The sequence below is a fragment of the Miscanthus floridulus genome, chromosome 12 (assembly GCF_019320115.1).
Source record: "Miscanthus floridulus cultivar M001 chromosome 12, ASM1932011v1, whole genome shotgun sequence".
Lineage (NCBI taxonomy): Eukaryota > Viridiplantae > Streptophyta > Magnoliopsida > Poales > Poaceae > Miscanthus > Miscanthus floridulus.
The window spans coordinates 59,856,221-59,928,052 of NC_089591.1; the positions used below are offsets into that span (position 1 = coordinate 59,856,221).

Sequence of the window (71,832 nt, forward strand, 5' to 3'; positions counted from 1 at the left end):
ACGAGGCAAAGGAGGAGACAAGAGTACAGATGCGGGTCTTGAATGAGCATGTTGTTTCATTATGTGCCAGTAAGTACTTCGACGCCTTTTTTTCGTTGCCTGATTTTAAATGTAATATAGTCGCGTTGCTAACGGATTGCATTTTATACATGAAGGGATTGGATGCAGCGAGGACCATGTTGTAGAGGTGGCTCGTGCAAGGTACGAGGAAAATAAGTTAGATGAGCACAGAAAACGAGCTGGTCGCACCATTGAATCACCGATTGTGTTGTCTAATAAGGGGGACGAGGATGAGGACGACACTACCAGACTCAGCGAGCTCATCGCTCTAGCAGAGGCGGGCTTGCAGGTGGATGAGGCTGAAGACGACACTGGTAGACTGAGCGAGCTCATCGCTCTAGCAGATGCGGACTTATAGGCGGAGGAGGCTGAAGACGACACTGACAAACTGAGTGAGCTCATCGCTCTAGCAGAGGCGGGCTTGCAGGTAGAGGAGGGTGACGGCGCGTTCTTCACTTAGGCCGCAGAGGCCGTAGATGAAGCAGAGGCCACTTACTACAGGCAAAAGGCAGATCAGGGCAATGCAGGTGAGCCTAGCCACAGCAACAGGGTTGTGGTTGAGGATTGGTACTCGGACGACGAGTTGCTTACACAATATGTTTCTAACTGAGGGTTTTTAATTGCGTCGACTGTTAGTTCCATGCTTTATTAATGATTAATGTAGCTATGTAGTAGAAATTCTATTGTGTTGTCTTATATTCCATTTGAACTACTGATGTATTATACCCATGTGTCATGTACTCGGATTACCCATGATCGATCTTAAGTGATCACATCTGTTTGTATCATGCGTTCAAAATTTCTAAAATGAACGTAATCTGGTGAAATTATCTCGAATACAGCGCCGTAGCCCACTGGTTCGGCCACGCCATAGCCTAGATTCGGCCATGCCAGAGTCCACGGTGCGTCAGTGCCGCACCATACTACACGGCGCATCAGTGTCGCACCATAGACGATGGTGCGGCAGTGACGCGGACAGACAACATCCAGTTTCAATTGAGTTGTTGTCGGTGCTGTACAAAACTACAAGTGGTGCCGCGATCATGCGCAAGTTAAAACGAACATGAAGCAAATAAATGGACGACAAGTTGCCACATAATATTTTCATTGGTTTATGAATTTGCCAGTTTTCGACGATAATATTCGTTCGACATAAGTTTGACGTAATGAACTAAGTCCTAGGAATGTAAGAATCCCTCGAACGCCTCTTGGAAACCTCATTGTCCGGTGGAAGAAGGGGGTCGTCGTACTCCACCTCAAGAAGGGGTACAACTGGTGCGGCGTGGGAGGGGCCATCCTGTTACAAATTGATAAAAAAGAGTTAGAGTATTCAAATTAACAATATTCAGATTAATATTATGTAGCATTGTAAAATTTGAACTACTTGTTATGCAGTACGAACACAATATGAAATCACCTGCTGCCCTCGTCTTCTATGCCGGCTAGCCTTGTGACCAGATTATTTACAAACGGAGCAAAGATTCCTACCACGGGTCTCGTTGAAGTCTTCTCCGCCATACATGTCTTCATCGTACCCTCTCATAGCGTCCATGTCCCCCTTGAGTCGTTTCTTCTTCCTCCTACCCTTCCCTACCTTCATTAGATCCGGATGCGGCATGTAGTCATAACCATTATAAGGTGACCACTGTGTCGGGTCAAGGTATGGCTCGAAGTTCATCTCCCAAATACTAACGGTGTTTGAACGGAGATACAAGGGTGACATATATGGTAGATCCTCATAGTTGTACCCGCGAACCCTGCAGGCCGTGATCATATGAGAGCAAGGGGCATGCATGATCTGAGGAACGTTGCAACTACACTCTACCTTTTCAAGATCAACTCGGTAGTTTCGTCCACCATAACGTTCGCCGTCCAAGCTTGTGCCACCTTTGTCTCGTACACTAAAGATATGGCGGCGGGGTCCATACGGCTCGGCGGTATGCTGCTTGATCAATTTCTCAGCCCCCTTTAAATGTTCAGCTCTAGCCTTTCCAAAATGTCCCTGCTCAGCTATATTTCTCTACGCAAGTTCCCACCTCTTCACAAAATATTCGTTGCACTTATGAAACAAGAACTCAACAATTCCAGACACAAGCAACGATCAAACTTTGGTGAATACACGGTTGAAGGACTCCGAGGAGTTAATGGTCATGATGCCATACCTAAAACCCCCCTCGTGATATGCTAACGTCCACTGAGCCTTCTATTCTATCTGCGCCTCTAACCAGGCCTTTTCCGCTTCATTTACCATCTTGTCTAGTTCTCTCTTTGTCTCCTTGAACTGGTGCTCTGTACGTACACAACATAGAGCCTTTACCTTGTCACATACCTCCTGCTTCCACTGACACCGCCAGAAATTAGCGGCAAAGTGTCTCATGCACCATCTATGTACTAGAGACGGGAACTCATATATATGCTCAGCTACAGCATTAAGAAGCCCTACGTGACGGTCCAAGATCAAACATATAGTGTGAGTTGGGCCAAGCACTTGCCCATGTAGAAGCCGCATGAATCATGACTACGATTCATTGTTCTCTCCCTCTGTCAAAGCAAAAGCCATGGGTACTGTTTGGTCCTTAGGATCAACAGCAGCAGCCATCATCAAGGTGCCCCTATACTTTTCTGTTAGGAAAGTGCCATCAATAAGTAAGGCTGACCGACAAAACTGGAATGCATGTTCCATTTGCACAAACGACCAGAACACATGATAGAGGACATGCCTCAATGGGTCCCAAAAAAATATCCCTCCGGTGTCCACAAACCAATTCAAACCAGGGTTGTAGTAATGCATTACACATAAGATGCAGGGCACCCTGTTGTACGCTTCCTCCCAAGTACCTCATCGAATCGCCAGAGCAATTTGCTTAGCACGCCAAGCCTTTTCGTACATCACATCGTACCTAACGAATCCAGATAGACTGTTATAAAGAAGACACTGAGATATCGTTATTATCATCAACGAGCCCCAATATATGACGGGCATGGTAATGTGCAGTGAGCTGCTGATGATTTTCCTTTTCCCTATTGTCTAGGTAAGTGTGGGGTTCGACAACTTTAGTTATCCTCCACTTGCCATCACTCTGTCTCTTTCGTGCATTTAACCTCCACATACAACCGTTTTTGCATATCACATAGTAGCTCAACTCCTGGTCCGAATGAGTGACGGTGTACGGCCTATGGTGGCACACAGCATAGTCCTAAAGGAAGAGTTTCATCTCTGATATTGTGTTGAATATCACCCCCTTCCTAAGGGTTTCTTTCTCATGGTTATACAATGAATTCCTACATATCTAGAGACCGGTGTCACAAACTGTCATATCTGTCATGCTGACATCCCTATAGTTCAGAACGCCCATGAAAGGTACGTTCTTGGACCTTAGTTGCTCAAGCTCAGTCGTTTTATAAGGTGATGGTGGAACATACTGCTGCGCTTCGCTAATTCTGGCCCATGAATCATAGGGGGTATCATCTGCAGCCAAATCTATGACTAGTCTACCCTGAGCTAGACACCATGCAAAACCTCAGTTGGTACTGGTACTGGCATAGTATGAACCGGTACTGACATGGCATCAGCCGGTGTTGGCATAGTATCTATAACTCCTTCGTCATTATCAGAATCATCTGAATCACTGTAACTATATCACCGATCGTGTCCTCCTCCTCCTGCTCCTCCTCTTCCCGTTCGAAATCATTCACATCGAAGTCATTGCTTATACAACCTACTGCAGTTGAATGAAACTGCTCCTGCATCAACTGACCATCCAAATCCATGTTACCCTGAGTTGCTTCCCCTTCGACCCCCAATTCTTGCTTATTGCCTCCAGCACCGTCAATGGATGGGCCGTCCTGAACACCCTACATCCTGTATCTATTCTCCACCACCATCTCAGTCATAGACACATTGGAACCTTAGAGAACCCTAGTGTAGCGGGACTAGTGAGCAGTATCGCGCAAGGACATGAGGACATAGCGTGCCCTAGTCTTCCCAGTATCAAACATCCCCTTTAGTGTGAAATCACCGTCAAACTTTGCATTCAAACGGACACAAAGGTCGTTGAAGCTAGGAGATTTATCAAACCATTCCAATTCTTCTTCCATATCCTCAAACATACCATTTTCTCTTCTAACACTTTCTACATACAAAACTCTAACACAACAATCCATCTGTAAAAGCATTTCAAAAAACTTCATTAAGTCGTCGAAATCGTCGTACGTAATGTCTATAGTAATATTAATACATATTTTAACTATAACTATACTAACTAATCTAATATTAACATATATACAAGGCTAAATACAACAACTAATTAGACTAAATCCAATATATAACTAGACTCAATAACTGTACTAACTAAACTACCTAACTTTACTATATATATTAACTTACTATATTACCTATACTAACTAAACTAACTAACTTTACTAACTATACTTTAATAATTTTATTAACTTTATTAGGGGAGTACCTCGCTGTAGCGCGCTAGACCAGGACGGAAGAAGCGGGCGCAGTCCTCGGCGGGCAGCCGCCGTACGTGGCCGGAGGGGGTGGCGCGCCGGCGTGCGGGCTCGGAGGCCGCACCGGGCGGCCGTGCTGTGCTCGGCGGCGGGCTGGCTGACGCGGGCGGACGCGGCCGCGGCGGCCGACGTGCTCGGCGGCGGGCTAGCGCGGGCGGACGCAGGCGCGGCGGCCAGGCGGCCTTGCTGCTCTGCTCGGGCAACGGCGGCTGCTCAGCCATTGGCGGACGCGGGCCGCGACGGGGGTTTTATTCGGCTCTGCCGTACCACAGATCAGGGCGTGGTAGTGCCGCGCCAAGATCGGTGGCATGGCAGGCCCTGCCCCTTCGGCAGTCATCGATTCCGGTCGCCGCCACGTCAGCCCTTTGCCGCGCCACCATGCATGACGCGGCATAGGCATTTGGCTGCGCCAGGGCAATAGGCGCGGCCAAAAGTGTTAGTTTTAAAAAAAATCTGACCATGTTAGATTTAAAATTAGTTTTCAAAAAGTGTTAAAATTAAAAAAAAAATCATTATGGACACGGATGCAGCAGGAACGGCTATCAGAGTATCCTTCGCGTGTAAGTCTCGAGCTCCAACTTGAGAGGCGAGCTGTTATTGGTAATGGCATAGGTATGGTTGGCACTCCAGAACCAGAAGCTGTGTTATTGTTGATTTGATCTCAAGGCACTGACGTGAACTCGAGTGATATATCAATGCAACCACTAACTACCTGGTGATGACTGGAACATATTTCCGCTAGACTTTTTATGCCTCTCATTGTTGCTGACTGGAACATATTTCCGCTAGAATTTTTTTATGCTTCTCACTGGAAAGGGATTGCCCTTTAATGCTGACGATGAAGAAATGGCATGAATTCATATTCAGACATTCCCAGAAATAAGGGAGTGTTTAGTTCGAGCTACTAAACTTTAGTAGCTACTAAAAGGTTTAGTCATTTTTAGTAACTTCAGAGTTACTAGAGAGGACTAAAGTCTTTTTTAGTAGCTTTTAGTCATAGCGTTTAGTTAAAAATTTACTAAAGTGATTAAAAACTACTAAATTCAGTAGCTACTAGACAAATCAAACAAGCCCTAACATGAGAAAAAAGTCACGTATGATTTACGTTTATCAATTAATAATTTGGAATATGATATAGCAGGTAGTTGGGTACTGAAGTGACGATAATAATAAGAATAAACCAACATTAGCATAGTGTACAGATTTTATTTGTTTCAAAATGAGGAGGAAAACATGGACAGGGGTCACAGGGCGTGGGCATCCTTGAAGCGAGGCAACTTAAATTTATTGCACGTCACATTATTTGAGAATACGAGTATCACCAGGAACATGTGTACCGGTAACAGTATTTCATCGTACTAGTATAATGAGATTTCAATTAGGCCTTATTTGAATACTTGGAATTGAATTTATTTTAATAATCATAATTTCGATATAGATTGATTAAGTTAATATGGTTGTATATGGAATATATTTATATATTATTGTAGGCCATACGAGAGAAATACTTATATATTGTATTTCTACTATAGAGGAGCGAGTTGAAGAACGTGTTATAAGTTGTCTATATAATCAATTTTTATTTCTCACCTATATGAATTGTGAACCTTGGAAGGTCGTGAAATGTCAAATTTTAAACCAAATAACCTAGTCTATTAGGTACATTTTAATTTCCCCAAAATGAAATGATCGAAATGGCCCCTTAATTTTTTTGTCATGTCGTCGTAAGCGTCGTACTAGTATAATGAGATTTCAGTTAGATTTGTTGTCGTCTCCTCGTAAGAATTGAGAGCCACGACACATGATACACATCACTGTTATGTGTTGATTTACTTTCGGTTGGTCCTGAAACTAAATAGCCAAATAGTCTAGTCTATTAAGTAGTAGATTTCAATTTCCCCAAAATAAAAGGATTGAAACGGCCCTTTAGAATTTTGTTGTCGTAGTCGTAAGCATCGTACTAGTATAATGAGATTTCAGTTAGATTTTTTTGTCGTGTCGTTGTAAGAATTGAGAGCCGCAATACATGATATACATCACTGTTATGTGTTGATTTACATTCAGTTGGTCCTAGAAGAGACACCTGGCTAATTAGCATGAACTAAATAGGTCGCTTCTTTTGCTAGTAAAATATGGTGACACGATTATAGGTGCCCGTCACCTGGCACGTCCCTTTCTCTTTCTTTGGAAGTTCATTTCGGTACACCTACGCTCCTGGCATGTGGGGAACAATTCTGCAAATCTTGCATGCCAGATAGTGACTTGACGAAGGGTGTACAGTCATCCCAAATGACCTCATCTACATCGCCAAGAATTTAATTTACAAGTGAAAAGCAGCAGGGTAGTCCACGGAGGCACGGTATGAGGCCATCTTGTGTGTTTTACCCCTCCAGTCACCGGCTTATCTACTTCGATCCAACCTAACGCTGAGACTTGGAAAGCGTGCTTTCCTCGCCGGGCGTTCCCTCCATGGCTACTCACGCTTTCAGGCACACCACCCGTTCGCCACCACGCATTGGACGTTCGCTGAAATTAGGTAGCTCATGCAGATGTTTCCATCCCATCCTGACGACTTTCTTCCTATATAAACAGAGATCAACACTGTTGGTTAACGTGATTCATCTGCAGTGCACTAACGATCCAGCAACATAAAGATCGAGGTGGTGGTGGCAGCAAGCAAGCATGAAGAGCTCGCGCGCCGTAGTGCTGGTGCTCCTACTGGCCATCGCCATGGCGAGCTGCAGGCTCTCGCTCGCCGCCCACGACCACGAGAGCAGCACCAGCATCGCAGCCATCCTCGGCCGCGATCTGCGGGGGTTCATCGCCAGGGCGGGCAACCTGTTCAGATCGGACGGCGGCGCCTGGCGCGCCGCGAACGTCACCGCCGCCGATGGCGCCGAGGCGAAGAACCTGAGGGCCGTGGCGGCGTCCAGGAGGCGGCGGCCCTCCGCCAGGAAGTCCGCCGGCTCCGGCGGCAGCGCCGCGGGCTGCGTCAGCGCCGCGGCGTGCCGGAAGAGGCGGGTGATCTGCGGCAAGAGGTGCTACGACGGCGCCTCGGCCTCGCGCGCCGCCAGCCTCAACCACGTCCCGTCACGGTGCGTCGTCAAGTGCAGGAAGTGCGTGCCCACCTGCTAGGTCCTCTCTTCGTTCTGCGATGGCAGATGGGTCTCCTCCTGCTAGCCTCAGCAGCACGCAGCTCCGATCCACATTTCTGTCGTAGGTTTCAGTGGAATAAATAAAAGATGCAAAACCTGTTCCATGCGGTAGTAGTAGGTGCAGGTATAGGGACTAGTGAACACTCTCCTACTAAGTAAATAGTGGCTTGGACACTGTACTCCGCCTGTGCGTTTTTTACTTTTTTTTTTCTTCTTCCATGAACGTTGCTAGGCTTGCTTAGGCCCTGTTTAGTTCCACTTCAAAATGATAAATTTTTCGAGATTTCTCGTCACATCGAATCTTTAGACCCATGCATGAAGCATTAAATATAAATAAAAAAATAAAATTAATTACACAGTTTAAACGAAATTCACGAGACGAATCTTTTAAGCCTAATTAGACTATGATCGGACACTAATTGTCAAATAACAACGAAAGTGCTACAGTGGCATTTCGTACCTTAGTGGGCTACTGTAGCACTTCCGTTTTTATTTGGCAATTAGTGTTCAAATATGGACTAATTAGGCTCAAAACGTTCGTCTCGTAATTTTCCACCAAACTGTGCAATTAGTTTTTTTCCGTTTATATTTAATGCTCCATGCACGGGCCGCAAACATTCGATGTGATGGCTACTATAACACTTTTTGGAATTTTAGGTTGGAAGTAAACATGGGCTTACTTCCAGGGTACGGTTACGCAGTCAGCAACTTTGTGCCCAATGTACAGTACTTCGTAGACACGTAGCCATGCTTGCATTGTAGGTAAGGCTATCTCTCGTGACAACATCTAAAATCTAAGACCCATTCGTTCTTTAAATAGTGCTATAGATAAAATATTCAATACCTATTTGGCATCTTTTCCAACAACCAGATCGAAAAGAGAATCATTTCTGTAAATGGGTTTCCAGGAGAGAGAATACTCATATTTGGGTTGTGTCTCTCAGGTAACCCAAAATAGGTCTTCTGTATAGATACTCTGTTGAAGATTGATTTTAGGTCTTTTGCTATCTATTTTGGGTCTCGGTCTTGTTATCGGAGACAGTCTTATGGGCACCGGGCTCGCGTGCATGGCTCCTTTCTTACGACTGACGGCCTGCCTGACAACGGGAGGGCTGAACGCTGAACGAACTGCTAACCGTCCCCACTTCGATTACTGATGGGCCCGATCATTACTGATGAGCAAGCAGATGCTACCTCCATCGTGCTCATTCGCTGGACCCCCATTCTCGATCTCTCACCTAACGCTTGACCTGCAATGGAAAGAGACCTCGCTATTACTGTGTGTGGTTTGCAGTTGAGAGTCCGGGGCTGTTGGCAGCAATCCCATAATAATTCTTTCATTCTTCTCTTCTCCCCGAGTGCTACGCGGATTTCAGACAGGCAAAACCTATGTGAGCCGTACATACAGATACAGGGGGACGGGGAAGAAAAAAAATATCTTGTCTGTTCATGACGGTGCTATGCTTGCCTAGCTCTGCCGTCATGAGTCATGCGTGACGGGCGAGCTGGCTGGCTGGCTGATCGCTGGCTGGCCAGCCAACTCACAAAATTACTATTTATGTCCTGTTAGAACAGTATTTTTTTTCACAACAATCAATCGAAATAGTATTTTTCAGTCCTGCCGATCAGGCCTAGCGTGCGCTGACACGCCGCTTTTGTGTACTCCTATTCTGATTTCTGAACGGGCCTGGAGAGAACTGAACTCTCAAGTTTATCTTGCCTCCACGCATTGATTCAGTGACCCATGCTGGCGCATTGACATTATTGTCACATCCATCGGTTAGCTCGTTCGATTGGCTGGTTCGTATCGTTACTGGTTAAAGAGAAGTATTGTTGGCTGGTTCATGTGAATAGTGTCTATGTGAGGGGCCTGGGTGGGCTGGTTCATGTGAATAGTGTCTATGTGAGGGGCCTGGCCAGCCAGCCCCAGCCAATCATGCCCGGTTACCGTAGGTTGTGCGAATTTATCGACGTTGTCCTGTTCGCTTCTCTTATAATCTGTCTTTTTGAGCTTATTTTTTAGTTAGAACAATGTTTTTTTTTCACAACAAATTAGTTGAAATAGTGTTTTAGTTTATTTTTTCAGCGAAAGCACGTCGGCGTGGGTAAACCAAAAAAAAGTGTGTTGCTTCATTAATGCGATTTTGTAGACAACATTGTAGATGGGACTCCCCAGTCCTATATCCTCCGCCGAACAATTCTGATTTTGTTTGCTCCGCCTCCGCGGAGTAGTGTTCTATGCACTGTACTAGTACTTAGCAGTAGAACGTACTATACGTCTAGTCTCAGAAGATCACGTGGCGCGAGCTAGCTGAGTACACGTACTAGGGTCCAGGCCTCCATCCAGGGATCCAAGCAGAGACTAGGTGCCGCGCGCAAGCCGGCAGGAAGAAAAATCCCCGTGCACGGGCGCCCTTGGGAACCGGATCCATGGCCACCGTACCGCGACGCATCGCGCCAATCGCCATCGCGCGGTTGCGCATCGCCATTCTGGCATTCTCCATCGAAAGCCCGGGGAAGGGGAAGGGTCGCAAGGGGATCTTCAAGGGATAGATAGATAGATAGATGCGCGCAGCCGATGCGGACCGATGGACGTAACGCCCGCGCGCGAGCGGTTGGAGAGCTAGCGAGAGGAGGCAGCAGGGCGGATTTTTTTTTTTTAATTTTAACATTTTTCGAAATTAATTTTAAATCTAATATGGTTGGGTTTTTTTTAAACTAACACTTTTTGCCGCGTCTATTACCCTGGCGCGGCCAAATGTCTGTGCCGTGCCATGCATGGTGGCGCGGCACAGGACTGACGTGGCGGTAACCGGGTCCGCTGACCGCTGACGGGGCAAGTCCTGCTGCGTCACCGATCTTGGCGCGGCAGTACCGCGCCACGGAGCATGGCGCGGCTGCGCCAAATAAAACCCCGCTGCCAGTCATGTCTGCCCGAGCAGCAAGCAAGCCTGGCCGCCGCGCCCGCCGCCATCCCGGAACACGTTGCGGAGTTATTATAAGTATTGTTTAACGTAAAGTCAATAATGAATTTATTTCTATATTTTGTTAAATTTTTTTCACGGTCGAATAGAAAATTTAATAAGCCAATGATATTTTTGGCTCCATATTGTAGGATCGGCGGTGACGCGACCATGGACCCTAGCTTTCTCGACCCCTCGCGCAAGACGCCGGCCACCGACGTCGAGATACCCCGGGACTGCCGGTTTTCAAACTAGTTGCTACTTAATCTCGCAAGCAGTGATGACACGACGCATTAAAACGAATATGAAGCAAATAACATAAGTTGACAAGCTGCCACATAACATTTTAATTGGTTTGACATAAGTTCGATATAACATAACCAACTAAGCCTTCAAGTTTCGGACACCAATAATAGTTCGATCTAACAAACTAAGACCCAGGAATGTAAAAATCCCTTGGACGTCTTTGTCTTTCGGATTTGTTGGCAACACATTAGGAGTGTAGCCAACGTCAGTGTGGTCGCGTTGCCGGTGCGTATGGCTCGTACCCTGCAAGTATGTGATATGCATGATTACTTAGAATTCTTTATGATCGTTAGTTATGTAGCCTACGTATTTAAAGAAACTACATTTGTTAGTACATGTGAGGCTTCTTGGGTACCAAGCGGGGCACCACCTAGCTGAGACATGCCGATCTCGTCCTGTGGCCAATCTTCTCACTGGTCGTCGTCGTCATCGTCGTCCTCCTCATCTTCGGTTGCAGGGTCCTTGCCAACACTATGATATGGTGGTGTACGCATCGTGAAAGTGGCACCTGTCATCTGCTGAGAAGAGCTGGCTAGTGTCCTCAAAGAGGCTAAAGACGTGGCACCCGACCGCACCGGGAGTGACAGTTCTTTATAAGAAGTGTCTATGCAGCTCAGCTTCTGAGCTAGCTTCCTATAGCTCTTCTTCACCTTCTGCATAAATAGACGTTAAAGTTAGTGTATTTTTCAAACGCATATACACTGAACAAACATTTCCGGAACGGACAAGTTTATGTTTACCTCTACAAAAGCCACGATAACGCCTGGCCCCAGCCCTCTAGACTCGTGAAGCCGGTACACTGCTTCATTGGACAACCTCGATAATTGTGTCGCCTGGGTACAGAAACGCGGTTGAACAGTTTTAGTATACATACTTAATACCAAATGGATAACAAATTGTACCATTCAAGTATCTTACCACGTATCTTTGTAGCGGGGCTCTCTGTAGCTATATGTTCTCTCTAGTGGCAACGGCGTACACATCTTCGATCATATCTTCCTCCGAGTCCTCATCAATCACTTCCTCAATGTACGGGGGCTTGATATGTGTCCTCGTAGACCAGCGAAGTCAGCGCAGGTACTCGTTGAAGGTGTGCTGGTCGTGTGGAGGACCTGCATGGACCGGCTGCCGTTCCCTGATCTCCCACAAGTGGATGTGTGCGTTGTGTGTCACGCGCCAATCCTTGGTCGATGTTAGTTGTACCACACACACCTCTGAATTATAGCTCTGTTATTAATCGATAACTCACTCATGCAATCCTTGATTGGTGAAGTAAAGCGGTGGTGGGCAGCCTATCATTCTTCCAAACTATCTGCAGACCCTGATAGGCAAGTGAATCTCGATCACGTGGAAGAAAATAAGAGGGACATTGCAGCGATACTCGTCTGACTCGTCCCTAGTGACATGACTGAGATAGTACTGGAGCTCCGGAGCATCCCAAGGACACCAATGCACCTAAAATTTCGTAATTAAGTTAGGTTGTGATATAGTATAGATCGAACAAGACACATATATGATAGTAAAGAAAGTGTAACCTGGTGCTGTGTCAGGACGTCGAGACCGTCCGTGTACTCACTGTACTTGCGTCTCGCATTCCCTCTAATTAACTCTGATTCCGTCTAGATAAACAGAGCTGTAGGGAGTGTATCCGGTACGTTCCATTGCTGTATTGAACACGATAATGAATTAGCCGTTAATAAACTCATTATATGTAACCATATCGAAGAATATAATGAACCGAAGTACTTATCGGTAAACCAGTACTAAGTGGCCTTCCAACGGGCCATCGTTCCCAACACCAAACCTGGAGTAGGTACGAGCAACCCCCAAGGTTTGCATACACTGAGGTGCGACGGCAGGCAACGCATAGCTGCCGATACGTCCATGCCAGGACTACGCTGCCCTAGTTGTATGCCGCTATATTCTCCCATAGCTAGCATAGTATGTCAAGGAAGATCCAGCTGATGGTGTTGCCCGAGGCGTTTGGGAAGAGAAAAGCACCAAAAAAGTGCTAGAGCCAAACTCGAGCGAACCTGTCGATCTGAGCCTCCTTAGTCTGTGGGTCTAAGTAATCAAAGCACTCCGTGATCTAGGACAACGAAACACCGGAAGTTTTTCTAAAATTTACCAAACAAAATGAGACCCGATGGCTGCAGAAAAACAAAACAAGTATTAAATAAGCTTCAATTTCTCACTTATTTTTCTTGGAAGCCTCGTCATCCGGTGGAAGAAAGCCAGTAAACTGAGCCACCAACTTCCTCCAGTGATCGTTGTCAACTATCCCTATCACTGGAAGTCCCCCCAACCGAAGGCTAAAAATAGCCTTCACGTCCTGCATGGTCAAGGTCATCTCGCCATAAGGTAGGTGGAACGTGTGGGTCTCAGGCCTTCACCTGATATAAGAATAGAACGACTATTACTTACCTCAAAATTGTTACAAGAAAATTTACGTACAAAGAATGCACTCGTACCTGTCTACAGGTGCAGTAAGTAGTGCTGGGTCAAAGGGCGGAAGATTGTGGTTGACAACACGGACAAGCTCGAGGAAGCCTGCACGCCGTATGTACGGCGCGTAACGCTCGTCCCACTGGTGCGCCCTGGTATACGTGCGGGACCTCAAAGGAGGCAAGACCACATCTGCGTCGTTGTCACTCAAGATACGTGCTCAGTGCTGGTCGTCGTACTCTACCTCAAGAATGGGGTACAACGGGTGCTGCGTGGGTGGGGCCATCCTGTTACAAATTGATAAAAAGCGTTAGAGTATTCAAATTAACAAAATTGAAATTAACATTATGTAGCATTGCAAAATTTGAACTACTTGTTATGCAATACGAACACAATATGAAAGCACATGTATATATTCAAAGTAACATTAACAGACATATCACGCACTTGTAACATAAGCAACTTCCCTAGAAATATAAGCATTTGACGAAAATCGACGTATCATGTACTAGTAAATACTGACGTTTGTAAACTAGTAGGTATACCCAAAATCCCTAACTAAATAACTAATTATAAATTAATTAATAAATACCTAATCAATCTCTAAATCCAAATTTCTAACTATACTAGAACGCACAACCTCGAACCTAAAAACTACCTACGTAAATCACAAACAAATTCACTAACCTAACTATCCTAAATCAGTAAGTATCCTAAATTTGACAAATTATCATAAATCAATAATAATCATAAAACACTAACTATCCTAAATTACTGACTATCATAAATCACTAATTATCCTCGATCACTAATTATCCTAAAATAATAATAATCAAAATAACATGAAATCGAGAGGAAGGTACCTTAGGAGCTGACGGCCTTGACGCGCCGGCGTTCGTGGCCCGGCCGGCGCGGGCATTGCGCAGCGGGACTGGCCGGGCGCAGCGTGGGCGGGCGGCGCGGGTGCTGCGCGACAGGAGTGGCCGGGCGCGGCGTAGGCGGCCGCGGGAGCTGCGCGGCGACGGGGCAGAGGCGGCTGGCGGCGGCGGGGCAGAGGCAGCGGCGGGCGGGCGGGCAGGGCAGCGGGCGGCCTCGCTGCGGGGTTTTATTTGACGCAGCGGCGCCAAGCTCCGTGACGTGGCATTGCCGCGTCAAGATCGGTGGCGCGGCAGGACCTGCCCCGTCAGCGGTCAGCAGACCCGGTTACCGCCACGTCAGCCCTATGCCGCGCCACTGTGTATGACGCGACACAGGCATTTGACCGCGCCAGGGCAACAGGCGCGGCCAAAAGTGTTAGTTTAAAAAAAAACTGGTCATATTAAATTTAAAATTAGTTTCAAAAAAATATTAAAATTAAAAAAAAATCTCAGGGCGCTCCCCGGAAGCCGGGGCCGGCGGGGCTCGTTACTTCCCCCGCGGCGCGAATTGACGCGCAACCACACGGCACGGCGCGCCTCTCTCTCGCTCTCAGCGAACAACAACGCCACCTGCGTGAGCGCGACCACCAGCATGCGGGTGCGGCGGTGTGGAGGCTCTGGTACGGTCTCCCATTGCCATCCGTCTTTTGCCCGCGCGGCACGGGGTTTTGGGTTTGGTTTTTTGGTTTTCTTTCGTTCTTCCGCACAGTCGCACGCACGCGCGCGCCTCGGGCTAACGACGTCGTCATTTTTTTTTCCCGCCGGGCGCCTGGTGCTCTGTATGTGCAGCTAGCAGGAGGACCGGGGCACCGGGCAGCGCGCGGGTCAAACCCTGGGTGTCTCGTCTCCTGTTGTTGGGAGGATGGCAGGTGCGGAGATCTCAGGTAGGAGTGGTGGGTTTCCCAAAAAAAAAAAGACAAAAGGTACATCTCGGTCTCCTCCGTTCCGTTGGTCTAATCTCATTCATAGGCCGGCGGCCACAGCAACGGTCAACCATGTCCGTCCGTGCGAGAGTTTGAAGCGAGTTTTGTTTCGGAGGTGGCACTGTGGCAGTGACCAATGAGTCGAGTAGCCAGCCAGCCAGTCAGCGGTCGTAGATCACACCTTCCTTGCCTGCGTCGCTGCGTGCCAAGACTGCCAGCCCGAATTTTTGGAAGCGGCTATAACTTGGCTAGAAGAGCTGCTACGAGGGGAAGAAATACAGGCCGACGATACGAAGAGGCCGCACACTACCTGGTGGGTGGACGCCATTTGCTCCATGTCAACTTTGTCACCAATGCGTGATAGTCAGTCAGATCACCGCTGCTGCTGGTGCCAGATATGCATGATTGCACGAGTGTCGATCGCTCCGAGTCTGAGCTTGATAATCGGCAGAATTTGGCACCGTTTTTCTTCCTTATTTCTTTGTGTCCTTTCGCCAATCATCAATTCCAAAGTCGAGTACCGGCACCAATGCGATGTATTACTCCATGTTAGTAGTACGAGACCTATGCATTAGCACCAATACTTCCATTCTTGATCAACGTCAAACGATAGTGCGTCCGTCCATCCGAACGGCTTTTCTATTTTAAAAAACAAACTGGACGTCCGTTCATCCGTCGTGCCCTTATCCACTGCGCTCGTCGTCCTCGCCTTCACCTGTGTTTAGTGGCCATCGTCCTCCATCCTCGACAGCTCCGGAGCCCGGTCCGCCGCCGGTCGGGCCGACACGACCACCCATCAGCCGGATCAGAAGGTCCACCACCGCCGCCGGCCCTCCTCTGTCCAGGCGGACGCGACCTCACATGTCCCCTATAGCCGTCGTCGTCCTCCTGCCCGCGCGCTCATCTTTCTTGCCTCCGCCCGCACTTCGTGGCTGTCGTCCTCCATCCTCTGCAGCTCCGGCGGCCGGTCCGCCGCTGGCTTGGCCGACATGACCTCCCATCGGCCGTCGTCCACCATCCTCGGTCGCCGGCTGGCCGTTCCCCTGCTCTGCGCTGTGTCGTTCGGAAGAAGGGTGAAAAACGCATGTTGCAAGTCTATGTTTTAAGTGTTTCAGATGTTTCATAGGTATGCTACATGTGTTTCATGTGGATGTTGTAAAAGTAGACCGGGATGTTGCATATGTTGTAATGATTGTACACGCATGTTGTAAGCTTATGTTCTCAATGTTCCATCTGTTTTCCAGACGTATGTTGAAAGTGTGTTTATTTGGATGTTGTATATGTTTCACACATATGTTGCGAGTGTTTTTATCTGGATGTTGCGTATGTTTTTGCATGGTTTTAAATGTTTTTGCAAGTGTTTCAGATTAATGTTTCAAGTATTTCATTTGCATTTATACATATGTTACAAGGGTTGTATCTTAATGTTTTAAAAGTAAATCGGGTGCTACATCTCCCTCCTCGCCTTCTGCTGCCTCGTCTTGGTGCCTCCTCCTTCTCCCGACGCCGGTTGGGTATCCGCCGCCGCCTCCTCCTCTTCTTGACGCTAGTGACGTTCGGAGCGGCACGGGCCTCGCATGGCCTCATGAAAACGGCACGAAAAAAGAACTACAAGCACGGGCGTCCGGACGCCCAAACATCGTCTTGGTTTGAAACGAAACATCACACAAACATAGTAGGAGTCTTAGGTTAAGTTAAATCCATACCCATATATGCGACCTTTCATGAGCTGCTCATGTCAGGTTTCTTTATACCATGATATGCTCAGGTGAAATATTCGCAGAAACGGAAACATATTTTTAAATTACTAGTCGCTCTCCATGTGCACTGTGCACGCCATCGCTGGCTGTCGTCGTCTGCACCATCCGTCCCGCCCAGTGAATGATCCGCTCCGCTGGAAACGAGCAGCCTGATCGGCTGGGCTTATATGATCGTATATAATTGTGAATTATAAGTTAAAATAATATTTTTTTCTTACATAAATAATTCTCGATCATTTACGATGAAACGAATACGCTGGAGAAATGAAGACGGGGCAGGCGGGGCGCGATTGAATGCCCGCACAAGAGCCGAGCCGAGATTTATGGGGATAAAAGGAGCGAGTCGGAAGGAGGTATGGCGATGAAAGTACAGTGCCAACGTCTACCAGTACCGCCATAAATGCACCTGCTGGCTGTGGACCTCTCATCCGTCTCCTCCTCTCCTCTCCCTCTCGCCTTCATCATGTGGCGTGCGCCCGTGCGTCTGGAGTCTGGACGGCGTCGCGCCCGTAACCGAAACGTGCTGCCGTCGCGCGGCCTGCTTGCCCCGGCCCGGCCGCTTGACTTCCCTCCCCTCGCCGGACGCCGCTCGCCTCGCTCCCTTCCCTCCGTCAACGTCGCTTTTAGGAGGAGTCGATTTTCGCGGTTACCATGCGCGCGGTGTGCTGCACCTGCACGGGTTTGTGCAATTGACCACGTACGTACATCCGAACACGACACGACTCGTGAACTGGCATCGCACGGTGCTGCTGCACGGCAGCATGGTTCCCGTATCCGATTGCTTACAGCATGTTTGGTTGGCTGGTTCGTATTGTTGCTGATTCATGAAGAAGTACTGCTGGTTGGTTTGCGTGAGAGAAAAATACTGTTCTGACTAAAAATTTACGATCGTTTACGACAAGCCACAGCCAAACGAACAGGCTGTTAATTGTTTTCATACTCACTCCTTTTCAAATTTAAGTCCACTTAAGTTTAGACCATCTCTAGTGATGGTCAAAAGTGAATATGGTCATATATATATATGACCCACGCGAATCAGTAGAGAAGGCAAACCATAGAAGAGGAAGAATAACCAAACCCCTGCGTTCAGAGTAAATGAACTCTTAGAATTATGCTATATCAAATTAGCTTGGGTTTAACCAACTTTATTGTAAAGAATAATGGCATTAATAACACTGAATGGATAGATTATAAAAATATATTAACATTTTTTTGAGAGGATAAAAATATATTAACTATGCACGGAGTAGGACTAGTATCTAATATTACTAATTTGATGTCATAAATATTAGTATTTTTCTATAAAATTGAGTTAAACTTAAAATAATTTGACTTATGACAGTTCTAGAAGTTGATTTATTTTTAAATGAAGAAAATATTGAAAAAGAATAAGCCCCACATGTCAGCTAGACCATGCCATTTGGTTTTCGCTCTCGCTCATCCAAACCCATCCTCCTCTGAGTTTTCTTATATTGGCCGATTCAAGCATGGACCTATGTGTTTGGGTAGGGTTGGTTCAAGCTGTTACATTATTGTTGTCTTTTTCTGATGATAGGTTGAGTCACCAGTAAGAAGGATATTTGATCAAGTTTAACATCTAAAAGTTTAAAAAGATACCTTGCTAGGACGTATTTGTTGTGAATTTAATGAAACTAGTTCGATATTATCGATGTTGATGCATTTTCTTTTATAAATTTGATCAATGTTTGAATGAAACTAAAAAATTTCACAGGAGATATACATAAATATCATAGGAAAAAAAAAACAGAAAACAACAGAATTCCCAACAACGCAAAAGGGCCCGTAAACTAAAATTTCAGTAGAGGGAGAGTCCACTGTACATATAATTGACGAATGTCTAGCACTTTTTTTAATGTATATATAACATGGTTCACGTTGGAGTAATATGTTGTAACTACTATTTTCTTCGCAATTACTATTTTCTTCGCAATATAAATGTACATGGTTCTTCTATGTATTTGACAAAAAAAATGTGGGTAATGCCTCCAGCGTATTCAATGACTTGAAAATCCCTCTATTTTTCTATAAAACATATATTTTTCCGTGACATGCTATTTGATGTGATAACCATTACTATGTTTGATATATTATTATACTGATATATAGTACTACTCGAAAAATACGAAATGCAACATTCATGAAAATGAGAAATCAATAATTAGGCTGTGTTTAGTTAGGTGAAATTTAAGAATTTGGCTACTGTAGTACTTTCGTTTTTATTTGACAATTAATATTCAATCATGGACTAATTAGGCTCAAAACGTTCGTCTCGCGATTTCCAATCAAACTGTACAATTAATTTTTTTTCGTCTATATTTAATGCTCCATACACATATCGCAAGATTCTATGTGATGGCTACTGTAGCACTTTTTAGGAAAACTTTTCAAAACTAAACAAGGCTGATAGGAGAACTGTAGAGGCTGAGGAAGCGCAGATCATGGGATGGGATGGGTCATGGGAGCCCAATGCGAGGACATGCAATTTGGTTGGCAGTTTGTTACCGAGGGCTGGGCTGCTCACCTCACCTCCATCGCTCGCTGCTCTCTGATTGCTCCATCCATCCATTAACTCCCCCTCTTTATTGTGCATGCATGCTTTTCTCCTTTATAACTCCTGCCGCGCTAGCTGCCTCTCCACCGCATCGACCGGCCGGACTCTCCCGACGCGCCCCCAGTGCACGGCCCCGCCACGCTAGCCTTCAGCTCCCAGCAAGCCCCAGCTCCGCTGCGCGCCTGCAGTTCCGGCCATGAGACGGGCCGGAGGAGACCAGCAGGGCGACGGCACGACGCCTCGGTCCGCGGCGGCCGGGCAGGCCATGGTGGAGCTGCAGGCCAACGGGTCGGCGGCTGCCGCGGGGGGCGCCATGGTGGTGGGGCTCAGCCCGCTGAGCGAGACCCTGTGGCGGGACAGCAAGGCGCTCCCGCCGGGGGCCGGCCCCGCCGCGCTCATCGGCGACGTGTCCGCCAGGCTCACGTGGAAGGACCTCTGCGTCACCGTGGCGCTCGGCCCCGGCAAGACGCAGACCGTGCTGGACGAGCTCACCGGGTACGCGGAGCCCGGCTCGTTCACCGCGCTCATGGGCCCCTCCGGGTCCGGCAAGTCCACCCTGCTCGACGCCCTCGCCGGCCGCCTCGCCGCCAACGCCTTCCTCTCCGGCGATGTGCTCCTCAACGGCCGCAAGGCCAAGCTCTCCTTCGGCGCCGCGGTACGTGACCTTGCTGCTTCCCCAGTCCTCACTTAAGGTCCTAGCTAGATCATGCAGCACTCTCAACTGGGAAAAATAGAATCACTGTTCTATTTTTTAGCACCAAACACTCCGGGCTACTACTTCAGCCAGATCATCCATATATAGGAGTAGGAGCTAGCAGTTCCGTTAAGGGTTTCTTAGGTAGGATCTGTTCAAGTTCGAAAATATCATCCATATATAAATCATATTTGAAGGTATATATCCGGATCTGGTAATCTACTTGGTGTCAGTAAAAAAATCGTTGCTAATTAAAGTGTGGTGTGTGTATATATATATATATATATATATATATATATATATATATATATCATTCTGGTTTTTTAAGACCTACCACTACGCAGCTACACTTAAGCTAAAATATTGTTTCGGCTAATTGGTGTGAGTAAAAAATACCATTCTATTTGAAAATACTGTTTTACGTAAACAGTGTTTCTGTGAATGGGCTGGCCAGCCACCCGCCAGCCGAACATTTGGTAGGGCGGCAAGGTGTTATTAGCGACAGATCACAGATACACGTCCGATCCAATCGATTCGGGTCTTTTTTTCGCATCCGGCCAAGATGTTGAAAGCACGTACGGCTACGCTATGCATACTAGAGCTCCGGCGTGTAATGCAGAGTTTGGTGCGCGGATTTAATTCGCCCTCGATCGGTTGGTCGATGGCGCTGGCGTCTCCCCTTCCAATTCATTCGAACATACGGAGTAGGTCGTACTACGTACTGCTAGTACGATAGTATCGTATTTTTGATCTCATCAATAGGGCCTTGGACGAATTTTTTTTTTGAAAATGGTACTGTAGCACTTTCGTTATTATTTGGTAATTAGTGTCCAATCATAATTTAATTAGGCTTAAAAGATTCGTCTTGTAAATTTCGTCTAAATTGTGTAATTAGTTTTATTTTTTATTTATATTTAATGCTTCAGGTATGCGTCCAAAGATTCGATGTGATGAAAAATCTTAAAAAATTTTGCAAAATTTTGGGAACTAAACAACACTCGATCCAGAGGCGAAAAAAATGGCGATCGATATCGTCCTGTGCTCTGCTGTCAATACATATGTCTGAAGCCACCTACACAGCATAAATACTGACAGCTGGGTTTTCTCTCTGATCCTGCTGCGAATTTATGGTGATACGAACCGTCCGGCTGTGGCGTTTGGGCCTGTCTCACCAGCAGTTACACGCAACGCGATCCTGCACAGGCCCAAACGCATCGGTTTTCTGGCTAATTTAGCTCTGATTTCTAGTTAGATTAGAAAGTGGACGGACCCTTTTTTATGGGAGAGTTTGTACTAGTAGTAGTGTAGAGCCGCTGGAGGCCGGAGACTGATCCAGAGGCGTTGGTACCGTGTGCTTCTGCTTGCAGGCGTACGTGACGCAGGACGACAACCTGATCGGGACGCTGACGGTGCGCGAGACGATCGGCTACTCGGCGCTGCTGCGGCTGCCGGACAAGATGCCGCGGGAGGACAAGCGCGCGCTGGTGGAGGGCACCATCGTCGAGATGGGGCTCCAGGACTGCGCCGACACCGTCATCGGAAACTGGCACCTCCGCGGGGTCAGCGGCGGCGAGAAGCGCCGCGTCAGCATCGCGCTCGAGCTCCTCATGCGCCCGCGCCTCCTCTTCCTCGACGAGCCAACCAGCGGCCTCGACAGGTGAGCAGCACGTGGTGCACGGCGGCAAAGTGCGTGTGAGCCTTCAGTGTCTGTTGGTGGTGATTACCGCGGAGGCTAATTAACTTAGCTCCTGCGTGGCTGTATGTGTGCAGCTCCTCGGCGTTCTTCGTGACGCAGACGCTGCGGGGCCTGGCCAGGGACGGCAGGACAGTGATTGCTTCCATCCACCAGCCCAGCAGTGAGGTGTTCGAGCTCTTCGACATGCTTTTCCTGCTATCCGGGGGCAAAACCGTCTACTTCGGCCAAGCATCGCAAGCATGTGAGGTAGTAATTCTGGATTCTTGCCGGTATTACCGCGAGATGCTGAATGCATGCTTCGGCAACACTGTGACTGTTTTTTTTTAAGGAACACATCGCTGGAATTACACGGTAGATCGTGCGACTGACTCCTTGCGTTGCTCGGTTGCAGTTCTTTGCTCAAGGCGGTTTCCCTTGTCCGCCTCTGCGGAATCCATCGGACCATTTCCTGAGGTGCGTCAACTCGGACTTCGACAAGGTGAAGGCCACCCTGAAAGGATCAATGAAAACAAGGGTAAGAAGAAGCAGGTCCATGGGCAAATCAGAGACAACAAAACTTGTTCTCTGCGGTAAATAAATACTAATGACCTTTGATGTTCATGAAAAGGCTGAGAGGTCTGACGATCCACTCGATAGGATGACAACATCAGAAGCCATCAGGAAATTGGTTGCATCCTACAGCAGGTCCCAATACTACTACACTGCAAGGGAGAAAGTTAATGATATCTCGCGAATGGTACGTTTTCTGAGTCAGCAAACACAACATTATGCATTGATATGTTGTATCTGTTTACTGTGTCCACATAATAAATACTGCATCTGGGGCTAGGAAATAACCATAACCATAACCATCTTCTTCCTTACAGAAAGGAACTGTGCTGGATTCAGGTGGCAGCCAGGCCAGCTTCCTGATGCAGGCTTGCACCCTGACCAAGCGCTCGTTCATCAACATGTCACGGGACTTTGGGTATTACTGGCTCAGGCTCCTGATCTATCTCCTCGTGACGGTTTGCATCGGCACAATCTACCTGGATGTTGGCACTAAATACACATCCATCCTGGTAAGTAGGAAGAAAAGAAATTGGTCAGGAAGTTCTGGGCTGGACTGATATGAATGCACAATAATGTAGTCACATGACCAATGTCATGAAGCATATGGTTGATTTTAATGCATTGACTCTACCTTGCCTCTGCAGGCCAGAGCTTCCTGTTCTGCATTCGTCTTTGGGTTCGTTACATTCATGTCCATTGGAGGATTCCCTTCGTTTGTTGAAGAAATGAAGGTGAAATTAAGATGGTGTTATTTCATCTGCAAATTAGAAACGCTATGAAATTTTGCTCACCTTTCCTTCGCTTCATTTATACAGGTCTTCCAACGGGAACGGCTGAATGGGCACTATGGTGTCGCGGCATTTGTCATTAGTAACACCATCTCAGCAACGCCATTCCTGATTCTAATATGCTTCTTGTCGGGAACTATATGCTACTTTATGGTGCGCCTGCATCCTGGTTTTGAACACTATATCTTCTTCGTCTTGAACCTGTACGCCAGCGTTACAGTGGTTGAAAGCTTAATGATGGCGATTGCCAGTGTCATTCCCAATTTTCTCATGGGTATCATCATAGGGGCAGGAATTCAGGTATGACATTTTCACCCATCTCCCATGTCAGTTTATCTGCCCTTATAACCTATTATTGCTTGGGGATATGTGTTCAAAATATGTGGTTAAGTACGGGATTATGAATCAACTTGTAAAATATCTTTTGAGCTCAGATGTTAAGACTGTGATATTTAAGTTGAATTCATGAACTAAAGAACCCCCATACTTGATACGGTTTCTGGGACCAGAATACATCAAAGGACTTCAACGGTTATTGATCGAATAAGGCATCCAGCTTGTCCTGACCAGTACTATCTGGAGCTTTACTACACATTGGCCAACATTCTAGTACAAGCTTAGCAATTTTAGCACAGCATGAGGCATTGGTGAACTTGTAGCTATCACTCGGAATTTTTTTTTTGATTTGCTTAGCTATTGGTGCAGAATATACATTATTGGTGATTCAGTGTTTTAGTTATGTTGAGTAGTTTCATGCCACCGTAAATAGACATCATTATACTCCCCTTGAAAAGATTATGAGTTTGGAATTTATCATGATGAAATCTTGTCAACAATTTTACTGGACAGGGAATATTTATGCTGGTCTCTGGCTACTTCAGACTTCCATACGACATCCCAAAACCTTTTTGGAGATACCCCATGCAGTACATCAGCTTCCATTACTGGGCACTGCAGGTAAATTCGCTTCCACACAGTGGAGCAACCCACATACACTAGACTCCAACCTCAACTTTTGACACCAAAGTCCATACATCTGACAGGGCCAGTGCCAGAACGACATGAAAGGCCTCGTATTCGACAACCAGTACCCGGATCAACCCAAGATCCCCGGGGACTTCATCCTGAAGTACATCTTCCAGATCAACGTGGACCGGAACAAGTGGATCGACTTGTCAGTCATTTTCAGCATGATCTTCATCTACCGCATCCTCTTCTTCCTCATGATCAAGATCAACGAGGATGCGCTGCCATGGATCCGCGGCCACATCGCAAGGAAGAGAATGCAGAAGAAAGGGCCTAGCCCCACTTTCGGCAAGACGCCTTCGCTGAGAGGCTACGTTGTCGATCCAGAGCTCGGTTCCAACGAGGGCTAGAGGACGATGATCTGGTTCTTTTGGGTAGCAGAAATAGGGTGTTTCTCCCCCACGGCTCTTGGTGTTATATTGTATATTTAAGATCAGGGAAAATTAAACTGGTATCATACGTTTTGGAACTGAAGCTAATTTGAGTACAGGTATACATACAGCATGTAATGTGACTGAGCAAAGTGGCATCGGAGAGATGCCGAGTGACACATGACTGATTGTTCAGAATTTATTGCCTTCGAGTCTTCGACAGACGAAGAAATGGTTGGAGCACTAAAGCTGGTACGCCTCACATGATCGCATATTATTATCAGATTGATTTTGATTGCTTGTTACATAAATTAGTACTACATATTGACAGAATTGTAAATGCTTCATATATAAATATAAACTAACAATAAATCAACATAAGCAGCAGCAGCAGCTAAATTTCAACGAAACGAACAGGGCCAAGATCCATGCTGTACTGCTTGTGATTACTTCAGCGGTACTTTTCAGCGAAAGAACAGTATTTTCTTCTTACAACGGCTCCATTCGCTGGTCTGAATCTTAGCTGAAACTGGCTGAAAACACTGTTCTGACTGAATTGTTGGGAGAGAAAAACACTGTTCCGGCCGAAAAAACAAGCCGAATATGGGGTAAACCGAACGAGGCCAACAAATCAGTATAAATAGCAGCATCAGAACAGTGTTTTCAGCGAAACGAGCAGTTCTTCAGCGGTATTTTTCAGCGAAAGAACAATGTTTTTCTCTTACAACAAATCAACATAACCAGTAGCATTAGCCAAATTTCAGCGAAACGATCCATGCCGTACTGCTTGTCACTAGGTAGATTGCCAAGTATCAAACATTTCACATGGATTCATTCAGGTCGTGTCTGTAATGATCAACCAGTATAATCGGTGCAACGAGCAGCAGCACGAGCTAGTCTACGTTTCCAAGCCAGATCAAGAACGCCAGTAACAGTAAAGGTTGTACGAAAAAAGGGCGTAGTAAAGTTGTATAGGAAGGCTGGTGATGGTCCCCCCTTATGCCAGGCCAAGGACATGGATTTGAAGCCTATACCACTTCTCCCTATTTTTCTTGTCTTTGTGTCCACCATGCAAAATTTGTCGTTACGCCTTTGAAAATGATGAGTACTCCCCCGTCACAAATGAACCATTGTTTTGGGTTTCCATGGTATAAGTTTAACTAAATTTATTATAAAAATAGATTCAACAAAAAAAAAAGATATTAATTATATATTATAAATATTAATTTTTTATATAAAATTATTTAAAGTTATTTCTCGGTAAGCGAGAACCCCAATTATTTTGGGAGCGAGTGAGCAGAGAAGAACATAAGGGTATGGTGTGGAAATAGAGGCGTCGGTCAGATAGTCTTTGTTTGGGCCCTGAATGCCATGGCCGTAGATGCAGAAGGGGACTGTAGATAGCATCAGATTCAGATGAGAGGCACAGTACGGATATGGGATACCATGTGGTATGTGGGCAGAGGACACAGTCGAGCGCATGGGCTCTACAGTCTACAGAGATCTTCCAAGAAAGATTCCGAGCATCAACGTTGGATCCATTTTTTGGGAACCTGTTTTCTGTTTTAGATTTTCTGCTTTTTTTTAAAAAAAAAAAAGGATCACACTGTTGTCAGCTCAAAACTAAATTGAGCATCAGAATGATCGTAAATTTCACCTAAATTGTAAATTAATCTCACCTCCCTGAAGGAACCATTCAGTGTGTCAGTATGTTGATAGCAGATCCTAAACAATAATTAAAGTAATTTTCAGGGGAGAGACTAATTTTGATATCCTCCCATAACCTTGTTTTAAACATTACCAATCACAAAAGGAAATACTGGCTACATTAATATTTTACAGCATGCAAATGTTTTCAGATTTTGGAGCCAGTTACATATATAGTGCTACCCAGGAAAAAACCATCTATCAAGTTTGGACATCCAATTGTCCAAATCTATTTTGTAAACAGACAAACATTCATCTATTGTTAGTATTCTGGCAGGCTCAAGCTAAACAGGCATATTATACTCTAGTGCTTCCTTATGCTTATAGTACTCTTCAGAATGCTGGAGGATAGCACAAGGAGTTGAAGCCAACAGCAGCAAACAAAGGGGGCTTTGAACAGGAAGAACTCACAAGACATAATCCCATATATAGCATAAAACGATTCAAACTTGTATGCCTTACATATAAGCTGTCCTGATAGTAATGGCAGTCACAATTCTAATATGCTTCTGTAGCGCCGTTGTGGCCCTGTTCGCTTGTCTTATAATCCGTATTTTCAGCTTGTTTTTTCAGCTGGAACAGTGTTTTTCTCTCACAACAAATCAGCTGGAACAATGTTTCGGCTTGGTTTTTCAGCGAAGCGAACATGTCATATCAGCATTTCACATAAAGCAGCATATCACACTAACTGTGAAGCCAATATATTGTAGCCCAAGTCCCTAAGGTAGACAATAGACAAGAAGGAAAATATGCAGCAGCTAAGCTAATAGTCTTGCTACTCTTACCTAATATTCTTTGTTGATACATAAATCTAGTTATGCCTGGTAAATTATTTAACTGGATCCAGGGTCGAGGACTGGAAGCCTGCAGTAGAAGCTAATGGACTTGTCTGCCAATCTAGTTCCTGGGATGAAATACTGGAATACGACTGTTAAACAAGCACCACCAGGAGCAATACCTATACAGACAGTAAGAACAATGTTAAGTCAAAAAGTCTGTTGATCAAAAAATATCTTTGAGACTATAGCTGTAAACAAACCATAGAAGGTACAGTCTGGCTTGGCCAAATGACAGTGTAGACTCTTAACAAGGTGCTTCATATTCACTTGCTGTGAGAAGAAAGAAAGAAAAAGAAATCAGTGAACTAAATGGCACCGAAAGAGGAGTGGAAGAGTAAAATAAGTGGCGCTTGGGAACAATACCACTGAAAGTGCTTCCCCTCTCTCAACCGCCATATCCATACGAGTCAAAGAAGTCAGATTTTGGTCGCCAACAGGTGCATTTGCTGAATATAGAGCAATATGTAGTCAGCTGAATTAAACAAGAGGCCAGGATAGGAAATTAATGCTGATTTAAACTACCTAGTGCCATATCTTACCACGATCACCAATAACCCGGAGCTTCCGAAATTCAGAGCCAACGGTAACAAGAGAAGTAGAAACTTGTAGATGGAGATCACTATATTGGGTGACAGCCACTGTTAGCAGATCACCAACATTTTTCAAACGATCCACTAAGCTTTGCAGTTGTGGCAGATCAGGAACCTGGACCAGAGTCTGCACAAAGGATGCCAGCCATGTGTCAGCAGTTCCCCACTCATTAGTGCTACTGTCAACTAAGCAAAAAGGTCACTCTAAGTGATAATGCAGCGCTATGGGCCTTTGGCTAAATAACATTAAAAAGATACAGACCCCTTAAGATTGCAAGCACATTTCCCAAAGGTATAGTTTGATAGTTTAAACTAATTTATCAACCATGTACTACTATTAGTGTAACACCCTAGGTATTTGGCTCCCACAAAATTTGCATGTCATTTCATAAACATGTGCATCATCTATCTCATCATGCCATTGTCACTGAAACATGCATATGCAACATTCGCAATTATGTTTGTTTCATACTTGATTGCTTGTGAATAGGTAGTAGTGAAACATGTGAATGCAACATGAGTTTCTCATACCTTGAAACATGGCAACATGGTAGGAATGTGGCAAGTTAAAATTGCAACAAAGGCATGAAACATGTGAAACATGGAATTGCAACATTAGAGTGAAATTGATTGTTTTGTTGCTTCATCACATGTGATCATTAGAAGTTGGTATAGCACTTGTGTAAAGTGGTTGATTATGGTCTAATACACCTTAACTACACTTAGGGTAATTGATGGGACATTGTTCATGTGGAACAAAATGACTAAAATGCCCTCTAGTGGAGGTTTGACTTAGAATGACCTATAAAGTGCTACTGTTTGACTGATTCAAAAGACCAACCTAGAGACCTTGCATGGTTGTGCACCCTTTACCAAAGTTGTAGCCAATTTATCAAGGAACAAAAGTTGTTTTATGATCAACTTATTAAAAATGGCTAGAACATGTTCAAACATGGTCCACAAGTCAGATTTTGGGCTGAATTCTACACTTAGAAATTTTCTAAGTCCCTAAGACGATTTTCAGTTTCGTGGATCATTGTTTGGAGCCTTGTATCTCCCTAACCAGGCCGAACCAACTCGAGCTCCAATTGACAAAGTTGTTGTACTCACTTAGATCTTCAATTTTGTTAACTATACCATGAACCAGATCGTCACCGTTTGGGAGTTATAGATCATCAAAATCACGCTGTCAGTCGTGTCATCGGGCGTCGTTTCGGCCGTTTCAAAAAACGTCAGAAGGACGCCGTGGCCGACCGGTGCAGGGGCTGATCACCGCGTGGCGTACATGCTCTACCAGCGTCTCCACGTCGTGCATCCGTGCTCCAGATGAAAGCCAGCACCTCGCCACTCGCTCTTCATCTCGCTAGTTCACTCTCTGCCCTCTCCTTCCTCCGCGAGCGCGGCGACCGGGAAGCAGTGGCCGTCGCCAAGCCAAATCCACCAAAACCGAGCGCCATTGATCGATTCCTCTGAACCACAGCACCACCGTGAGCTCCTCCACGTCCTCGACCCCACCGTCATCTCGTTTTCGCCTCAGGTAGAGCTCGCCGTGAGCGCGGCTCCATCGGGTCGCCATGACCGCCGCCGGCCGAGCTCGCACGGGGCTGTGCCGCTCGCGCCTCTTACCGTCCCCTCTCTCCCTTGCGCTAGGTCCTGTGAGTGATACTGATGCTCGTAGAGTAGGCTACCAAGACCGTGACGCCGTCGCCTCGCCAGAGCCGGCCAACCCATGGCCGTGCGCCACGGTGACCGTCGCCACTCCCTCTAGCCGCTGGAATCGCTTCAATAGATGGTGTTCCTAGGTGCGCATGGGTGAGGCAAATACGTTGGCACCAATGGCCTCGCCGGAGCTGCCACCGGCGACGAGTTACGCCGTCGTCCCTTCTTCCTCCCCTGTCTGTCTCGCTGACTCACGGGACCCTGCTCGTCAGTCGCTGAGCTGAGGCGGGAGCCTGACCTAGGCCACGCCGTGTCTGGGCTACTGCTAGCGCGTGCTTCGCGGGCCGCCGTATTCCTCCGAGCCGGCCCAGCTGTAGTGATTAGGTTTTCCATTTTTGTTTTGTTTATTCTTTTTCACAGATTTGTGTACATTTTCAAAAATGTGTATCTCCTAGTTGGTAGATCCAAATGATGTGGTTCTAATTTTGTTGAGTTCATGATAATGTATAGTTTATATTAAAAATATAATTTATGCCATGTTCTATTATGAAAAATGGAGTTGCTAATTATCTCTTTTAATCATGTGGGAAATAGGGGTAATTATATCTTTTTCTTTGTAGCTCCAAATGGCATGAAATTTTTATGGTGTACTTCTCATATCATGAATAGCTTGTATTTAAATTTTCATATATTTTGGACACTATATGTAGGAGTTAGGAGATTCTCTTGTTTGCATGGATGGATTTTGTGTGAATTTTCATAATTTTTCTATAGATCCAGTAAAGGTAAAATTTGGTCGGTGCTATTCTTATGATAGAATGATGCTAGGAAAATGTGAAATCTGTTGCTTGACACTTTTCATTAGGGTTTCCTAATTATGCTAGAAATAGCCCTGCCATCTGTTATTTTTTATACAGCAAGTTCTGCTTAACCAATTGCTTTGAAATTTTTATGGTAGTCTATGTGAAGCATGAGATAGCTACTGTAATTTTTATAGTTTTTTCTGAATAGTTTTACTATATATTGCTTTAATTACCTAATTAACTAAATAAATTAGAAAAGGACATTAAATAATTTATTTAGAGGTTGACACTATACTTTCTGATGTCGCTCTGGTATGTGCAACAAGTTGGTAAACTTGGTTTGGTCCAATTATGCTTTTGCATCATCACTAAATAATTAATTTAGTAAACCTGTCATTTCTGGACAGATTCCATGTTTACCTTAATTCGATTTGGGTAACGTAAGAATCATGCTTTGATGTTTATAAATGAATTGTAGAGAATTTCATAAGCTTTCCAGAATGTCCTCTTGCAAGTCATTTGAATTTATAGAACTCTTGTTGTGATCGAATTAAAGGACTGCTCGTTTGCATATGAAACTTTAACTGTTGATTTAAGTATGCCTTTACTATTTCCTAAACTTGTGGTAATGTTCCTAGGTATTAGGCCTTTAACTGAAGATGAGCATCTTTATCTTAGGTTATGCAAGTTAGGTAAGTAGATCTCGTTCTTCAAGTTAAGTTAGATACATGTTTTAAAGTGATTTGAATAGAGCTATTCTTAATCGGTAAACGAGTGTCCAGTGATGTTTCATTAAACACTTACTGTGATCCATTCATCATGAGCATCATGTTATTCCTTATGCATCCATGATATTTATCTTGTGCATCTACATGCAATAGGTGTACCGGAAGGTGTGACACTGCTGGAATTCGAAGGAACCGAGCGAGCAGCAGCAGTCAACACCAGAGGTTCAGGAGGTGCAGCCCTCGGGAGAAGTGCCTGACGAGGTCGCCGTTGAGTGCCCGGATCACCGTCCGTGCAACTTTGTGAAAGGCAAGCCCTGAAGCATATTACACCTCCTAATTTACGAAATGCAGTTAAAGTATTATTGTTACATATATATATATTGTTGCATTAAGTTTAGGTGTTGGATGCAAACACTTGCTGCATTGGTTATCCAATCCTTGTCCAGATATTGATACCCTAAATCCTATGTAGCTCAGGTTCGTGTAGTGTTTAGCCCTGCTTAAACGTGGTAGAAGTCAGGTGATTTCCTGTCACCTATGAGATATAGGAATATACATATGGCACGGTTGGCTATATTTGCTATCGTGGAAAAGAACCTGTCTTAATTTGAAATGAAGACCGGGCGGAGGCTTGTCGGTTTGTAGTGACTCTATCTGTGTCGCTTAAGGACTGAATCTTGGAGCCTTTCCTGTTCATGTTGAACGCATGCCTCTCTCTTAGTTGGCCGTGTCCGAAGACCGACCGTGAAGCCGAGTAGCTCAACTCAGGCCGGGAGTCGATAAGTATAAAGTATGCCTCGGAAGGGAGCCGTAGGCGTGAGTCCAAGGGTAGGTGATTTAAAAGTCCTGATCGTCCGGCAGAAGGGTAATCCCTGAGAGCGCTGGCGCTGATCGAACCCGCGAATTTGGTTCCTGAGTTGTCCCAAAGGTGACCCACGGCTACCCTTATAAAGTATGCCAGGGTGAGAGTTAGGAATACCCCCTTAGCTGAGTTGTAATTCGATTCGAGTCACTATCTCTCCTGGTTAGTGAGAACTTGATGGGCTTATCTCCAAAGTAGATACACTAAATAACATAATGGTTTAAAAATGGTGATATGATGATGACAGCCTTATTATACCTGCTATAGTTAATATTGTTTGCTCCTAATAAGTGAGTGCTCTAGTACAGGTGCAAATCTAGTGGACAGGTAAATGATGATAAACTTGATGCGAAGTTTAAATTGGTTACTATATTCATAAGCTCTTTTATACAACTGTGTCCAGCTAGCCCACCTCATAAGCCTTGCATGACCCTTGATGTCTTTTATTTCTGGTTTGACGGGTAAGTCTAGCTGAGTATCTTCTCGTACTCAGGGTTTATCTCCCACCTGTTGCAGATGACCAGTTCTACTTTGGTTGCTGCAAGTATTGCCTTCTCCTAGCTGGGGATGAAGACTAGACCGTTGGGCGTGGTCTCTCCTAGTTCTCATACCTGAAGATGCTTTTGTGGGACATGACTAAGATCTGGCAATGTATTTGAAACTATGAAGTTATGTACTAAACTATGTTGCTTCCGCAAATTTGAACTTGGTTTGTAATATTTTATTTGCACTCTGATGGATGTAATCCGGATGCCACTTGTGAATGTTGTAATAAATGGTGTGTTGTGTTGAATCACTACGGTCTTGGTTTGTATGTCGAGAGTTGGTTGAAATCCTTCGTGATTTCCGAACTACCGGGATTATGGGAGCTTAAGTACAGGAATTTGATCACTTCAGTAATTGTTTTTGTACTTACGTTCTTATGATTTGATCAGTTCTGTTACAGCTGGCATCAGAGCAAGATTCGACACTAAACATGTCATTTGTGTATTTAAAACAAAAGTATTTATGAAAATTCTAAGTTAAATACTAAGGGTTGCCAGTGGTCATATCCCTTATGTCCAAATAAGGACTCTTAGGTGGCTTATTAAAGTACTAACTTGGAGGTTCCTACTTATTTCTGTTTCGTTATCCATACGGTGTGCTATTGTATGGATGCCATCCGCTTGGGTGGTAATGTATGGATCAAAATACCTCTACGCTCTGGTAAGTGGGAGTTGTGAGAGCATGACCGTCCAACCGTCGGTCTAGGGGAGAGTAGTTGTGGTTGCTCGCATACTTACATGTTCGATCATGTATCTATGAGAGTACTTAAGTGTGGGTATCTCGGTCGGGTAGCTATGATACTAGAGTATATACATCAGGGGATGTATGTATGAAAGTATTTAGTTTACTGCTTACTTTACATGCCTTTTTGGAAAATTATTAGGCTGAAATGAAATTTTCTGTAGGTACACTAACAACGTATCGTTGTAGATCGACTAGCTACCGTATACGAGAGAACGTATGTATGCCACCGTATATTTCTCTAGCCTTTAAATTTTTCTAGGTTTGTGAGGACGTACGGATCGTGCATGCATCATGTTCAAGCATACATAGCATTCTTGCATTACTCCCTCCTTTAAAATTGATGGTCTCGACTAATTAAATTTCGTATCCCTTAAATGTTTCTCCCCTTACGTTGCAACTTTTTGCTACAGATGGCGCGCACGAAACGCACTGCTCGCAAGTCCACTGGAGGCAGGGCGCCTCATCACCGGTTAGCTCCTCGTGAGCCCTGTTCGGAGCCTTCTGAGGCAGAAAGGCTGACGACAGAGCTAGCCCGGGTGACTGCTGAGAGGAGTGCAGCTTAGCACTGTTTGGAGCAAGTAACACAGGAATGGGATCAAGAAACCCTGGAGGTTCAGAGGTTGACAGTTGCTCATCGCAACTGTGAGCGCATGTTGATTCATGTGCTGAACCAATGGAATGAAGCCTGAAACGAAGAGAATGCGTTGAGAGCACGACAGGTTGAGCTAGAGCAGCAGTTGGCAGCTGCTGAAGAGTACAATGACCATCTCTATGAGGAGGTTCACCTGTTACACAATCAGCTTCACCCTCTCCTACCCCCTGATGATGAGAATGACAATGAGGATGAGATGGGCTCTGGTGTCATCATGGCTGAGGATGATGATGACATTGAGATTAATGGACCTGAGGACGTTCCACCTGATGAGGAGGAAGATGAGTTAGAACCTGCTAGTGATGAAGATGGAGGAGAGATCTTCGACACTGACTCCAAGGACAATGCGTAGTTTAGCTTACTACTTAGCTAATGCGCTAGAGCTAGTCTTTTGTTGATCCTCATGCATGAACGAGTAGCTTGAAATAAGTTAATCGTTGGGATGTAATATCGAACCTTAAGTTATCTTTGATGTCAGTTTGGAACCTCTATGGCTTGGATGTAACCTATCAAACGTGTTATGCTCCACGTATGTGAGCCTTTGATAATTTCCGTCTGTGCAGTCTATCGATCTCATTGTTGGTTAAGTTCATCGCATTAATGTGTCAATCGATGCGCTTGATGAGTTGTGTGATTATGATGGATGATTGTGCCTCTGTTGATAGTATAAATTCATTCTCTCCAATGGAGTTAGTTTGGCATAATTATACAATTCATCTACAAAATTTCCACATCGTCAGTGCTCATTGGCTATACATTTTGCAGATGGCTTATAATCTTCATTGCGATCGTAGCCTTAGAGATGAGGAACAACCACCTCCTCCACCACCCACACCAGCTGAGCTAATGCAGACAGTCGTCGAAAGTCAGCGCATGCTAGCTGAGGCTATGCGCCAACTGGCTAACCGTGATGATCGACATGTCCGCCAGGGACCCGAGCCGAACCAGTATAGCAGCTTTAAGGACTTCATGGACACAAAGCCTCCTATCTTTAGAGAGGCAGAAGAACCATTACAAGCTGATGAATGATTGAGTACAATAGAGCAAAGGTTTGGATTGCTCCGCTTGACAGAAGGTATGAAGGCCTCGTATGCAGGACACCAGCTCCAAGGCCCTGCAGGCATCTGGTGGACCCATCACAGGACCACCTTCCCTGCAAACATCGAGGTAGTTTGGGACTAGTTCCAGGAAGCTTTCAGGGGACATTTTATCCCTCCTAGTCTCATGGCCATTAAGCATACCAAGTTTATGAAGCTAACTCAAGGCAACAAGAGTCTTACTGAATACCTCCAGGCATTTAACAACCTGGCGAGGTATGCTCTGGAGTTTGTTGATACTAACGCCAAAAAGATAGCTAGTTTTAAGAGGGGACTTTTCCCTAAACTGATGAAGTCTATGGGCAACTGCAAGTGTGTCACCTTCAATGAGTTTATCAGTAACACCCTGACTCAAGAGAATAATGATAAGATATATGCTGCTTCTAAGACCCGTAAAAGAAACTTTGAGGTAGGTGCTTCTCAGTCTAAAGCACCAGTGGTATCCAAAACCCAATATTGTCCATCCAATGCTAATGTGTGGTACCACCCACCTCAGAAGAAGAATCAAGCTAAAACTAGTTTACGCAAGGGGTACACAGTTTCCTTGCCAAAGAATACCTCTGGGCAGAGTAGCTCCAATGTGCCACCAGCTAATAGGCCATGCTAGAACTATAACAAGCTTGGTCACTAGGCTAGTACTTGTCCCTATCCTCCCAAGTAGAATGCTCAGGGAAATGTCCGTCAGGGGCGTGTTCACTACACTACTGTGGAGGAAATTCCTGCCGGTGAAGTGGTCACCACTGGTAAGTTCCTTATTAATGATCACCCTGCAGTTGTGCTCTTTGATTCGGGTGCTTCACATTCCTTTGTGAGTTCTACTTTTGCATCTAAGCATAAGATGAATGTGATTACAATTGTCAAGGGTGGTTATTGTATTAGTGCTGCTGGAAATAATATCATGACTAACCAAGTAGTTAAAGATGTAAAGATTGAGATTGGGAATCGAGAGTTCCTTATGGATCTTGTAGTTCTGCTAGGGGTAGGAATCGATGTAATCCTAGGGATGAAGTGGATGAGCGGGAATAGAGTGTTGATCGATACATCAACCCGTGTGGTAATGTTGAGGGATCCTGTGGATAAGAAGGGTTTTCTAGTATAGTTACCTTGTGATATCGCTATCCACAATACAGCCAATGCTACCCTAGCCAAAGCCATTGAGGATATATCAGTTGTCTGTGAGTTTCCATATGTCTTCCCTGATGACTTGCCTAGATTACCTCCGACCGTGAAGTAGAATTCAAGATAGAACTCATTCCGGGCATGGCTCCTATTTCTCGAAGGCCCTATAGAATGCCGCCCAATGAGTTGGCTGAGCTGAAGATTCAGTTAAATGAGCTATTAAAGAAAGGTTTGATTTGGCCTAGTTCTTCTCCTTGGGGTTGTCCGGCCATCTTTGTGAAGAAGAAGGATGAGTCTCTGCGCATGTGCGTGGATTATCGCCCCCCTTAATGCTGTTACCATCAAGAACAAATACCCTCTTCCTCGCATCGATATTCTGTTTGATCAACTCTCCAAAGCTAAGGTATTCTCCAAGATCGATTTGAGGTCTAGCTACCATCAGATCAAAATTCGTCCTGAAGATATACCTAAGATAGCTTTCTCTACTCGTTATGGCTTGTTCGAATATCTTATCATGTCCTTTGGGTTGACAAATGCTCCGGCACACTTTATGTACCTAATGAATTCGGTATTCATGCCAGAATTGGACAAGTTCGTCGTCGTGTTCATTGATGATATCCTTGTATATTCTCAGAATGTAGAAGAGCATGCTGAACATCTGAGAATTGTTTTAACTCGATTACATGACAACCAGCTTTATGCTAAGTTCAGCAAGTGCGAATTTTAGTTGAACAAGATACCTTTTCTAGGTCATGTGTTATCTGGAGAGGGAATTTCGGTTGACCCTACCAAGGTGCAAGAAGTCCTAGAGTGGAAGGCACCTACTACAGTCATAGAAGTCTGAAGTTTCCTAGGTTTGGCTAGCTATTATTATCGTTTTATCCTGAATTTCTCAAAAATCGCTAAGCCCATGACTCGACTACTTCAAAAGGATGAGAAGTTTGTGTGGACTCCAAAGTGTGAAGAGGCTTTCCACACTTTGCGGACCTTACTAACTTCTGCTCCTGTATTGGCACAACCTGACATTGAGAAGCCTTTTGATGTCTACTGTGATGCATGTGGCACCAGTTTGGGGTGTGTTCTTATGCAGGAGGGCCGAGTCATTACTTATGCTTCGTGCCAGCTTCGAAAGCATGAAATCAATTATCCTACCCATGACTTAGAGCTAGCCATGGTTGTTCATGCCCTAAAGATTTGGAGACATTACTTGCTAGGTAATGTGTGCAACATCTATACTGACTATAAAAGTCTCAAGTACATCTTTACTCAACCCGAGTTGAACATGCATCAACGACGATGGTTAGAATTGATCAAAGACTACAACCTTCAAGTGCACTACCATCCTGGCAAGGCAAATGTGGTTGCTGATGCCTTAAGCAGAAAGGCCCATTGTAATTCCTTAGTTAGTGAAGACTTTCATCTGGCACACCTCCTTCATCCTGTAGTACTCCACTAATATCACTAGTGGATTGCTCTCTTAGAAGTCGAATTATCGAACTCCTAGAAGACTAATGTGGGTGTGTTTCATATCAAGCAGAAGATGAAAGAGCAGGAGACCAAGCACTTTAGGGTCGATGACAAAGGAATTCTCTGGTTTAATGATAGGCTTGTAGTACCCAAAGATAAAGAACTTAGAAATCAAATTATGGCTGAAGCTCATTCTTCTAGATTGTCCATCCATCCTGGTAGCAGTAAAATGTATCAAGATCTCAAGCTGTATTATTGGTAGACCAAGATGAAGAAAGAAATCATAGCCTACATGGCAAGATGCGATAACTGTTGCAGAGTCAAGGCTATTCACATGAGGCCCAGATTATTACAGCCACTCTCTATTCCTGGCTAGAAGTGGGAAGAAATTGTCATGGATTTCATTGTTGGGTTACCCACTACTAAAAAGGGTTGTGATTCTATCAGGGTTATCGTAGATCGTCTAACTAAATCCGCTCACTTTATTCCGGTCAAGTCTACCTATCACCCTCACAATTATGCTGATATTTATTTTCAACAAGTGGTATGTCTCCATGGTGTACCCAAATCCATTGTTTCGGATAGAGGACCGCAATTCACGGCTCGCTTTTGGGAGTGCTTACATCAGAATCTTGGCACTCATCTAATCTGTAGTTCTACCTATCATCCGCAAACATCAGGACAGACTGAGCGTGTTAATCAAATTCTTGAAGACATGCTTAGAGCTTGTCTTATCTCTTGCAAAGGCTCTTGGGAGGAATGGTTGCCCCTCGTTGAATTCTCTTATAACAACAGTTATCAAGAGAGTATCAAAATGGCTCCTTTTGAAGCTCTTTATGGCCGCAAGTGTAGGACTCCTTTGAACTGGGTGAAACCCAGAGAAAGAAGATTCTATAGTATTGATTTTGTAAAAGAAGCCGAAGAGCAAGTCCGAACTATACAGAAGAATATGACTGCCGCTCAGGCTAGACAAAAGAAGCTATGCTGACAAGAGAAAAAACCTATTGAGTTTGAAGTAGGTGACCATGTTTATCTGAAGGTATCCCCTATGAAAGGAGTAAAACGTTTTGGAATCAAAAGGAAACTTGAGCCTCGATATGTTCGACCTTACCACATTATCGAGAAAAGTGGAAGAGTAGCCTATAAACTTGATCTACCACATGAAATGGGAGCTATATTCTCGGTATTCCATGTGTCTCAGCTGAAGAAGTGTCTTCGTATTCCCGAGGAAAGAGTAGCTACGAGGAGAATCAACTTGAAATCTGATCTTTCTTATGAGGAGAAGCCCGTGCGAGTTCTGGATACTTAAGAAAGAGTGACTCGTAGGCGAGTAGTTAAGTTATACAAGGTAGTTTGGAGTAATCATAGTGATCGGGATGCAACATGGGAGCGGGAAGATTATTTAAAGGAAAATTATCCTAGCTTTCTATACTGATTGGTACGCTTTCCAAATCTCAGGACAAGATTTTTCTAAGGGGAAGGGCTGTAACACCCTAGGTGTTTGGTTCCCACAAAATTTGCATATCATTTCATAAACATGTGCATCATCTATCTCATCATGCCATTATCACTGAAACATGCATATGCAACATTCGCAATTATGTTTGTTTCATACATGATTGCTTGTGAATGGTAGTAGTGAAACATGTGAATGCAACATGAGTTTCTCATACCTTGAAACATGGCAACATGGTAGGAATGTGGCAAGTTAAAATTGCAACAAAGGCATAAAACATGTGAAACATGGAATTGCAACATTAGAGTGAAATTGATTATTTTGTTGCTTCATCACATGTGATCATTAGAAGTTGGTATAGCACTTGTGTAAAGTGGTTGATTATGGTCTAATACACCTTAACTACACTTAGGGTAATTGATGGGACATTGTTCATGTGGAACAAAATGACTAAAATGCCCTCTAGTGGAGGTTTGACTTAGAATGACCTATAAAGTGCCACTGTTTGACTGATTCAAAAGACCAACCTAGAGACCTTGCATGGCTGTGCACCCTTTACCAAAGTTGTAGCCAATTTATCAAGGAACAAAAGTTGTTTTATGATCAACTCATGAAAATGGCTAGAACATGTTCAAACATGGTCCACAAGTCAGATTTGGGGCTGAATTCTACACTTAGAAATTTTCTAAGTCCCTGAGACGATTTTCAGTTTCGTGGATCATTGTTTGGAGCCTTGTATCTCCCTAACCAGGCCGAACCAACTCGAGCTCCAATTGACAAAGTTGTTGTACTCACTTAGATCTTCAATTTTGTTAACTATACCATGAACCAGATCGTCACTGTTTGGGAGTTATAGATCATCAAAATCACGCTGTCAGTCGTGTCATCGGGCGTCGTTTCGGCCGTTTCAGAAAAACGTCAGAAGGACGCCATGGCCGACCGGTGTAGGGGCTGATCACCGTGTGGTGTACATGCTCTGCCAGCGTCTCCACGTCGCGCGTCTATGCTCCAGATGAAAGCCAGCGCCTCGCCACTCGCTCTTCATCTCGCCAATTCACTCTCTGCCCTCTCCTTCCTCTACGAGCGCGGCAACTGGGAAGCAGTGGCCGCTGCCGAGCCAAATCCACCAAAACCGAGTGCCATTGACCGATTCCTCTGAACCACAGCACCACTGTGAGCTCCTCCACGTCCTCGACCCCACTGTCATCTCATTTTCGCCTCAGGTAGAGCTCGCCGTGAGCGCGGCTCCACCGGGTCGCCATGACCGCCGCCGGTCGAGCTCGCACGGGGCTATGCCGCTCGCGCCTCTTACCGTCCCATCTCTCCCTTGCACTAGGTCCTATGAGTGATACTGATGCTCGTAGAGTAGGCCACCAGGACCGTGACACCGTCGCCTCGCCGGAGTCGGCCAACCCGTGGCCGTGCGCCGCCGTGACCATCGCCACTCCCTCTAGCCACTGGAATCGCTTCAATAGATGGTGTCCCTAGGTGCACATGGGTGAGGTGAACACGTTGGCACTGATGGCCTTGCTGGAGCTGCCACCGGCGACGAGTTACGCCGTCGTCCCTTCTTCCTCCCCTGTCTGTCTCGCTGACTCATGGGACCCGCTCGTCAGTCACTGAGCTAAGGCGGGAGCCTAACCTAGGCCGTGCCATGTCTGGGCTGCGCTAGCGCGTGCTTCGCGGGCCGCCGTATTCCTCCGGGCCGGCCCAGCTGTAGTGATTAGGTTTTCCATTTTTGTTTTGTTTATTCTTTTTCACAGATTTGTGTACTATTTTCAAAAATGTGTATCTCCTAGTTGGTAGATCCAAATGATGTGGTTCTAATTTTGTTGAGTTCATGATAATGTCTAGTTTATATTAAAAATATAATTTATGCCATGTTCTGTTATGAAAAATGGAGTTGCTAATTATCTCTTTTAATCATGTGGGAAATAGGGGTAATTATATCTTTTTCTTTGTAGCTCCAAATGGCATGAAATTTTTATGGTGTACTGCTCATATCATGAATAGCTTGTAGTTAAATTTTCATATATTTTGGACACTGTATGTAGGAGTTAGGAAATTCTCTTATTTGCATGGATGGATTTTGTGTGAATTTTCATAATTTTTCTATAGATCCAGTATAGGTAAAATTTGGTGGGTGCTATTCTTATGCTAGAATGATGCTAGGAAAAATGTGAAATCTGTTGCTTGACACTTTTCAATAGGGTTTCCTAATTATGCTAGAAATAGCCCTGCCATCTGTTATTTTTGATACAACAAGTTCTGCTTAACCAATTGCTTTGAAATTTTTATGGTAGTCTATGTGAAGCATGAGATAGCTACTGTAATTTTTATAGATTTTTCTGAATAGTTTTACTATATATTGCTTTAATCACCTAATTAACTAAATAAATTAGAAAAGGACATTAAATAATTTATTTAGAGGTTGGCACTATACTTTCTGATGTCCCTCTGGTATGTGCAACAAGTTGGTAAACTTGGTTTGGTCCAATTATGCTTTTGCATCATCACTAAATAATTAATTTAGTAAACCTGTCATTTCTGGACAGATTCCATGTTTACCTTAATTCAATTTGGGTAACGTAAGAATCATGCTTTGATGTTTATAAATTAATTGTAGAGAATTTCATAAGCTTTACAGAACGTCCTCTTGCAAGTCATTTGAATTTATAGAACTCTTGTTGTGATCGAATTAAAAGACTGCTCGTTTGCATATGAAACTTTAACTGTTGATTTAAGTATGCCTTTACTATTTCCTAAGCTTGTGGTAATGTTCCTAGGTGTTAGGCCTTTAACTGAAGATGAGCATCTTTATCTTAGGTTATGCAAGTTAGGTAAGTAGATCTCGTTCTTGAAGTTAAGTTAGATACATGTTTTAAAGTGATTTGAATAGAGCTATTCTTAATCGGTAAACGAGTGTCCAGTGATGTTTCGTTAAACACTTACTGTGATCCATTCATCATGAGCATCATGTCATTCCTTATGCATCCATGATATTTATCTTGTGCATCAGCATGCAATAGGTGTACCGGAAGGTGTGACACTGTTGGAATTCGAGGAACCGAGCGAGCAGCAGCAGCCAACACCGGAGGTTTAGGAGGTGCAGCCCTCGGGAGAAGTGCCTGACGAGGTCGCCGTTGAGTGCCCGGATCACCGTCCTTCCAACTTTGTGAAAGGCAAGCCCCGGAGCATATTAAGCCACCTAATTTTCGAAATGCAGTTAAAGTATTATTGTTACATATATATATTGTTGCATTAAGTTTAGGTGTTGGATGCAAACACTTGCTGCATTGGTTATCCAATCCTTGTCCAGATATTGATACCCTGAATCCTATGTAGCTCAGGTTCGTGTAGTGCTTAGCCCTGCTTAAACACGGTAGAAATCAGGTGATTTCCTGTCACCTGCGAGATATAGGAATATACATATGGCACGGTTGGCTATATTTGCTATCGTGGAAAAGAACCTGTCTTAATTTGAAATGAAGACCAGGCGGAGGCTTGCCGGTTTGTAGTGACTCCGTCTGTGTCGCTTAAGGACTGAATCTTGGAGCCTTTCCTGTTCATGTTGAACGCATGCCTCTCTCTTAGTTGGCCGTGTCCGAAGACCGACCGCGAAGCTGAGTAGCTCAACTCAGGCCGGGAGTCGATAAGTATAAAGTAAGCTTCGGAAGGGAGCCGTAGGCGTGAGTCCAAGGGCAGGTGATTTAAAAGTCCTGATCGTCCTGGCAGAAGGGTAATCCCTGAGAGCGCTGGCGCTGATCGAACCCGCGAATTTGGTTCCTGAGTTGTCCCAAAGGTGACCCACGGCTACCCTTGCAAAGTATGCTAGGGTGAGAGTTAGGAATACCCTCTCAGCTGAGTTGTAATTCGATTCGAGTCACCGTCTCTCCCGGTTAGTGAGAACTTGACGGGCTTATCTCCAAAGTAGATACACTAAATAACATAATGGTTCGGAAATGGTGATATGATGATGACAGCCTTATTATACCTGCTATAGTTAATATTGTTTGCTCCTAATAAGTGAGTGCTTTAGTACAGGTGCAAATCTAGTGGACAGGTAAATGATGATAAACTTGATGCGAAGTTTAAATTGGTTACTATATTCATAAGCTCTTTTATGCAACTGTGTCCAGCTAGCCCACCTCATAAGCCTTACATGACCCTTGGTGTCTTTTATTTCTAGGTTTGACGGATAAGTCTAGCTAAGTACCTTTTCGTACTCAGGGTTTATCTCCCACCTGTTGCAGATGACCAGTTCTAGTTTGGTTGCTGCAAGTATTGCCTTCTCCCAGCTAGGGATGAAGACTAGACCATTGGGCGCGGTCTCTCCTAGTTCTCGTACCTGAAAATGCTTTTGTGGGACATGACTAAGATCTGACAATGTATTTGAAACTACGAAGTTATGTACTAAACTATGTTGCTTCCGCAAATTTGAACTTGGTTTGTAATATTTTATTTGCACTCTGATGGATGTAATCCGGATGCCACTTGCGAATGTTGTAACGAATGGTGTGTTGTGTTGAATCACTACGGTCTTGGTTTGTATGTCGAGAGTTGGTTGAAATCCTTCGTGATTTCCGGACTACTGGGATTATGGGAGCTTAAGTATAGGAATTTTATCACTTCGGTGATTGTTTTTGTACTTACGTTCTTATGATTTGGTCGGTTCTGTTACAATTAGAGAGTGCAAGTCAATTTCAGCAGAAAAAAAAACATTTAAACTACAGCTGTAGTTTATAAAGTATTCAAAATACGCATTTGGTATTTCAATATTGGTAATTCTGTTACAATTTTTTTTTTAATGTTACTATGGCTATGGATTGCTCTTGTCCAGTATTGCAGCCAAGGGCATTTTTACAATTTTCTTAACATAAATGTCTGGATCAAACACCATTCTATAAGAATTAAAATATCTTTACTAGTAACAAATATGCAGTTCACCATTTCACCAGGACAAATGTGTTCAGAGTTGAATCCAAAATATCATTCACTTCATGAACCAGCCTTTCAACTAGAATGTGAATACGAACAGAATCATAGTATTAGTTTACCCATCCAACAACAAATAATCCAAAAACACTTCCATTAGGTTCAACCGCTGTAAATTTGAATCCGAATTGATCTGGTGAACCTGAACCACAGGACCATTTTTTTTTGTGCGACAAATGATTAGGAACCATAAGATGATACATGAAGGCTACAAACCTGAGGGAGATCCTTGGCAGCGTCAAGGGCGGCCTGCAACCGCTCGATGTCGGAGCGTGAGAGAGGGCGCGAGATGGGCACATCCTGCACGACGGCCGCGCGGGCGCCCTTGGTTTCGAAAGTGAGGAATGGCGTGGCGGTTCGTGACCCTGCGGGCGGCTTGTTGACGAGCTTCACCTGTATAGCGGGGGCACCGGGGGCGTCCCCGGCGGCCGGCGGCTGCGCGTGGACGGCGAGCACGCTGCGGAGCGCGCGGTGAAGCAGCGCGACTTCGACGGAGAAGGCGATTTGGTTCCCGTTTCGCGAGGACACGTTGTACTCACGGAAGAGGAGGTCCTTGGCGAACTGCGCGACGCACTGCGGGCCGCCGCCGTCGGGCCCGGCGGCCGTGGCGCCGAGCAGGTTGTGGAGGAGCATGGCGTGCGTGGGCGTGAAGAAAAAGTGGCAGACGCGCCCCACCTTGTCCATGGCCGGTAGGAATCCTGCACGGCAAAATCGTGGGGACGAATGAGGCGTGCTCGATGAATTGCGGGAGAGAAAAGGAGGGGAAGAGCGAGAGGGGAGCAGTGATTGTGCGATATCACGCTTACGCTTGTCCAGGAGGTAGATGCCATTGTCGGTGAAGAAAGCCTTGAACTTCATGGCTTGCGCTCCGCGACGGCGGCGGCTTCTGCGGTTCTGCCTTTGCCTTCGCCTTCCAGTTGCGCGCCGCGGGTTTAGAAGGCTTGGCGCCCGAAGAGGCGAAGAGGCATAGGGGTTGTTTCTCAGTCAGGAGCTCCTAAATCTAGTTTTATTTAATCATTTTTATCAAAATACTATAACTAAATAGAATTAAAATAATTTTAGTCATCTCTAGCAACTCTAGAGTGACTAAGGGAGTGTTTGGTTCAACTAGCACCTTCCTAAATTTAGTAACTTTTAATTCTTTTTAATAATTTTTTTGTCAAACACTTTTACTAAAAGAGACTAAACAACCTTTAGTTAGCTAGTCACCCAAACCTAACAGCTCCTAAAACATATCTAGACAGGGCTTCTCCTTTATCAATGCGCTCTGTCCGAGCGCATCGGTACCCCCTCACTCGCAGCTCACTCTCTCCCTCTCGCGCTCGCTCTCCTTTGCTTTTCCCGCTGCCGCCACCATTTCGCTCCACGCCGCTGTCGCTCCTCCCAACCCCTCTGCCGGCGTAGCAGCTCTTCCGCTCACCGCTTCCGCCATGGACGGACACGGGTCCGAGTATCCGGACCATTACTCACAGTCCTCTTCTCCGGTAAATCTAAATGGCTCAGGTCCGTCGTCCCCCCCATCGCTGGCGACTTCGGCGTCTTCTCCCAAACGCCATCGTATGGTGCGGGCTACTCTACTTGACGCTGCATGGAGGGGCTGGATCTGAACACCGACGTCGTCGACTTCCCCTACATGGGCTCTTACCAGGGTCTCCTCCAAGGTGACTTCGCTTCCGGCGGTAGAGGGCTTCTTCCTCTTCGCATTGGCGCCAAATCCGGTGTTGGAGGGTTCGTTCCTCCTCGGTCGACCATAGGAGCGACCAGATCTGGGAAACGCCCGGCTTCTCACGCTGCTGTGCGCCGCTCCAGGGTGGGAACCGGCGGTGGCCGTGCCCGCACACCGGCTTCTAGGATGCATGGAACAGTTGCTTCAGGCAGCTTGTATCCTCCAACTGAAGGAATGGAGCTAGAAGATGACGACGACATCCCGCCCGAGGTGAGCTTGTTCTCTGATCTGATTCGTACTTTGCTCTGTTTATTATTTATGTTATACATGTCTTATTTATGGTTTTACATGTCTGTTTTTTGGCTAGATTCTCATACTTTTCATTGATATGATGTGTTAGATTTTATTTGTTCGATGTACAAGTGTTTATTTGTCTAATCTGTTTGATCTACAGGTGTGTGTTATGTTGGATTTTTTTGATCTACAAGTTTGTATGAACTACTACTGTTTAGTTGTTTGTTATTGAAGTGTGTACATGTTTCATGTAGTATTGTGTATTTGTTTGATCTATATCTGTCTATTTCAAATTTTGTCTCTTGTTCTCTGATATGCTTCTCTACTAGTTTGACAAGACAAATTGGTCGGATGCAAATACATTTGTGTTCTCTTGTCTTGTTGTTGATGAAATGAGAAAGGGCAATACAAGTAAGGGGACAATGATAAGGAGAGGTTATGATAATTTGAGAGAGTTCTATGAGCAACAGACTAGCCTAAAGCATGATCTTAGATGTATGAAGAATAGATTCAGCCAGCTCAAGACAATGTACAGTTCTACAAGTCGACACAACTACAAACAGGTGTTGGCCGCCAAGAAAATGGAGGGATAGATGCACCTCTATCTTGGTGGGATAGGCATACCAGGGTAATCTTTGTGCCTAATAATTTGTTTGCTTGTTCTACTTTCATGTTGGTTTGTGCTAACAGTGGATTCTTGTGATTTTTAGAAGAAGCCAGAGTGTAGGAAATTCATGTATGGGTTACCTAGATTCTTTCCTTAGATGGTTGAGCTCTTCTAGAACACTGCTGTTGATGGCTCAACTGCCACCATCCCTGGGCTGTCATGCCATGACCAAGACACAGGGATAGATGAGGATGATGAAGATGGCGTTGCTACTCTAGACGACTGTGGCTTACAGACCAGTTCACCAAGTATCATAAACAACCACAAGAGGGCAAGCAGCACAACTGACATAGCCTCAAGTCTTAGCAAGAACAAAAAAGTTCCAGTGAATGTTATCATGCAGGGGCTGGTCACTCAATTGGAGATGCTGCTGAGAAAGAAGTCAATGCATTAGAGCGAATAGAACAGAGCAAGAGAGGGGAAGTTGCAAAAGCAAAGCAAGCCAGAGTTGATGATGTTGCTAGGTGCCTCAATTTGGCTATGGAAGCTAGGGCAGACAAAGCTTCAAATAAGTACTATGTGGCTACCATGGTATTTAGAAGTAGCTACAATAGGTTGGTCTTTAGTGTCCTTGATACAAATAAACAAAGGATGGCATGGCTGAGGAGGGCTACCCACAATGCTTGAGGAGGATAGGATAGAATGGTAGAAGACTTGATAGTTGGAGTCTCTAGTTTGACAGCCTAAATTTTATTTTGCTTAGGACCTTAAATTTATGATAAACTATGTAATCGTAATGAACCATGGTTTATGTTTGGACCTTGTAATGCTTGTTGAATAATATAATGGGTGTTGCTGCCATTGTTGTTGATGTTGTTGTGATGCTGCCCAAGCATTTTTATTCATGTCAACATTCAATGCTCTTTTTACATCTATTTCTTATGATGACCAGGGAGCATATGAAGTGGGATTTGCTGCTGGACTTTCTGATGCTGGTGTAGGGGCTACTGCTAGAGTGGCTAATGCTAGGTGTAGGATCTTATGATGATTGGTAGAGTACTACTAATGATGGTGCCCCTACTGAAGACTCAGATGACAAGTGGAGTACTGATGATGATTGGTCATATGTTGATGATGAAGGGGGACTGCACTGATGATGAGGAAGTAGGTTTGATGATATATGCTACTAGGTGTCAACAGAAGAGGAGAATGATTGCTACTGCTGTGCTGTTGCTAGGTATGTACCACTGTGACAAGTTCATGAACAAGGCTGGTTATAGAGTCTCACTTGAAACTGGATATCAGTGGACTATGAGAACCTAGGACAAAGGACACAAAGCTATAACATGTTTAGGATGCACAACGATGTTTTTATAGCCTTCACACTTTGCTAGTTGAGAGATATGGTCTACAGTCTACCACAAAAATAAATTCTATAGAGGCTCTAGCAATGTGTTTTGTGGATGTGTGGTGCCCCTCAGTCCATGAGATAAGCTGATAATAGATTTAAGAGGTCACTAGGGACATGTAGCAACAAGTTTGATAAGGTACTGTCTAGTGTGATGAAGCTAGCAATCGATATCATTAGGCCAAAGGGTCCACAATTTTCAACTATTTATAGAAGGTTACAATTTCCTCGATTTGCTTCGTACTTTGATAAATGCATTGGAGCTATATATGGGACACATGTACCTGCCACTGTGCCAACTGAGAAGGTAGTCCAGTACATAGGAAGGAAAGAAATAACCACATACAATGTGTTAGCCTCTATGTGACTTTGATATGAGATTTACTTTTATTCTAGTTGGATGACCAGGATCAGTTCATGATATAAGGGTGTTCAATGATGCACTTGAGAAATTTGGTAATAAGTTTCCACATCCACCTCTAGGTATGTATGGGCTTTTACATTTCTTCATTGTCTTTGTCATAGTATTTGTCATGTTACTTACACAAGTATTGTGTTGTGTAGACAAATTTTATCTTGTTGACTCTGGGTACCCAAATCGATCGAGTTTTCTTGCACCACACAGAGGTACAAAATACCATGTCCCCGAATGGAGAGAAGGGCCTGCACCTAGAGGTAAAAAAGAGCTGTTCAATTACACACATTCTTCACTTAGAAATGTTATAGAGAGGTCTTTTGGAGTACTAAAGATGAAGTGGAGAATTTTGTTGGATTTGCCTAGTTTTACCATGTCAAAGCAAAGCAAAATAATAATGGCATGCATGGACACTGCACAATTTCATTAGACAGAGTGGTATGATGGATGATCCTCTTTGACTTGTGTGATCAAAATGAAAACTATATACCAATAGAGGAAGGAACTTCAACTCAAGCAACTAGAGGCACCACACGGTTTGGAGACGGAGATGAAAACATGAATCAATTTCGTGATTGGATAGCGAATGGTTTGTTTGCAAGGTCATAGCAGCGCCATGGTTTGTAATAATGAAGTTTTTTTGTAAACCATTTAAACATTATTTGTGAGAATGTACATTGAGGCAAACAGCTACCATAGCAGTAGCAGAGCGGTAAGCAGCGTTGGCGTGCAGCCAAGCAGAGCAGCCAAGCATCTAGCAGAGCAGCCAAGCAGAACAGCAAGCCAGGCATGCATTTGGCGCCAAGGCCGCACGTGGGAGGCAGCGGTGCTAGCGGGAGGCAGCGGCGCTAGCGGGAGCCAGCAGTGCGGCACCGTTGGTGCCAAATGTCAGGGGCACCAAGTTAGCATTAATGAGGGACGTTTTGGTCTTTATAAACATGTACATGTCAGGTTTAGTCACTGTTCGTCTAAACGGCCGTTTAGCCCGTTTAAACACCGTGTAAACGCTACACGGTGGTGCGTCGTTTCCGTTTAATCACCTGTTTACCCCGTTTAATTGGCAGTTTAGCCCGTTTAATGGGACGTTTTACCCGAATAATGGCTAAACGGTAGGTGACCGACTGTTTACCGTTTAGCGTTTAGGAAAACACTGGGTTTAGTCACCTAACTAAACATGGCCTTACTAAAAATTAGGAGACAATTAGCTGCCTAGATTTAGGAGCTAGGAACCAAATAGGGCCTAAATGGGATTAAATCATTTAGGAGGGACTAAATTTAGTAGCCGCAATCCAAACAGGACCTTAACTTAGTTAACAATACTTTTTTGATGGGTTTTCATTAATGATGGGCTGTAATGTTATGCCCCACGGCGAAACAAACCTTTAGCAGAGCTTGAAAAGAAGAGAGTTTAGTCGTTACAAAAAAAGTAATAAAATTTGCAGTGAAAATTAACGGGAGGTTGAAAAGATAGCAGTTTACTCCATCTTTCCTGGGCCATAAATATTTGTATTTTTATAAATTTTATTAATAAACATAAAAATGTTTGACTTTAAACTAATTAATTTATTTATGGATAAAGGGAGTAAAACAAGAGGTAAGAAAAATCGCAATATAAATTAGCAAGAGCTTCGAAATAAGAGAGTTCGGTTATTAAAAAAGTAAGAAAAGAGCTAGGTTGTTAAAAAGGTTAGAAAAGAGCTCGGTCAAAAAAAGTGTTTGAAAAAATATGAGTTAAGAAATGAGTTAGATCTTAAAAAAAGAGCTTCAAAAAATATGAGAGAGTTCAGTCGTTTGAAAATGAGGTAAAATGCAATGCAAAAATAAAATTAAAAAAAATGAGAGTTCAGTCATTTAAAAATAAGGTAAAATGCAATGTAAAAATAAATTTTATAAAAAAAATGTTTCATTGAGAGTTGAACTCAAGACCTCCCACTTACTAAATGGGTGCTTTAACCAACTGAGCTATGAAAGCAACTATTTAAGAATTAATAGGTTACCTCTCACTTACTATTTACGACAAGCCACAGCCAAAAACAGGCTGTTAATTGTTTTCATACTCACTCCTTTCAAATTTAAGTCCACTTAAGTTTAGACCATCTCTAGTGATGGTCAAAAGTGAATATGGTCATATATATATATGACCCACGCGAATCAGTAGAGAAGGCAAACCATAGAAGAGGAAGAATAACCAAACCCCTGCGTTCAGAGTAAATGAACTCTTAGAATTATGCTATATCAAATTAGCTGGGTTTAACCAACTTTATTGTAAAGAATAATGGCATTAATAACACTGAATGGATAGATTATAAAAATATATTAACATTTTTTTGAGAGGATAAAAATATATTAACTATGCACGGAGTAGGACTAGTATCTAATATTACTAATTTGATGTCATAAATATTAGTATTTTTCTATAAAATTGAGTTAAACTTAAAATAATTTGACTTATGACAGTTCTAGAAGTTGATTTATTTTTAAATGAAGAAAATATTGAAAAAGAATAAGCCCCACATGTCAGCTAGACCATGCCATTTGGTTTCGCTCTCGCTCATCCAAACCCATCCTCCTCTGAGTTTCTTATATTGGCCGATTCAAGCATGGACCTATGTGTTTGGGTAGGGTTGGTTCAAGCTGTTACATTATTGTTGTCTTTTTCTGATGATAGGTTGAGTCACCAGTAAGAAGGATATTTGATCAAGTTTAACATCTAAAAGTTTAAAAAGATACCTTGCTAGGACGTATTTGTTGTGAATTTAATGAAACTAGTTCGATATTATCGATGTTGATGCATTTTCTTTTATAAATTTGATCAATGTTTGAATGAAACTAAAAAATTTCACAGGAGATATACATAAATATCATAGGAAAAAAAAAACAGAAAACAACAGAATTCCCAACAACGCAAAAGGGCCGTAAACTAAAATTTCAGTAGAGGGAGAGTCCACTGTACATATAATTGACGAATGTCTAGCACTTTTTTTAATGTATATATAACATGGTTCACGTTGGAGTAATATGTTGTAACTACTATTTTCTTCGCAATTACTATTTTCTTCGCAATATAAATGTACATGGTTCTTCTATGTATTTGACAAAAAAAATGTGGGTAATGCCTCCAGCGTATTCAATGACTTGAAAATCCCTCTATTTTTCTATAAAACATATATTTTTCCGTGACATGCTATTTGATGTGATAACCATTACTATGTTTGATATATATTATACTGATATATAGTACTACTCGAAAAATACGAAATGCAACATTCATGAAAATGAGAAATCAATAATTAGGCTGTGTTTAGTTAGGTGAAATTTAAGAATTTGGCTACTGTAGTACTTTCGTTTTTATTTGACAATTAATATTCAATCATGGACTAATTAGGCTCAAAACGTTCGTCTCGCGATTTCCAATCAAACTGTACAATTAATTTTTTTTCGTCTATATTTAATGCTCCATACACATATCGCAAGATTCTATGTGATGGCTACTGTAGCACTTTTTAGGAAAACTTTTCAAAACTAAACAAGGCTGATAGGAGAACTGTAGAGGCTGAGGAAGCGCAGATCATGGGATGGGATGGGTCATGGGAGCCCAATGCGAGGACATGCAATTTGGTTGGCAGTTTGTTACCGAGGGCTGGGCTGCTCACCTCACCTCCATCGCTGCTCTCTGATTGCTCCATCCATCCATTAACTCCCCCTCTTTATTGTGCATGCATGCTTTTCTCCTTTATAACTCCTGCCGCGCTAGCTGCCTCTCCACCGCATCGACCGGCCGGACTCTCCCGACGCGCCCCCAGTGCACGGCCCGCCACGCTAGCCTTCAGCTCCCAGCAAGCCCCAGCTCCGCTGCGGCCTGCAGTTCCGGCCATGAGAGGGCCGGGGAGGAGACCAGCAGGGCGACGGCACGACGCCTCGGTCCGCGGCGGCCGGGCAGGCCATGGTGGAGCTGCAGGCCAACGGGTCGGCGGCTGCCGCGGGGGCGCCATGGTGGTGGGGCTCAGCCCGCTGAGCGAGACCCTGTGGCGGGACAGCAAGGCGCTCCCGCCGGGGGCCGGCCCCGCCGCGCTCATCGGCGACGTGTCCGCCAGGCTCACGTGGAAGGACCTCTGCGTCACCGTGGCGCTCGGCCCCGGCAAGACGCAGACCGTGCTGGACGAGCTCACCGGGTACGCGGAGCCCGGCTCGTTCACCGCGCTCATGGGCCCCTCCGGGTCCGGCAAGTCCACCCTGCTCGACGCCTCGCCGGCCGCCTCGCCGCCAACGCCTTCCTCTCCGGCGATGTGCTCCTCAACGGCCGCAAGGCCAAGCTCTCCTTCGGCGCCGCGGTACGTGACCTTGCTGCTTCCCCAGTCCTCACTTAAGGTCCTAGCTAGATCATGCAGCACTCTCAACTGGGAAAAATAGAATCACTGTTCTATTTTTAGCACCAAACACTCCGGGCTACTACTTCAGCCAGATCATCCATATATAGGAGTAGGAGCTAGCAGTTCCGTTAAGGGTTTCTTAGGTAGGATCTGTTCAAGTTCGAAAATCATCCATATATAAATCATATTTGAAGGTATATATCCGGATCTGGTAATCTACTTGGTGTCAGTAAAAAAATCGTTGCTAATTAAAGGTGGTGTGTGTATATATATATATATATAATATATATATATATATATCATTCTGGTTTTTTAAGACCTACCACTACGCAGCTACACTTAAGCTAAAATATTGTTTCGGCTAATTGGTGTGAGTAAAAAATACCATTCTATTTGAAAATACTGTTTTACGTAACAGTGTTTCTGTGAATGGGCTGGCCAGCCACCCGCCAGCCGAACATTTGGTAGGGCGGCAAGGTGTTATTAGCGACAGATCACAGATACACGTCCGATCCAATCGATTCGGGTCTTTTTTTCGCATCCGGCCAAGATGTTGAAAGCACGTACGGCTACGCTATGCATACTAGAGCTCCGGCGTGTAATGCAGAGTTTGGTGCGCGGATTTAATTCGCCCTCGATCGGTTGGTCGATGGCGCTGGCGTCTCCCCTTCCAATTCATTCGAACATACGGAGTAGGTCGTACTACGTACTGCTAGTACGATAGTATCGTATTTTTGATCTCATCAATAGGGCCTTGGGAGAATTTTTTTTTTGAAAATGGTACTGTAGCATTTCGTTATTATTTGGTAATTAGTGTCCAATCATAATTTAATTAGGCTTAAAAGATTCGTCTTGTAAATTTCGTCTAAATTGTGTAATTAGTTTTATTTTTTATTTATATTAATGCTTCAGGTATGCGTCCAAAGATTCGATGTGATGAAAAATCTTAAAAAATTTTGCAAAATTTTGGGAACTAAACAACACTCGATCCAGAGGCGCAAAAAAATGGCGATCGATATCGTCCTGTGCTCTGCTGTCAATACATATGTCTGAAGCCACCTACACAGCATAAATACTGACAGCTGGGTTTTCTCTCTGATCCTGCTGCGAATTTATGGTGATACGAACCGTCCGGCTGTGGCGTTTGGGCCTGTCTCACCAGCAGTTACACGCAACGCGATCCTGCACAGGCCCAAACGCATCGGTTTTCTGGCTAATTTAGCTCTGATTTCTAGTTAGATTAGAAAGTGGACGGACCCTTTTTTATGGGAGAGTTTGTACTAGTAGTAGTGTAGAGCCGCTGGAGGCCGGAGACTGATCCAGAGGCGTTGGTACCGTGTGCTTCTGCTTGCAGGCGTACGTGACGCAGGACGACAACCTGATCGGGACGCTGACGGTGCGCGAGACGATCGGCTACTCGGCGCTGCTGCGGCTGCCGGACAAGATGCCGCGGGAGGACAAGCGCGCGCTGGTGGAGGGCACCATCGTCGAGATGGGGCTCCAGGACTGCGCCGACACCGTCATCGGAAACTGGCACCTCCGCGGGGTCAGCGGCGGCGAGAAGCGCCGCGTCAGCATCGCGCTCGAGCTCCTCATGCGCCGCGCCTCCTCTTCCTCGACGAGCCAACCAGCGGCCTCGACAGGTGAGCAGCACGTGGTGCACGGCGGCAAAGTGCGTGTGAGCCTTCAGTGTCTGTTGGTGGTGATTACCGCGGAGGCTAATTAACTTAGCTCCTGCGTGGCTGTATGTGTGCAGCTCCTCGGCGTTCTTCGTGACGCAGACGCTGCGGGGCCTGGCCAGGGACGGCAGGACAGTGATTGCTTCCATCCACCAGCCCAGCAGTGAGGTGTTCGAGCTCTTCGACATGCTTTTCCTGCTATCCGGGGGCAAAACCGTCTACTTCGGCCAAGCATCGCAAGCATGTGAGGTAGTAATTCTGGATTCTTGCCGGTATTACCGCGAGATGCTGAATGCATGCTTCGGCAACACTGTGACTGTTTTTTTTTAAGGAACACATCGCTGGAATTACACGGTAGATCGTGCGACTGACTCCTTGCGTTGCTCGGTTGCAGTTCTTTGCTCAAGGCGGTTTCCCTTGTCCGCCTCTGCGGAATCCATCGGACCATTTCCTGAGGTGCGTCAACTCGGACTTCGACAAGGTGAAGGCCACCCTGAAAGGATCAATGAAAACAAGGGTAAGAAGAAGCAGGTCCATGGGCAAATCAGAGACAACAAAACTTGTTCTCTGCGGTAAATAAATACTAATGACCTTTGATGTTCATGAAAAGGCTGAGAGGTCTGACGATCCACTCGATAGGATGACAACATCAGAAGCCATCAGGAAATTGGTTGCATCCTACAGCAGGTCCCAATACTACTACACTGCAAGGGAGAAAGTTAATGATATCTCGCGAATGGTACGTTTTCTGAGTCAGCAAACACAACATTATGCATTGATATGTTGTATCTGTTTACTGTGTCCACATAATAAATACTGCATCTGGGGCTAGGAAATAACCATAACCATAACCATCTTCTTCCTTACAGAAAGGAACTGTGCTGGATTCAGGTGGCAGCCAGGCCAGCTTCCTGATGCAGGCTTGCACCCTGACCAAGCGCTCGTTCATCAACATGTCACGGGACTTTGGGTATTACTGGCTCAGGCTCCTGATCTATCTCCTCGTGACGGTTTGCATCGGCACAATCTACCTGGATGTTGGCACTAAATACACATCCATCCTGGTAAGTAGGAAGAAAAGAAATTGGTCAGGAAGTTCTGGGCTGGACTGATATGAATGCACAATAATGTAGTCACATGACCAATGTCATGAAGCATATGGTTGATTTTAATGCATTGACTCTACCTTGCCTCTGCAGGCCAGAGCTTCCTGTTCTGCATTCGTCTTTGGGTTCGTTACATTCATGTCCATTGGAGGATTCCCTTCGTTTGTTGAAGAAATGAAGGTGAAATTAAGATGGTGTTATTTCATCTGCAAAAGAAACGCTATGAAATTTTGCTCACCTTTCCTTCGCTTCATTTATACAGGTCTTCCAACGGGAACGGCTGAATGGGCACTATGGTGTCGCGGCATTTGTCATTAGTAACACCATCTCAGCAACGCCATTCCTGATTCTAATATGCTTCTTGTCGGGAACTATATGCTACTTTATGGGCGCCTGCATCCTGGTTTTGAACACTATATCTTCTTCGTCTTGAACCTGTACGCCAGCGTTACAGTGGTTGAAAGCTTAATGATGGCGATTGCCAGTGTCATTCCCAATTTTCTCATGGGTATCATCATAGGGGCAGGAATTCAGGTATGACATTTTCACCCATCTCCCATGTCAGTTTATCTGCCCTTATAACCTATTATTGCTTGGGGATATGTGTTCAAAATATGTGGTTAAGTACGGGATTATGAATCAACTTGTAAAATATCTTTTGAGCTCAGATGTTAAGACTGTGATATTTAAGTTGAATTCATGAACTAAAGAACCCCCATACTTGATACGGTTTCTGGGACCAGAATACATCAAAGGACTTCAACGGTTATTGATCGAATAAGGCATCCAGCTTGTCCTGACCAGTACTATCTGGAGCTTTACTACACATTGGCCAACATTCTAGTACAAGCTTAGCAATTTTAGCACAGCATGAGGCATTGGTGAACTTGTAGCTATCACTCGGAATTTTTTTTTTGATTTGCTTAGCTATTGGTGCAGAATATACATTATTGGTGATTCAGTGTTTTAGTTATGTTGAGTAGTTTCATGCCACCGTAAATAGACATCATTATACTCCCCTTGAAAAGATTATGAGTTTGGAATTTATCATGATGAAATCTTGTCAACAATTTTACTGGACAGGGAATATTTATGCTGGTCTCTGGCTACTTCAGACTTCCATACGACATCCCAAAACCTTTTTGGAGATACCCCATGCAGTACATCAGCTTCCATTACTGGGCACTGCAGGTAAATTCGCTTCCACACAGTGGAGCAACCCACATACACTAGACTCCAACCTCAACTTTTGACACCAAAGTCCATACATCTGACAGGGCCAGTGCCAGAACGACATGAAAGGCCTCGTATTCGACAACCAGTACCCGGATCAACCCAAGATCCCCGGGGACTTCATCCTGAAGTACATCTTCCAGATCAACGTGGACCGGAACAAGTGGATCGACTTGTCAGTCATTTTCAGCATGATCTTCATCTACCGCATCCTCTTCTTCCTCATGATCAAGATCAACGAGGATGCGCTGCCATGGATCCGCGGCCACATCGCAAGGAAGAGAATGCAGAAGAAAGGGCCTAGCCCCACTTTCGGCAAGACGCCTTCGCTGAGAGGCTACGTTGTCGATCCAGAGCTCGGTTCCAACGAGGGCTAGAGGACGATGATCTGGTTCTTTTGGGTAGCAGAAATAGGGTGTTTCTCCCCCACGGCTCTTGGTGTTATATTGTATATTAAGATCAGGGAAAATTAAACTGGTATCATACGTTTTGGAACTGAAGCTAATTTGAGTACAGGTATACATACAGCATGTAATGTGACTGAGCAAAGTGGCATCGGAGAGATGCCGAGTGACACATGACTGATTGTTCAGAATTTATTGCCTTCGAGTCTTCGACAGACGAAGAAATGGTTGGAGCACTAAAGCTGGTACGCCTCACATGATCGCATATTATTATCAGATTGATTTTGATTGCTTGTTACATAAATTAGTACTACATATTGACAGAATTGTAAATGCTTCATATATAAATATAAACTAACAATAAATCAACATAAGCAGCAGCAGCAGCTAAATTTCAACGAAACGAACAGGGCCAAGATCCATGCTGTACTGCTTGTGATTACTTCAGCGGTACTTTTCAGCGAAAGAACAGTATTTTCTTCTTACAACGGCTCCATTCGCTGGTCTGAATCTTAGCTGAAACTGGCTGAAAACACTGTTCTGACTGAATTGTTGGGAGAGAAAAACACTGTTCCGGCCGAAAAAACAAGCCGAATATGGGGTAAACCGAACGAGGCCAACAAATCAGTATAAATAGCAGCATCAGAACAGTGTTTTCAGCGAAACGAGCAGTTCTTCAGCGGTATTTTTCAGCGAAAGAACAATGTTTTTCTCTTACAACAAATCAACATAACCAGTAGCATTAGCCAAATTTCAGCGAAACGATCCATGCCGTACTGCTTGTCACTAGGTAGATTGCCAAGTATCAAACATTTCACATGGATTCATTCAGGTCGTGTCTGTAATGATCAACCAGTATAATCGGTGCAACGAGCAGCAGCACGAGCTAGTCTACGTTTCCAAGCCAGATCAAGAACGCCAGTAACAGTAAAGGTTGTACGAAAAAAGGGCGTAGTAAAGTTGTATAGGAAGGCTGGTGATGGTCCCCCCTTATGCCAGGCCAAGGACATGGATTTGAAGCCTATACCACTTCTCCCTATTTTTCTTGTCTTTGTGTCCACCATGCAAAATTTGTCGTTACGCCTTTGAAAATGATGAGTACTCCCCCGTCACAAATGAACCATTGTTTTGGGTTTCCATGGTATAAGTTTAACTAAATTTATTATAAAAATAGATTCAACAAAAAAAAAAGATATTAATTATATATTATAAATATTAATTTTTTATATAAAATTATTTAAAGTTATTTCTCGGTAAGCGAGAACCCCAATTTTTGGGGAAGCGAGTGAGCAGAGAAGAACATAAGGGTATGGTGTGGAAAATAGAGGCGTCGGTCAGATAGTCTTTTGTTTGTGCCCTGAATGCCATGGCCGTAGAATGCAGAAGGGGACTGTAGATAGCATCAGATTCAGATGAGAGGCACAGTACGGATATGGGATACCATGTGGTATGTGGGCAGAGGACACAGTCGAGCGCATGGGCTCTACAGTCTACAGAGATCTTCCAAGAAAGATTCCGAGCATCAACGTGGATCCATTTTTTGGGAACCTGTTTTCTGTTTTAGATTTTCTGCTTTTTTTTTAAAAAAAAAAAAAGGACTCACACTGTTGTCAGCTCAAAACTAAATTGAGCATCAGAATGATCGTAAATTTCACCTAAATTGTAAATTAATCTCACCTCCCTGAAGGAACCATTCAGTGTGTCAGTATGTTGATAGCAGATCCTAAACAATAATTAAAGTAATTTTCAGGGGAGAGACTAATTTTGATATCCTCCCATAACCTTGTTTTAAACATTACCAATCACAAAAGGAAATACTGGCTACATTAATATTTTACAGCATGCAAATGTTTTCAGATTTTGGAGCCAGTTACAATATATAGTGCTACCCAGGAAAAAACCATCTATCAAGTTTGGACATCCAATTGTCCAAATCTATTTTGTAAACAGACAACATTCATCTATTGTTAGTATTCTGGCAGGCTCAAGCTAAACAGGCATATTATACTCTAGTGCTTCCTTATGCTTATAGTACTCTTCAGAATGCTGGAGGATAGCACAAGGAGTTGAAGCCAACAGCAGCAAACAAAGGGGCTTTGAAACAGGAAGAACTCACAAGACATAATCCCATATATAGCATAAAACGATTCAAACTTGTATGCCTTACATATAAGCTGTCCTGATAGTAATGGCAGTCACAATTCTAATATGCTTCTGTAGCGCCGTTGTGGCCCTGTTCGCTTGTCTTATAATCCGTATTTTCAGCTTGTTTTTTCAGCTGGAACAGTGTTTTTCTCTCACAACAAATCAGCTGGAACAATGTTTCGGCTTGGTTTTTCAGCGAAGCGAACATGTCATATCAGCATTTCACATAAGCAGCATATCACACTAACTGTGAAGCCAATATAGTGTAGCCCAAGTCCCTAAGGTAGACAATAGACAAGAAGGAAAATATGCAGCAGCTAAGCTAATAGTCTTGCTACTCTTACCTAATATTCTTTGTTGATACATAAAATCTAGTTATGCCTGGTAAATTATTTAAACTGGATCCAGGGTCGAGGACTGGAAGCCTGCAGTAGAAGCTAATGGACTTGTCTGCCAATCTAGTTCCTGGGATGAAATACTGGAATACGACTGTTAAACAAGCACCACCAGGAGCAATACCTATACAGACAGGTAAGAACAATGTTAAGTCAAAAAGTCTGTTGATCAAAAATATCTTGAGACTATAGCTGTAAACAAACCATAGAAGGTACAGTCTGGCTTGGCCAAATGACAGTGTAGACTCTTAACAAGGTGCTTCATATTCACTTGCTGTGAGAAGAAAGAAAGAAAAAGAAATCAGTGAACTAAATGGCACCGAAAGAGGAGTGGAAGAGTAAAATAAGTGGCGCTTGGGAACAATACCACTGAAAGTGCTTCCCCTCTCTCAACCGCCATATCCATACGAGTCAAAGAAGTCAGATTTTGGTCGCCAACAGGTGCATTTGCTGAATATAGAGCAATATGTAGTCAGCTGAATTAAACAAGAGGCCAGGATAGGAAATTAATGCTGATTTAAACTACCTAGTGCCATATCTTACCACGATCACCAATAACCCGGAGCTTCCGAAATTCAGAGCCAACGGTAACAAGAGAAGTAGAAACTTGTAGATGGAGATCACTATATTGGGTGACAGCCACTGTTAGCAGATCACCAACATTTTTCAAACGATCCACTAAGCTTTGCAGTTGTGGCAGATCAGGAACCTGGACCAGAGTCTGCACAAGGATGCCAGCCATGTGTCAGCAGTTCCCCACTCATTAGTGCTACTGTCAACTAAGCAAAAAGGTCACTCTAAGTGATAATGCAGCGCTATGGGCCTTTGGCTAAATAACATTAAAAAGATACAGACCCCTTAAGATTGCAAGCACATTTCCCAAAGGTATAGTTTGATAGTTTAAACTAATTTATCAACCATGTACTACTATTAGTGTAACACCCTAGGTATTTGGCTCCCACAAAATTTGCATGTCATTTCATAAACATGTGCATCATCTATCTCATCATGCCATTGTCACTGAAACATGCATATGCAACATTCGCAATTATGTTTGTTTCATACTTGATTGCTTGTGAATAGGTAGTAGTGAAACATGTGAATGCAACATGAGTTTCTCATACCTTGAAACATGGCAACATGGTAGGAATGTGGCAAGTTAAAATTGCAACAAAGGCATGAAACATGTGAAACATGGAATTGCAACATTAGAGTGAAATTGATTGTTTTGTTGCTTCATCACATGTGATCATTAGAAGTTGGTATAGCACTTGTGTAAAGTGGTTGATTATGGTCTAATACACCTTAACTACACTTAGGGTAATTGATGGGACATTGTTCATGTGGAACAAAATGACTAAAATGCCCTCTAGTGGAGGTTTGACTTAGAATGACCTATAAAGTGCTACTGTTTGACTGATTCAAAAGACCAACCTAGAGACCTTGCATGGTTGTGCACCCTTTACCAAAAGTTGTAGCCAATTTATCAAGGAACAAAAGTTGTTTTTATGATCAACTTATTAAAATGGCTAGAACATGTTCAAACATGGTCCACAAGTCAGATTTGGGCTGAATTCTACACTTAGAAATTTTCTAAGTCCCTAAGACGATTTTCAGTTTCGTGGATCATTGTTTGGAGCCTTGTATCTCCCTAACCAGGCCGAACCAACTCGAGCTCCAATTGACAAAGTTGTTGTACTCACTTAGATCTTCAATTTTGTTAACTATACCATGAACCAGATCGTCACCGTTTGGGAGTTATAGATCATCAAATCACGCTGTCAGTCGTGTCATCGGGCGTCGTTTCGGCCGTTTCAAAAAACGTCAGAAGGACGCCGTGGCCGACCGGTGCAGGGGCTGATCACCGCGTGGCGTACATGCTCTACCAGCGTCTCCACGTCGTGCATCCGTGCTCCAGATGAAAGCCAGCACCTCGCCACTCGCTCTTCATCTCGCTAGTTCACTCTCTGCCCTCTCCTTCCTCCGCGAGCGCGGCGACCGGGAAGCAGTGGCCGTCGCCAAGCCAAATCCACCAAAACCGAGCGCCATTGATCGATTCCTCTGAACCACAGCACCACCGTGAGCTCCTCCACGTCCTCGACCCCCACCGTCATCTCGTTTTCGCCTCAGGTAGAGCTCGCCGTGAGCGCGGCTCCATCGGGTCGCCATGACCGCCGCCGGCCGAGCTCGCACGGGGCTGTGCCGCTCGCGCCTCTTACCGTCCCCTCTCCCTTGCGCTAGGTCCTGTGAGTGATACTGATGCTCGTAGAGTAGGTACCAAGACCGTGACGCCGTCGCCTCGCCGGAGCCGGCCAACCCATGGCCGTGCGCCACGCCGTCGCCACTCCCTCTAGCCGCTGGAATCGCTTCAATAGATGGGTTCCTAGGTGCGCATGGGTGAGGCAAACACGTTGGCACGATGGCCTCGCCGGAGCTGCCACCGGCGACGAGTTACGCCGTCGTCCCTTCTTCCTCCCCTGTCTGTCTCGCTGACTCACGGGACCCGCTCGTCAGTCGCTGAGCTGAGGCGGGAGCCTGACCTAGGCCCGCCGTGTCTGGGATGCTAGCGCGTGCTTCGCGGGCCGCCGTATTCTCCGGGCCGGCCCAGCTGTAGTGATTAGGTTTTCCATTTTTGTTTTGTTTATTCTTTTCACAGATTTGTGTACATATTTCAAAAATGTGTATCTCCTAGTTGGTAGATCCAAATGATGTGGTTCTAATTTTGTTGAGTTCATGATAATGTATAGTTTATATTAAAAATATAATTTATGCCATGTTCTGTTATGAAAAATGGAGTTGCTAATTATCTCTTTTAATCATGTGGGAAATAGGGGTAATTATATCTTTTTCTTTGTAGCTCCAAATGGCATGAAATTTTTATGGTGTACTTCTCATATCATGAATAGCTTGTATTTAAATTTTCATATATTTTGGACACTATATGTAGGAGTTAGGAGATTCTCTTGTTTGCATGGATGGATTTTGTGTGAATTTTCATAATTTTTCTATAGATCCAGTAAAGGTAAAATTTGGTGAGTGCTATTCTTATGATAGAATGATGCTAGGAAAATGTGAAATCTGTTGCTTGACACTTTTCATTAGGGTTTCCTAATTATGCTAGAAATAGCCCTGCCATCTGTTATTTTTGATACAGCAAGTTCTGCTTGACCAATTGCTTTGAAATTTTTATGGTAGTCTATGTGAAGCATGAGATAGCTACTGTAATTTTTGTAGTTTTTTCTGAATAGTTTTACTATATATTGCTTTAATCACCTAATTAACTAAATAAATTAGAAAAGGACATTAAATAATTTATTTAGAGGTTGGCACTATACTTTCTGATGTCGCTCTGGTATGTGCAACAAGTTGGTAAACTTGGTTTGGTCCAATTATGCTTTTGCATCATCACTAAATAATTAATTTAGTAAACCTGTCATTTCTGGACAGATTCCATGTTTACCTTAATTCGATTTGGTTAACGTAAGAATCATGCTTTGATGTTTATAAATGAATTGTAGAGAATTTCATAAGCTTTCCAGAATGTCCTCTTGCAAGTCATTTGAATTTATAGAACTCTTGTTGTGATCGAATTAAAGGACTGCTCGTTTGCATATGAAACCTTTAACTGTTGATTTAAGTATGCCTTTACTATTTCCTAAACTTGTGGTAATGTTCCTAGGTATTAGGCCTTTAACTGAAGATGAGCATCTTTATCTTAGGTTATGCAAGTTAGGTAAGTAGATCTCGTTCTTCAAGTTAAGTTAGATACATGTTTTAAAGTGATTTGAATAGAGCTATTCTTAATCGGTAAACGAGTGTCCAGTGATGTTTCATTAAACACTTACTGTGATCCATTCATCATGAGCATCATGTCATTCCTTATGCATCCATGATATTTATCTTATGCATCAACATGCAATAGGTGTACCGGAAGGTGTGACACTGCTGGAATTCAAGGAACCGAGCGAGCAGCAGCAGTCAACACCAGAGGTTCAGGAGGTGCAGCCCTCGGGAGAAGTGCCTGACGAGGTCGCCGTTGAGTGTCCGGATCACCTGTCCGTGCAACTTTGTGAAAGGCAAGCCCCTGAGCATATTACAGCCTCCTAATTTACGAAATGCAGTTAAAGTATTATTGTTACATATATATATATTGTTGCATTAAGTTTAGGTGTTGGATGCAAACACTTGCTGCATTGGTTATCCAATCCTTGTCCAGATATTGATACCCTGAAATCCTATGTAGCTCAGGTTCGTGTAGTGCTTAGCCCTGCTTAAACGTGGTAGAAGTCAGGTGATTTCCTGTCACCTATGAGATATAGGAATATACATATGGCACGGTTGGCTATATTTGCTATCGTGGAAAAGAACCTGTCTTAATTTGAAATGAAGACCGGGCGGAGGCTTATCGGTTTGTAGTGACTCTATCTGTGTCGCTTAAGGACTGAATCTTGGAGCCTTTCCTGTTCATGTTGAACGCATGCCTCTCTCTTAGTTGGCCGTGTCCGAAGACCGACCGTGAAGCCGAGTAGCTCAACTCAGGCCGGGAGTCGATAAGTATAAAGTATGCCTCGGAAGGGAGCCGTAGGCGTGAGTCCAAGGGCAGGTGATTTAAAAGTCCTGATCGTCCTGGCAGAAGGGTAATCCCTGAGAGCGCTGGCGCTGATCGAACCCGCGAATTTGGTTCCTGAGTTGTCCCAAAGGTGACCCACGGCTACCCTTGCAAAGTATGCCAGGGTGAGAGTTAGGAATACCCCCTCAGCTGAGTTGTAATTCGATTCGAGTCACCGTCTCTCCCGGTTAGTGAGAACTTGATGGGCTTATCTCCAAAGTAGATACACTAAATAACATAATGGTTCAAAATGGTGATATGATGATGACAGCCTTATTATACCTGCTATGGTTAATATTGTTTGCTCCTAATAAGTGAGTGCTCTAGTACAGGTGCAAATCTAGTGGACAGGTAAATGATGATAAACTTGATGCGAAGTTTAAATTAGGTTACTATATTCATAAGCTCTTTTATACAACTGTGTCCAGCTAGCCCACCTCATAAGCCTTGCATGACCCTTGATGTCTTTTATTTCTGGTTTGACGGGTAAGTCTAGCTGAGTATCTTCTCGTACTCAGGGTTTATCTCCCACCTGTTGCAGATGACCAGTTCTACTTTGGTTGCTGCAAGTATTGCCTTCTCCCAGCTGGGGATGAAGACTAGACCGTTGGGCGCGGTCTCTCCTAGTTCTCGTACCTGAAGATGCTTTTATGGGACATGACTAAGATCTGGCAATGTATTTGAAACTATGAAGTTATGTACTAAACTATGTTGCTTCCGCAAATTTGAACTTGGTTTGTAATATTTTATTTGCACTCTGATGGATGTAATCCGGATGCCACTTGTGAATGTTGTAACTAAATGGTGTGTTGTGTTGAATCACTACGGTCTTGGTTTGTATATCGAGAGTTGGTTGAAATCCTTCGTGATTTCCGAACTACCGGGATTATGGGAGCTTAAGTACAGGAATTTGATCACTTCAGTAATTGTTTTTGTACTTACGTTCTTATGATTTGATCAGTTCTGTTACAGCTGGCATCAGAGCAAGATTCGACACTAAACATGTCATTTGTGTATTTAAAACAAAAGTATTTATGAAAATTCTAAGTTAAATACTAAGGGTTGCCAGTGGTCATATCCCTTATGTCCAAATAAGGACTCTTAGGTGGCTTATTAAAGTACTAACTTGGAGGTTCCTACTTATTTCTGTTTCGTTATCCATACGGTGTGCTATTGTATGGATGCCATCCGCTTGGGTGGTAATGTATGGATCAAAATACCTCTACGCTCTGGTAAGTGGGAGTTGTGAGAGCATGACCGTCCAACCGTCGGTCTAGGGGAGAGTAGTTGTGGTTGCTCTCATACTTACATGTTCGATCATGTATCTATGAGAGTACTTAAGTGTGGGTATCTCGGTCGGGTAGCTATGATACTAGAGTATATACATCAGGGGATGTATGTATGAAAGTATTTAGTTTACTGCTTACTTTACATGCCTTTTTGGAAAATTATTAGGCTGAAATGAAATTTTCTGTAGGTACACTAACAACGTATCGTTGTAGATCGACTAGCTACCGTATACGAGAGAACGTATGTATGCCACCGTATATTTCTCTAGCCTTTAAATTTTTCTAGGTTTGTGAGGACGTACGGGTCGTGCATGCATCATGTTCAAGCATACATAGCATTCTTGCATTACTCCCTCCTTTAAAATTGATGGTCTCGACTAATTAAATTTCGTATCCCTTAAATGTTTCTCCCCTTACGTTGCAACTTTTTGCTACAGATGGCGCGCACAAAACGCACTGCTCGCAAGTCCACTGGAGGCAGGGCGCCTCATCACCGGTTAGCTCCTCGTGAGCCCTGTTCGGAGCCTTCTGAGGCAGAAAGGCTGACGACAGAGCTAGCCCGGGTGACTGCTGAGAGGAGTGCAGCTTAGCACTGTTTGGAGCAAGTAACACAGGAATGGGATCAAGAAACCCTGGAGGTTCAGAGGTTGACAGTTGCTCATCGCAACTGTGAGCGCATGTTGATTCATGTGCTGAACCAATGGAATGAAGCCTGAAACGAAGAGAATGCGTTGAGAGCACGACAGGTTGAGCTAGAGCAGCAGTTGGCAGCTGCTGAAGAGTACAATGACCATCTCTATGAGGAGGTTCACCTGTTACACAATCAGCTTCACCCTCTCCTACCCCCTGATGATGAGAATGACAATGAGGATGAGATGGGCTCTGGTGTCATCATGGCTGAGGATGATGATGACATTGAGATTAATGGACCTGAGGACGTTCCACCTGATGAGGAGGAAGATGAGTTAGAACCTGCTAGTGATGAAGATGGAGGAGAGATCTTCGACACTGACTCCAAGGACAATGCGTAGTTTAGCTTACTACTTAGCTAATGCGCTAGAGCTAGTCTTTTGTTGATCCTCATGCATGAACGAGTAGCTTGAAATAAGTTAATCGTTGGGATGTAATATCGAACCTTAAGTTATCTTTGATGTTAGTTTGGAACCTCTATGGCTTGGATGTAACCTATCAAACGTGTTATGCTCCACGTATGTGAGCCTTTGATAATTTCCGTCTGTGCAGTCTATCGATCTCATTGTTGGTTAAGTTCATCGCATTAATGTGTCAATCGATGCGCTTGATGAGTTGTGTGATTATGATGGATGATTGTGCCTCCGTTGATAGTATAAATTCATTCTCTCCAATGGAGTTAGTTTGGCATAATTATACAATTCATCTACAAAATTTCCACATCGTCAGTGCTCATTGGCTATACATTTTGCAGATGGCTTATAATCTTCATTGCGATCGTAGCCTTAGAGATGAGGAACAACCACCTCCTCCACCACCCACACCAGCTGAGCTAATGCAGACAGTCGTCGAAAGTCAGCGCATGCTAGCTGAGGCTATGCGCCAACTGGCTAACCGTGATGATCGACATGTCCGCCAGGGACCCGAGCCGAACCAGTATAGCAGCTTTAAGGACTTCATGGACACAAAGCCTCCTATCTTTAGAGAGGCAGAAGAACCATTACAAGCTGATGAATGATTGAGTACAATAGAGCAAAGGTTTGGATTGCTCTGCTTGACAGAAGGTATGAAGGCCTCGTATGCAGGACACCAGCTCCAAGGCCCTGCAGGCATCTGGTGGACCCATCACAGGACCACCTTCCCTGCAAACATCGAGGTAGTTTGGGACTAGTTCCAGGAAGCTTTCAGGGGACATTTTATCCCTCCTAGTCTCATGGCTATTAAGCATACCAAGTTTATGAAGCTAACTCAAGGCAACAAGAGTCTTACTGAATACCTCCAGGCATTTAACAACCTGGCGAGGTATGCTCTGGAGTTTGTTGATACTAACGCCAAAAAGATAGCTAGTTTTAAGAGGGGACTTTTCCCTAAATTGATGAAGTCTATGGGCAACTGCAAGTGTGTCACCTTCAATGAGTTTATCAGTAACACCCTGACTCAAGAGAATAATGATAAGATATATGCTGCTTCTAAGACCCGTAAAAGAAACTTTGAGGTAGGTGCTTCTCAGTCTAAAGCACCAGTGGTATCCAAAACCCAATATTGTCCATCCAATGCTAATGTGTGGTACCACCCACCTCAGAAGAAGAATCAAGCTAAAACTAGTTTACGCAAGGGGTACACAGTTTCCTTGCCAAAGAATACCTCTGGGCAGAGTAGCTCCAATGTGCCACCAGCTAATAGGCCATGCTAGAACTATAACAAGCTTGGTCACTAGGCTAGTACTTGTCCCTATCCTCCCAAGTAGAATGCTCAGGGAAATGTCCGTCAGGGGCGTGTTCACTACACTACTGTGGAGGAAATTCCTGCCGGTGAAGTGGTCACCACTGGTAAGTTCCTTATTAATGATCACCCTGCAGTTGTGCTCTTTGATTCGGGTGCTTCACATTCCTTTGTGAGTTCTACTTTTGCATCTAAGCATAAGATGAATGTGATTACAATTGTCAAGGGTGGTTATTGTATTAGTGCTGCTGGAAATAATATCATGACTAACCAAGTAGTTAAAGATGTAAAGATTGAGATTGGGAATCGAGAGTTCCTTATGGATCTTGTAGTTCTGCTAGGGGTAGGAATCGATGTAATCCTAGGGATGAAGTGGATGAGCGGGAATAGAGTGTTGATCGATACATCAACCCGTGTGGTAATGTTGAGGGATCCTGTGGATAAGAAGGGTTTTCTAGTATAGTTACCTTGTGATATCGCTATTCACAATACAGCCAATGCTACCCTAGCCAAAGCCATTAAGGATATATCAGTTGTCTGTGAGTTTCCATATGTCTTCCCTGATGACTTGCCTAGATTACCTCCGAACCGTGAAGTAGAATTCAAGATAGAACTCATTCCGGGCATGGCTCCTATTTCTCGAAGGCCCTATAGAATGCCGCTCAATGAGTTGGCTGAGCTGAAGATTCAGTTAAATGAGCTATTAAAGAAAGGTTTGATTTGGCCTAGTTCTTCTCCTTGGGGTTGTCCGGCCATCTTTGTGAAGAAGAAGGATGAGTCTCTACGCATGTGCGTGGATTATCGCCCCCCTTAATGCTGTTACCATCAAGAACAAATACCCTCTTCCTCGCATCGATATTCTGTTTGATCAACTCTCCAAAGCTAAGGTATTCTCCAAGATCGATTTGAGGTCTAGCTACCATCAGATCAAAATTCGTCCTGAAGATATACCTAAGATAGCTTTCTCTACTCGTTATGGCTTATTCGAATATCTTATCATGTCCTTTGGGTTGACAAATGCTCCGGCACACTTTATGTACCTAATGAATTCGGTATTCATGCCAGAATTGGACAAGTTCGTCGTCGTGTTCATTGATGATATCCTTGTATATTCTCAGAATGTAGAAGAGCATGCTGAACATCTGAGAATTGTTTTAACTCGATTACATGACAACCAGCTTTATGCTAAGTTCAGCAAGTGCGAATTTTAGTTGAACAAGATACCTTTTCTAGGTCATGTGTTATCTGGAGAGGGAATTTCGGTTGACCCTACCAAGGTGCAAGAAGTCCTAGAGTGGAAGGCACCTACTACAGTCATAGAAGTCTGAAGTTTCCTAGGTTTGGCTAGCTATTATTATCGTTTTATCCTGAATTTCTCAAAAATCGCTAAGCCCATGACTCGACTACTTCAAAAGGATGAGAAGTTTGTGTGGACTCCAAGTGTGAAGAGGCTTTCCACACTTTGCGGACCTTACTAACTTCTGCTCCTGTATTGGCACAACCTGACATTGAGAAGCCTTTTGATGTCTACTGTGATGCATGTGGCACCAGTTTGGGGTGTGTTCTTATGCAGGAGGGCCGAGTCATTACTTATGCTTCGTGCCAGCTTCGAAAGCATGAAATCAATTATCCTACCCATGACTTAGAGCTAGCCATGGTTGTTCATGCCCTAAAGATTTGGAGACATTACTTGCTAGGTAATGTGTGCAACATCTATACTGACTATAAAAGTCTCAAGTACATCTTTACTCAACCCGAGTTGAACATGCATCAACGACGATGGTTAGAATTGATCAAAGACTACAACCTTCAAGTGCACTACCATCCTGGCAAGGCAAATGTGGTTGCTGATGCCTTAAGCAGAAAGGCCCATTGTAATTCCTTAGTTAGTGAAGACTTTCATCTGGCACACCTCCTTCATCCTGTAGTACTCCATAATATCACTGTGGATTGCTCTCTTAGAAGTCGAATTATCGAACTCTAGAAGACTAATGTGGGTGTGTTTCATATCAAGCAGAAGATGAAAGAGCAGGAGACCAAGCACTTTAGGGTCGATGACAAAGGAATTCTCTGGTTTAATGATAGGCTTGTAGTACCCAAAGATAAAGAACTTAGAAATCAAATTATGGCTGAAGCTCATTCTTCTAGATTGTCCATCCATCCTGGTAGCAGTAAAATGTATCAAGATCTCAAGCTGTATTATTGGTGGACCAAGATGAAGAAAGAAATCATAGCCTACATGGCAAGATGCGATAACTGTTGCAGAGTCAAGGCTATTCACATGAGGCCCAGATTATTACAGCCACTCTCTATTCCTGGCTAGAAGTGGGAAGAAATTGTCATGGATTTCATTGTTGGGTTACCCACTACTAAAAAGGGTTGTGATTCTATCAGGGTTATCGTAGATCGTCTAACTAAATCCGCTCACTTTATTCCGGTCAAGTCTACCTATCACCCTCACAATTATGCTGATATTTATTTTCAACAAGTGGTATGTCTCCATGGTGTACCCAAATCCATTGTTTCGGATAGAGGACCGCAATTCACGGCTCGCTTTTGGGAGTGCTTACATCAGAATCTTGGCACTCATCTAATCTGTAGTTCTACCTATCATCCGCAAACATCAGGACAGACTGAGCGTGTTAATCAAATTCTTGAAGACATGCTTAGAGCTTGTCTTATCTCTTGCAAAGGCTCTTGGGAGGAATGGTTGCCCCTCGTTGAATTCTCTTATAACAACAGTTATCAAGAGAGTATCAAAATGGCTCCTTTTGAAGCTCTTTATGGCCGCAAGTGTAGGACTCCTTTGAACTGGGTGAAACCCAGAGAAAGAAGATTCTATAGTATTGATTTTGTAAAAGAAGCCGAAGAGCAAGTCCGAACTATACAGAAGAATATGACTGCCGCTCAGGCTAGACAAAAGAACTATGCTGACAAGAGAAAAAACCTATTGAGTTTGAAGTAGGTGACCATGTTTATCTAAAGGTATCCCCTATGAAAGGAGTAAAACGTTTTGGAATCAAAAGGAAACTTGAGCCTCGATATGTTCGACCTTACCACATTATCGAGAAAAGTGGAAGAGTAGCCTATAAACTTGATCTACCACATGAAATGGGAGCTATATTCTCGGTATTCCATGTGTCTCAGCTGAAGAAGTGTCTTTGTATTCCCGAGGAAAGAGTAGCTACGAGGAGAATCAACTTGAAATCTGATCTTTCTTATGAGGAGAAGCCCGTGCGAGTTCTGGATACTTAAGAAAGAGTGACTCGTAGGTGAGTAGTTAAGTTATATAAGGTAGTTTGGAGTAATCATAGTGATCGGGATGCAACATGGGAGCGGGAAGATTATTTAAAGGAAAATTATCCAGCTTTCTATACTAATTGGTACGCTTTCCAAATCTCAGGACAAGATTTTTCTAAGGGGAAGGGCTGTAACACCCTAGGTGTTTGGTTCCCACAAAATTTGCATATCATTTCATAAACATGTGCATCATCTATCTCATCATGCCATTATCACTGAAACATGCATATGCAACATTCGCAATTATGTTTGTTTCATACATGATTGCTTGTGAATGGTAGTAGTGAAACATGTGAATGCAACATGAGTTTCTCATACCTTGAAACATGGCAACATGGTAGGAATGTGGCAAGTTAAAATTGCAACAAAGGCATAAAACATGTGAAACATGGAATTGCAACATTAGAGTGAAATTGATTATTTTGTTGCTTCATCACATGTGATCATTAGAAGTTGGTATAACACTTGTGTAAAGTGGTTGATTATGGTCTAA

At 44.1% G+C, this 71,832-nt stretch overlaps 4 protein-coding genes and 1 pseudogene across 4 annotated transcripts in view; 3 read left to right on the forward strand and 2 right to left on the reverse strand.

The window, feature by feature from the left end:
• The first annotated feature begins 6,957 nt into the window (after positions 1-6,957).
• On the forward strand, positions 6,958-8,004 carry LOC136498625 (uncharacterized). Its single transcript, XM_066494512.1, has 2 exons — positions 6,958-7,111; positions 7,204-8,004. Exon 2 carries the CDS (start codon positions 7,258-7,260, stop codon positions 7,708-7,710), a length of 453 nt encoding a protein of 150 aa, XP_066350609.1. The 5' UTR covers positions 6,958-7,111; positions 7,204-7,257; the 3' UTR covers positions 7,711-8,004.
• Positions 8,005-19,682: 11,678 nt separating this feature from the next.
• LOC136496682 (ABC transporter G family member 11-like) lies at positions 19,683-24,895 on the forward strand. The gene is made up of 10 exons (XM_066492418.1): positions 19,683-20,271; positions 21,678-21,967; positions 22,081-22,252; positions 22,398-22,520; positions 22,614-22,742; positions 22,873-23,067; positions 23,203-23,289; positions 23,374-23,646; positions 24,196-24,303; positions 24,390-24,895. Exons 1-10 carry the CDS (start codon positions 19,813-19,815, stop codon positions 24,720-24,722), a joined length of 2,169 nt encoding a protein of 722 aa, XP_066348515.1. The 5' UTR covers positions 19,683-19,812; the 3' UTR covers positions 24,723-24,895.
• A 2,276-nt stretch (positions 24,896-27,171) lies between these two features.
• Positions 27,172-44,939, reverse strand: LOC136498488 (uncharacterized). The gene is made up of 6 exons (XM_066494411.1): positions 44,814-44,939; positions 44,224-44,705; positions 27,829-28,006; positions 27,653-27,735; positions 27,490-27,559; positions 27,172-27,408 (listed from the first exon to the last, which is right to left on the reverse strand). Exons 1-6 carry the CDS (start codon positions 44,863-44,865, stop codon positions 27,284-27,286), a joined length of 990 nt encoding a protein of 329 aa, XP_066350508.1. The 5' UTR covers positions 44,866-44,939; the 3' UTR covers positions 27,172-27,283.
• A 7,386-nt stretch (positions 44,940-52,325) lies between these two features.
• On the forward strand, positions 52,326-57,431 carry LOC136497286 (ABC transporter G family member 11-like; annotated as a pseudogene).
• A 2,467-nt stretch (positions 57,432-59,898) lies between these two features.
• Positions 59,899-71,832, reverse strand: part of LOC136498540 (uncharacterized) — a 17,484-nt gene continuing 5,550 nt past the window's right edge. The window contains exons 3-5 of the mRNA XM_066494445.1: positions 60,273-60,450; positions 60,097-60,179; positions 59,899-60,003 (exon numbers count right to left, since the gene is read on the reverse strand). Coding sequence (XP_066350542.1) covers positions 59,899-60,003; positions 60,097-60,179; positions 60,273-60,450 — 366 coding nt within the window. The remainder of the gene's footprint in view (positions 60,004-60,096; positions 60,180-60,272; positions 60,451-71,832) is intronic.

Excerpts from the sequence above, each read along its gene's own strand:
- LOC136496682 (XM_066492418.1), top strand. The coding sequence starts at position 19,813 with ATGAGACGGGCCGGAGGAGACCAGCAGGGCGACGGCACGACGCCTCGG. Across the intron at positions 22,743-22,872 it reads TTAATGATATCTCGCGAATG|AAAGGAACTGTGCTGGATTC; the intron begins GTACGTTTTCTG and ends TCTTCCTTACAG. Across the intron at positions 23,647-24,195 it reads TCATAGGGGCAGGAATTCAG|GGAATATTTATGCTGGTCTC; the intron begins GTATGACATTTT and ends TTTACTGGACAG.
- LOC136498488 (XM_066494411.1), bottom strand. The coding sequence starts at position 44,865 with ATGAAGTTCAAGGCTTTCTTCACCGACAATGGCATCTACCTCCTGGAC. Across the intron at positions 28,007-44,223 it reads CTGCCAAGGATCTCCCTCAG|ACTCTGGTCCAGGTTCCTGA; the intron begins GTTTGTAGCCTT and ends TCCTTTGTGCAG. Across the intron at positions 27,560-27,652 it reads GAGGGGAAGCACTTTCAGTG|CAAGTGAATATGAAGCACCT; the intron begins GTATTGTTCCCA and ends TTCTTCTCACAG.
- LOC136498625 (XM_066494512.1), top strand. The coding sequence starts at position 7,258 with ATGAAGAGCTCGCGCGCCGTAGTGCTGGTGCTCCTACTGGCCATCGCC.